We start from the raw sequence: 72089 nt of genomic DNA, 5'->3' as shown, positions 1-72089 counted from the left end.
CCTCGTAATGTGATTGTTTTACTCAGTTGTAGGGGTGAACAAAATTATCCATTTTCATTTACCATTAAGTAATTTGGTAATCCGTCTGTCCAATTCAATATTTCCAAATTAATTCGAATTTGATTTGACCAATTTATAATTGAGATTACCGATTTCGAATTCAAATAATTATTTTTATTTAATATTATACATACATATATTTTATTTTATTTTTTTTAAAAAAAAATTACTTTATATAACACAAATTCACAAAATGTAAAAAATTTATAATTTTATATCATATTTAATTATATTAGTATAATATTTTAAATAAATTAATAAATTTACATCATCATAATTCAAATTTTTTATGTTCATATTGAATTCAAATGAATTTCCAATTGAGAAATTGAAAATGAAAAATATGAATTTGAAATTAAATTTGGTCGTAAATTTATTTAAAAAATTCCAAAAAAATTAAATTCAAATGTCCGAATGACCAGTTTTCAATGCATACCCCTCCTCAGTTATCTGTGATTCCATCCATCTTTGTTGTCAGAGTTTTGTATATGATTTTCAATGTACGTATTGTCGAAACAGGTGCAGTCATCTCAAACGCTTAACGCTCATACATTGCAGTGCTGTTTCGAGTCAATCTCTCAAAGAAGCAGTTCAAAAATTTTTTGGGTTAGAAGAGTTGCATCTTATATACAGCCCCATCTTCCTCGATGATATTGAAAATATCGGAATCTGTAGCCCTCACTTAAAGTCCTTCACACATATTTGTAGTAAAATTGTTAGTTTAATTAATTGATTAATCATATTTAAATTTTAATTATTTTTAATTATCTTATATAATTAAACTTACGTGAAGTCCATTTTCTCTCATTAACTCTATCACATTCGTGATGAACGGTCTTTCTTTTTAATTATAAATACTCTCGTTACTAAACTACTCTAAAAAAATTAGAATACACCATCGCTTTTTGAGAGCCGAGTTTGGCAACGTCATCCTAGGGTTACAGAATTTGGCAATATCTTTTCAGGGTTTCAAAGTTTGGCAACATCGGAGGGTTCCAGGGTTTGACAACACCATCTTCGGTTCTAATCTACTGTTTGCTGAAAAATAAGATCTCAAGAACAAACTTAATTTTTAGCAGGAAGTTTGTTTAAATTTCGCTATCCGCTTCCGCTAACATATTTGATTAGATGTTTATTTTCTAACATTTGGTATCAAAGCAATTTTTGCATCTATCTTGCTTTGAATTTTTTTCCTCAATCAAGCTTTAATTTCTTATTTGAAAATATTTTGATTTTCAACAATTGCTTTGCCGAAATTTTCTTGATCGAAATCTAATCCTGCGTTCTTTTAAAGAAAATTTTATTTTGGGAAAATTGAGTTTTGTAAAAAATTAATTCTGCAAATATTCTAATTTCTGAAATTATTTCTCTGCTCGTGTTGACGTCAACGGCGAGTGTTATGGGTTCATACATTTACAATTATTACGGTTCTTGTGTGCGAACGAGAATTCAATTATTATTATTAATGCGATTACTTTTGTGTATCCAATTAATTGAGAAGGTGGATCACATTCTTGCTGCTGCGTATACTTTAACTTTATTTATTTATCATTATTATTATTAATATTATTATTATTATCATCGTCACGAGGCATGCAGCAGTATTGTTGCTATTATTATTATTATTATTATTATTATTATTATGATGATGAGACATGCAAAATTATTATTATTATTATTTTACGAAGATATCTGCATTTTTTTAATTGGAGCATCACTTATGATCATGCATACATTTATTTATGTGAATTTCATATTATATATTTATGATATTTATGATTTGTTTTAAATTTTATTTGATTGGAGAATAGCCACAACATCCTCGATTAATTAAAAATTTATTTATGATTTATTTGAAATCACATTAATAGACATCGATTGTAATTGTCATGTACGATGTGATGATATCTACCCACATGAGTCTTGTTATATTAATATGAGTAATTAGGATAAAATATCGAATTGTATTTCTTGATCTACCCACAAATTAAGAAAAAGAGCGCAATTTGATAGTTTTATTATAATTTTTTTTTGTTTGTTTGAATCTAATTGAGTAAAACTTTAGCCCATAGGCAAGTCTTTATGTTTTTAGATTCATGTATTAACATGTTTACATGGGTAGAACATGTAATTTATTTGTCTCGTTTATTGATGAGCATGTATGTTTAATTTTGCAGCATTTAATCCTGTGAATTTATCTGACATTAAGTGTGATATTCTCGAAATGACTGGTGATAATTACAAAATCTATAAGGAGAGGATTCTCCTTTATTTAGGTTGGATGGACATTGATTATGCTATACGGAAAGACGAGCTGCTGGTTATTACTGAAACCAGCGAGCCAGATGATATAGATCTTTATGAGCGATGTGAGAGATCTAACAATCTTCCCATGATGCTCATAAAGACTAAGATCTCTGTTGGTATCCGTGCGTCTGTTGATCAACATGACAATGTCAGAGAGCTTTTGAAGGCTATTGACGAGCAATTCGTCAAGTCTGATAAGGCTCTTGCCAGCACATTGATCATTCAGTTATCCACCATGAGATTCACGGGTGTAAGGGGTGTGCGCGAGCACATAATGCATATGCGGGACATTGCGGCGCATCTGAGAAGCTTAGAGGTGACCATGTTTGAGTCCTTTCTTGTCCATTACATTTTGTGCACTTTACCTCATCAGTACAGTCCATTTAAGATATCCTACAACACACATAAAGATAAATGGTCCATTAATGAATTGATGACCATGTGTACAAGATGATGAGAGACTATTGATAGAGGAATGTGAGAAAGTGAACCTAACGGTCTATGGCAAGAAGAGAAAGCATGATACAAAGGGGAAGGGACCTGTGCCAGCTGAGCGGGTTATAAAGAAGGAGTCTACGTGTTTTTTTTTTGTAAAAAGAAAGGACAAATGAAGAAAGAATGCATTAAGTTCAAAACCTGGCTCGAAAAGAAAGGTATCCCTTCTGCATTTGTCTGTTATGAATCCAATATGGTTAATATTAATTATAACACATGGTGGATTGATTCTGGTTCTACAATCCATGTTTCCAATACCTTGCAGGGTATGGAAAGCCTAAGGAAACCAATGGGAAGTTAACAGTTCATATATTCCGGTAGTCGGATGCGTTCGCCTGTGGAAGCCATTGGGACGTGCAGTTTAGTGCTTAGTAGTGGATTTTTTTTTTTTAAAGTTCGAAAAGACTTTTTATGTTATTAGTTTTTCCAAAAATTTAATTTCTGTATCGAGACTATCATGTTTGGTTTTTTCGTTTCACTTTATGGATTCTAGTTTTGTTTTGGATTTTGAATCTAGAACCGTTGGTTGTTGTGAAATTAATGATGGTCTTTATTCGATTAAATTGAAAAACGACACTACTTTTGATTCACTGCATGTCACAGCTGGTTTAAAGCGATGTGTTATGAATGAGAACTCATATATGTTATGGCATCGTCGATTGGGACATATCTCAATTGACAGAATTAAGAGATTAGTGAAGGAAGGGATACTTGGTACTCTGGATTACACTGATTTTGAGACTTGTGTGAATTGCATTAAAGACAAGCAAACTAAAAAGTCCATAAAGGGTGCACAAAGGAGTTCGAATCTTTTGGAAATTATTCATAAGGACATTTTTTGTCCAGACATGGATACAAGTGGTCCGAGATACTTCATCACTTTTATTGACGATTATTCACGGTACATTTATCTTTAGTTACTTCATTCTAAGGATGAAGCTTTAGAAGCCTTTAAAGTTTTGAAGGCTGAAGTAGAGAAACAATGTGGAAAACAAATCAAAATCGTCAAATTTGATAGAGGTGGTGAGTACTATGACAGATACACAAAAAATGGACAAGCTACCGGTCCATTTGCTAGGTTTCTTCAAGAGAATGGGATTGTTGCCCAATACACTATGTCTGGTTCTCCGAACCAGAATGGTGTTTCAGAACGAAGAAATCAAACATTAATGGACCCGGTGAGGAGTATGAGGAGTAATGTGAAACTTCCTCAGTTCTTGTGGACTGAAGCACTAAAGACGACTGCGTATGTATTGAACCGGGTACCAACCAAGCATGTCTCAAGGACACCTTTTGAATTATTCAAGGGTTGGAAGCCGAGTTTGCGACATATACGTGTTTGGAGATGCCCGTCTGAGGTGAGAATTTATAATCCATAAGAAAAGAAGCTAGATCTGAGGACTATTAGTGGGTATTTCATTGGATATGCCGAAAAGCCCAAAGGACATAGATTCTATTGCCAATCTCATAGCACTAGAATTGTGGAATCGAGAAATGCAAAATTTCTCGGGAATGACTTGGTTAGTGGGAGTGATCATTTTCAAGATACTCATTCTGAAAGATATCACTATAAAGATCAACCTACTGAATCGAGTGATAGATTGATTGTCTTCCACGCTCCTCAACTTCCAACGCATGTTAGACAATTAACTAATGAAGTTCCACAAACTGATGAAAATGATCAGGTAGATCAAGTTGTTAATGAGGAACATCAAGAAAATGTTGAGCAACATGATGTTGAATCAGTTGGTCAGAAAGTTCTTCATGATAATGATGAGACAATATTGAGAAGATCTACACGAGTCATAAAATCAGCTATTTCTAGTGACTTTATGGTGTATCTTCAAGAATCGGATTACGATATAGAAACCGCAAATGATCCTGAAACATTTTCACAAGCCATGAATTCTAAAGAATCCGATTTATGGCATGGTGCTATGAAAGAGAAGATGAACTCTATGGCATCAAATAAGGTATGGGATCTTGTCGAGTTGCCTGATGGTGTAAAAGCCATCGGATGCAGATGGGTCTTCAAAACCAAAATAGACTCTGATGGCAACATGGAAAGACATAAAACAAGACTTGTTGCTAAAGGATTCACTCAAAGGGAAAGAATCGATTTCACCGAGACATTTTCTCCGGTATCTAAGAAAGATTCCCTCAATGTGATCATGGCATTAATAGCTCAGTTTAATTTTGAGTTACATCAAATGGATGTGAAAACAACATTCCTAAATGGTGATCTAGAGGAAAAGGTCTATATGAAACAACCTGAAGGATTTACCTTTAGTAGTGGAGAAAGTTTAGTTTGTAAGCTTAATAAATCCATATATGGATTGAAGCAAGCCTCCCGTCAATGGTATTTGAAATTTCATGATGTTATCTCTTCATTCGGCTTTGAAGAAAACATCATGGATCACTGTATATACCAGAAGGTTAGTGGGAGTCGTATTTGCTTCTTTGTGTTGTACGTGGATGACATTATGCTTGCAACTAATGATAAATGGATGTTATATGAGGTGAAACAATTTCTCTCAATGAACTTTGATATGAAAGATATAGGAGAGGCATCTTATGTCATTGGCATTAAGATTCATAGAGATAAAAATCGAGGCATTTTGAGTTTGTCTCAAGAAGCCTATATCAAGAAAGTTCTAGAAATATTTAATATGAAAGATTGTTCACCGAGTGTAGCTCCCATTGTGAAGGGTGACAGGCTCGATTTGAGTCAGTGTTCGAAAAATGACTTTGAAGGATGAGAAATATCTCTTATGCTTCAGCAGTAGGAAGTCTTATGTATGCTCAGGTTTGCATCAGGCCTGACATAGCATATGATGTTGGAGTATTATGGAGATATCAGAGTAATCCAGGTGTTGACCACTGGAAAGCTGCAAAGAAAGTGATGAGTTACCTTCATGGTACGAAGGATTTCATGCTCACGTATAGACAAACTGATGTCCTGGAAGTGATTGGCTACTTCAATTCGGACTACGCTGGCTGCATTGACACTCGGAAATCCACATCGGGTTATGTGTTCATGTTGGCTGGTGGAGCTATCTCTTGGAGAAGTGCAAAGCAGTCTATCATTGCTACTTCCACTATGGAGGCTGAGTTTGTTTCATATTTCGAGGCTATCGCATGGTGTATGGTTGAAGAGTTCCATATCCGAGCTTAGAGTCGTTGACTCTATTTCCAGACCGATTAAGTTGTACTGTGACAACTCTGCTACGGTGTTTATGGCTAAAAACAATAAGAGTGGGAGTCGAAGTAAACACATCGACATCAAGTATTTAGCCTTAAGAGAACGTGTCAAGGAAAATAAAGTGGTCATTGAACACGTTAGTACATAGTTGATGCTTGCTGATCCCTTGACTAAAGGCATGCCACTAAAGAATTTCAGGGATCACGTAGCAAGTATGGGACTTGATTCCACAATGTAGTTTATTTGCGCACATTGTTATTTGAGACTCTTATTCAGTTTGATGTTTTCTCGCGTTATTGTGCACGTATTTGTTTATTATTGAGAAAACTCGCTTAAGTTTAACTCGGAATAAATATAAGATTTATTCATTAAGTTGTGAATTTAGTTTGAGATGCTTGACATATCGTGACACATGGAAGGTAACATTCGTTTATAGAAGATCTACCGCCATGATTCAAATGTAAGGTTTCTCGTTATGTTGTGATGGTTTGAGTGGGCCAAGTGGGAGAATGTTAGTTTAATTAATTAATTAATTATATTTAAATTTTGATTATTTTTTAATTATCTTATATAATTAAACTAACCTTAAATTGTGGACCACTTTTCTCCCATTAAGTCTATCACATTCAAAATATACGTAAGAAGTGACAGAAAAATCGTGATGGACGGTTTTTCTTTTTAATTATAAATATTCTCACATACGGGTTACTAAAACTACTCTCAGAAAATTAGAATACACTATTGTTGTTTGAGAACCAGGGTTTGGCAACGTCATCCTGGGGTTACAGGATCTGACAATATCTTCCCAGGGTTCCAAAGTTTGGCAACATCTTCCGGAGGGTTCCAGGGTTTGGCAATACCATCTTTCTACGGTTCCAATGCAATCTACTGTTTGCTTGAAGAAGAAGATCTCAAAAACAAATTAAATTTTTAGCAATGGCTAGAGGTTTGTTTAAATTTCGCTATCCGCTTCTGCTAATATATTTGATTAGATGTTTATTTTCTAACAAAAATTTGTTCAGAAGAGTTTACATGTGCACTGGAAGTTGCCAAAAGCATGCCTAATTTGCACCACCTATGTCTTATTGGGGACATGATGACTGACCAAGGATTAGAAGCAATTCTCGATAATTGTCTGCATCTTTATTTTCAGGGCAATCTAGGCAAGCGATGTTCTGAGCTGTTAAAATATATTTAAAAGTAATATATTATATTTATACTAGTTATCTTATTTAAGAGATTCGTAGGATTATTGTCTTATTTAGACGATTTGTATATCACTATAAATATGTACACGCATTCTTATGATTGAAATTTCAGTTTCATATTTATGGTAGTTATTTTATTTAAAAGATTTGTAAGATTCTAGCATTATTTAGACGATTTGTATATCACTATAAATATGTACATATTCTTATGATTGAAATAGAGAATTTCAATTTCATATTCTAACGTAAGCAGATAAAATATTTTAGATTCCCTACTGATCCCATTGATGATCACAAGTGGGCTTTTGTGCTCACCTATTATGGTAAGTATTCACTATTCGGATCATACTTTCCTTCTAGTCCTGATAGATTCTCTTCTGAAAGCTCCGACAACGGCCTTCCTTTATCTTATGACATTTATGACTGACTAGTTGAGATTTGTCTGTACCTTGTTATAAGAACACCCTGTTGTTTTCATCTTCCATTTGTTTTTTATTCATTCTGTCAAATTGGACTGGTTTTGGGGTTTGATTAGATGATTTCAGTGAGGCAACGATGATTTGTGTTTGTGGGCATTCTTTATTATGCAGCTCGCTTGATTTGTTAAACTCGGAACTCCAAGTAATATTCGAATCTTTCACAATCAAGGAAACTTTTATATGATTTCAATTTGCATAATTGCAATGAAATGCCTAGAATGCATGAGAATTGAGTTTAATTGTATCGTCTGTCTTTCTATGCTTGAGTGAGGTTGTTATTTAATGCCCCTAATGTGATCGTGCTTATCTATTCTATTCTAGTTTTCCGAGAATTCGTTTATCATTTCATGATCTTCGTTGCTGTCAAAATATAAACGTAAGTTGTTGGTGGACTCTCGTTTGTACATAGATAATTAAATGATGTATATTCTTACCAGTTTAATCTTTTAGGTAAGACATTATATAACATGGTATTACAGCCTTACTATTCTAGCACCTATGACGACTACTTGAGATTTCTCGGCACTTAGCTTGTTGTAACATGAAACAGTTTGTGTGTATTCTTGTTTAATTCTGTGCTTATGATTAAGCACCCTTTGGGCCACCAAATCTTTTGCTATTGGTCTCAATCAAATCTTTTCTTTTAGTTTAATTAAAAAAAATAATTATCAAAATTAATCTTCCAAAGAAAAATAAATTATCACATTTGACTCCACTGTTAACATTTCAACTGAATATACTGACGTGACTGTAACAGAAGCTGAACATGATCGGTTTCAAACAGTCATATTTATTTCTAAGCTGATCGACCCATAGAATCTTAGCCTTCTACTCGGCATTGCGAGAGTATCAGAACAATGACTGTGCAGACATCCTAAACAAACTATGTGAGGTTTTCAAGAAAGAAAATAACAGTGACTCAAGCCTAAGAACTTTGCAGAAATTCTCGATCACCATGCCAAACAGCTTCGATCTGGATGTTTTTTGTGGGGCATTTTAAGTACTGTTTATTTCATGGTTTTCTTTGGAATTTGTTATCATGCAGTGGAAATGTGAGGTCGAACAATCAAATTGCGCAGGTATATATATCTATATACATATATTCTATTGTGTCATGCTATTTATATAACAACATCTTGGACTAATATGAGAGTCTATCATGTTTCGAAGGTGCAAGAAAGAGTGTGAGTAGAGATGGAAATAGGCCGAGCTGACCTATATAAGGCTTAGCGTGGCCTGATCTATTTACTAGAAAGGCCAGGTCAAAAAAAATTTTAAAAACTTTTTATTTAAGTAGAACAGATTTAGCTTAAATCAAAGTTTTTTTTAATTAACAGGCGGACCTATTTATTATTATTATTATTTTATAAAAATATTTTTTATTATTATATATTAAAAATAACTTTCTATCTAATATAATATTTATTAAATAATTTTAATTATTAATTTATTATAAAAATAGAACTTTTTAACTTTTATATATATCTTAAATAATTGTATGTACTTTATTTTTTTTATTTCTAATACTAAATTTACAAATAAATAAATAAAAATAAAAATATTATGTAGTTTTTAAATAGACTTGTAGGTCATGTCAGACTTTTAAAAAAGTCAAGCTCAGGCTTTTTTAAAAAATTTTCAAGTTTGGCTTAGGCCAAATATTTTTAAAACAAGCCAGACCTATTTAGCTAAAGTCTAAGCTTGGCCTGACCTATTTCCATCCCTAAATGTGAGGTACGGTTGTATAAATTTTTTCGTTTTTCCTGTCCTTGATTTGTTAGAGTAACTAATATGCATAATGATCGAAAAATTAGTTCAGATTCTGTGTTAAATCTTGATGAAACGGTGCACCTGCTGCTGCATTTATGGACTGTCCGGCTTTTCGGATATTTTAATGATTGATACATGCGGAATGATCATTAATAGATAATTCAGTAAGCATGCATTGATTTTTATTGTCTTTCTTTGTCCTTTAGTTGTCGAAAGCTCAGTAAGGAAATATTGAGCATTATCATTCTTTGTCTTTTAGTTGTCGAAAGCTCAGTAAAGGAATATTGTTATTTCCATTCTTTGTCGTGTAGTTGACCAAACCTCAGTAAGGGAATACAATCATTTAAACATTATGTGTTCTATCTGTTGAGATTCGATACACGTGTTCTTACTCATCTCTTTTTGTTGAGATTGAAGTCATGTTTGCGCATCTTTCGGCAATCTGTCTGATACCTTTCTTCAGAGTTATGTTTCTGATTGCAACAAGAGTCGAGAGTCCCGTTATTTCCGACATTGTGGAGAGTACTGCCGTCGTTTTTTGCTAAGAGTCATGTCATTTTCGACTCTAGTAGAAAGTCATGTCATTTTCGACTCTAATTCAGTTTAGATCATTGTTTCTGACTTTGACACCATAGATCGAGGGCGGCAACGACAGACAAACAACTGTTATTTTTTATTTGGATTTGTATTCAACTTTCTTATCGAACTCAAGTTGGTTTCTATTATATCAGTTTTAAATTTAGTAAATTTTATATTTAAATTTGGTTTTAGAAAGTCTGTTTTGTATTGGTTATATATAAACGTCTTATTTTGATGATATATAAGGCAATATCATTATTTTCTACCAAAATTTCTAACACTATTTATGAAGATTTGCCTGTTTGTTATGTGAATCTCTTACATGTAAATTGATTGGCAGAGGGTTGATTTAATAAACCGTTTTGCATTGAATTTTTCAGCTGCAGGAGAACACAACAAATACACTACCCAGAAAGTAAGTAGCGACAAATTCTTTCGCTGAAATTTAATTCTGCACTGACCTTGTTATCTCAGGCCTCCGATCCTGTGTTGCAGTGCATATTTGCGGCATTATAAGGACAAATAATTGGTCTTGGCCTCATCCGTTAACACAGTTTCTTCTTTGGCTCACCTAGGGGAGCTACCCAATCCAAGTTATTTCTTTAGAAGATTGCTCAGACTGTATGTTGTTGGATGGAGCAGAAAAACAGCAAACAAACCATAAGCCATAGGGACTTGATTTCCCTGATCCGATCAAAGAAGTTGAATTCGATGATGACTCAAGTCCATTAACTCTTGGAATTGAGTCGGCCAAAGGTACGGAGATACTTGAAGGAACTGATATATATCTCCTTATAATACAGCTGAAAAGGATCAGGGCAGCAACGAGCCTTCTTCTACGCAGAGTGGAATTACAGAAAAACCTGTGGAGAAACTAAAGGCTCAATTGAGCATGCAAGAGGTGCTTACCATTATGAACTGCCAGAATATGGATGTGTTTCCGATGTCCATTGGCACTCTAATTCAAACTAGCATAGTGAAATTTGCTTGTCAAATTTCTTGATTTTTGTACTTTTGTGTAATGGTGATCTGTTTCATTTGTTTGTAAGTTTGGAAAATACACTCCTTATCTTCGTCTGGTTTTATTTTTCATATACAAGTATCCCTGAGCTTGCGGATATCCTGACTCCTGCTGCCCAAGAATGTGCTAAAATTCAGGGCAAGCCGGAAAATTTATTCGACACTCCTACTGCACAAGAATGTGGTAAAACTCCGAACTTTTATATGGACACTATTATTCCTAATAGGTATGTGAATGTATCTTTTAGATTCTTCAAACTTTTATATCCTTTTTAGTGATGTATTGTAGACATTTGACAAACATGTCTGTATTTCTTGCTTTATCAAGCTCTTACAAGTATGATGAACATGCTACAGAATAATCTTGCTTTAAAGAATGGATAGCAAACGTTCCAAGTGCTTTGAAACGTGAGAGAAAGGCTGTTCCAAAAACTATTTTGCAGGCATGGAGGGCTTCTAAACTTGGCCAAAGCACTCCTATCTTTGACGGAGCCATTGATATCCAGTGAATACCTTCTTTGATTTGAATTTGTTTGCAAATTTCCAAATTTGCTTGCTCATTTTTGTAATAACCATGTCACGTGCAGGCATGGAAGCTGATCTAGCATCACTTCATTGTGACAAGAGTTGTGCAGCAGCGACTTCTGCTGCCAAATTGCCTGCCAATCCCGACAACTTCCAATTTCCAGCATGCACAGCTAATGAACAAAATGTGGATGCTGGTTTCCGGGCTATCGAGGGTCCTCTGAGAACACCCACATCTAATTTGGGCTTATTGAGGCCACAGAAGATTGGAGAAGCTCTGGATTCAGACATCCTGGAAGCCTCCACCTCACATGAAAGCATGGACAAGATGCAATCTTCAAATGAAGGAGAACTGAATGAAGTCTTTTGTGAGGTACTAATTTTAAATTATTATTATTATTATTATTATTCTTATTATTTGATAAAATTGCTCGTAACTCTCGCTTGGTTTCAAAACTTTAAAATCTCCTTATACTGTAAAAATTGCACGACATCTTCTTACACTTTAAAAAATGTTGCATGAACCCCACCGCCATAAAACTTCATTATGTGATGAGCTGATGATTTCCTATTTATATTTTTTTGCACGGTGGTAATTTCATCTAACATTTTTTAAAGTATAAAGGATGTTATGCAATTTTTAAAATAATATTTCATGCAATATTTTTTAAAGTATAAATAAACGCCATACTATTTTTAAAGTAAAAAGGAATTTATATGATTTTCAAAACTATAAAGGAGTTACGGACTATTTTGCATTATTATTTTTGATTAATATCACAATGTATATTTATCCCTACTCGGGATTCTGTTTCGTTTCTCCAATCTGTGTTTGACGTAAATGATGCTTACGGTGTAACGTCTTTCTTTGTCAGGTAACAACTTCAAGTGACATAGACAGCCAAGCAAAATGTAAGCCGACATTATGTATTTGTTGTTATTTAAGAGGACTTTGTCTGTTCGACCTTTGTCAACTTTTTGTCTCTTTTTATTCCAGATAACTATTCTGCAAATACAAGCTATGATTATAAACTCTCATCTTGTGCCCTGTTTCTAATGAAACATATCCCAGTTTGCTTTGATAATTTTTCTTTGCCTCTCATAACATTGGGACGCTATCTTCATAGCAAATTCATGGCTAAAAGAAGAAAAGATGAAGGAAGAAAGCGCTAGGACATTTTTTGAGATATTGGTACAATTAATTATCTCTTATCGAAGAAAAATATTTTGGTTGGATCTGATCTAGCGTTCATATACAAACAATGACAATGCTTTGGATGGATTTTCAGGTACTGAAAAACACATACTGCACCTGTTTTGACATAGCAACAACACATATGAAACTCTGAGAACAATGGAAACCCTACCAAAGCAACACAATGGCACAAAAAACAAGAAACGAGCAAACTGCAGTGAATAGGAAGAAGATTGAACTTACAAGTGTCACAGACCGCCTGGTTGTTCCTCAAACACCTTCAGTGCGGCCTAGCAACTTTCGAATACTTAGAGGTTGTTAGTACAGTCTTGCTGAACACCTTCAAGAACACGATCAAGAACGTTCAAGAATCGTATAAAGAGAAAGTAATGAGGGAAAGTATATATTATTGTTCTCAACTTGATGATTTACAAATGAGCACTACCACCTATTTATACAAGGTCATTATGGCATGCACGGGCAAGATCGAATCCATCCAATGGTTAAGATCATCTCCCAACCATCATCTACTACCACCCCACCTGCCATCTTCCACCAACCATCTACCAATCCCCACCTATCATCTTCCACCTACCACCTACCAACCCCCAACTACTCCATACAAGTTCTAGTTTTATTCAGAAGGTTCTGAACTAGCCTCCGGGTTTTGGCTCCTTCTCTCGGTCATCTCCCATTACGGATTCAGTCTGTGACACTAGGATGGACAAAAACATTCCCTGAGTACTCTCCACTCTCTTTAATTTAAGGAAGTTCATATCAGTTATGTTATTGCAAGGTAGAAAATTGAGACTAGAATATGTTCTAACAGTACCTTTCTGAAATGTATAAAATCAACTTATTGGTACCAAAATCCTCAATGGTTATGTCGATGAGCTGCCCCTGGCTACGATCAACAGCTTCGCGGCACATCATGTGCACACTATCTGCACACTCTCCACCAGGTTGTGCACACTCTCTCTGCACTTTCCAGGATCTCTACAGCATCCAGCCTCTGCAGGATATTGGTCGTCACATCGGCTGGCAGTTCAATCCATGGCGATCGAGATGGTGGAGGAGAAGGGATCAACAAAGGCGAGGTGCCATCACTGTACATTTCCTTCTATATCACTGCTGCTGCTTCTGGACTTTTTGTTTCCATTTTCTTTGCTGATTCTCAAATGATCAAAATGGTTTTGTTTTGGGTGAAAAAATGTTTAGTGCTTCCAGACAGAACAACAGTGATGAAGTAAATATTCTTTGACATGTAGATATATACTCCCTCCGTCCCAGATAATATGAGCATATTATTATAGATACGAGAATTTAGGTAAAGTATAATTAGTAAATAATTAAGAAGTGCATTGGTAAAAATAATTATTATATAGTAAAAATAATTATAGATTAGGATTAAAATAACTAAATAGTTTAATTAAAATTAAAAAAATTAAATTTTAAAATTTAAAAGATGATTAAAGTGTATAATTAATTTTTCAAAAAAAAAATGACAAATTAAGTTGGACTGACGAAAATAGAAAATATGCAGAAATTATGTGGGAGGAAGTATATAGCAGATTAAGGCAATTAGTGTAGCCGGTTGAATTAGAGTAATAAAACAAACAAATAATTTGCGAACTTAGCTTGGTTTGCTTTGTTTGAGTTTGTTAGCTAAACGAGTCGATACAAACATAAATTTTGGCTCGTTATGTTCAGGAATCAATGTATTTATTAAAAATTTAAATTAATATTTTTATATTTAATAAATATATATCTGTATAAATATTATATTTAATTCTATTTCAGTTAAATTTATCAATATAATTATTATTAATTGAGTTTCAATTTTTTTTTAAAAAAAAATCCCTGAACGAGCCGAACCGTACTGAACACAAACAAAAGATTTCCTAAATGAGTTCAAACAAAAATTTCAGCTCGTATCTTTTAACGAATTAATGAACACGAGTTGAGCTCGAGTCCTTAACGAGCCGAGCTCAAATATAACAAGCTCACCTCAGTTCGGCTCATTCACAACTCTAGTTCGAATAGTTTTGGGACACAGAAAGATGCAGTAGTGAATGAAACCAATGCTCTATGGTTGAGTAATTGAAGAATTAATTAGCCATATAGTGGAAATGAATCAGTTGGGTTTCCAAATTCCAACCCATAGGCATAGCCATATTATAGCCTCAGACTCTCCATAAATTACTGTTGCTCGTGTTATAGTATTATGAATAGTGTGCATTTGCCTTTGCATACGTCAGGACTTACTCCATAGTCCGTACCATATATCCTGATTGGGACGGCCAAAGGGTTTATAGAAATGCTATGCACCAAACCAAATGAACTGAAACAAATCTAGAGGTATAAAAAATAAAAATAAAAATAAAAAGGTTTTGTTCCGATACTTTACAAAAATATTTATAAAATATAAAATTATGCTTAAGTTATGTTATTAGAAAAAGGTTTTGTTATCTCAAAAATTCCAAGACGTATATTATAAATAATGTTATTTTATTAAAAAATATGAAGATTCTGAATTTTTCGAATCCATGTAACGAAGACTATTTTTATATATCTTATTTTATTTTAATAAAAAGATTAAAGAGTTTTGTAGTCTATTTTAAATGGTATTAGCTTTTTCAAATATTTATTATATATATTATTTTATTTATTAAGAAAGACTGAAGTTTTGGAGTCTACTTAAATAGTTTTAGAATTTTTGAAATTTTATTATATATATTATTTATATTTAATTAATAAAGTTCAAAAATTTTCAAATTCATCTTCAAAATTTTATTATATATATTATTTTATTTTGTAAAGAAAGTTCAAAAGTTTTTGTTACGGAAATTCGAGAAAATCAAGGAAAGATAAATAAAGATGTCAGGTGTATGCGCATATTTGCTGGTTTATCTAACTAATTCCAGGCTGAAGCAGTTAACATTTCTGCTCTTCGTTCTCAGCCATAGTCCGTCTCATTTGTGCGAGACTAATGACCCATATTTTGGTGCATGTACGTATTTTGCATAATTCTCTCATACTGTATAGTATATCCCGGACGTGTTGCGCATAGGCAACTGCTGGTCTGAACCTCAGCGCGAGCGTGGCCTAGACGCCGGGCACTAAAAAAATAATAATAAATTTCAATGAAATTCTGCAAAGGTTTGCATTTCATTGCAATATTTTGACGGAAATTGCAAAGGTAAACAAAATTCGTTGTAATTAATCATTTTTACAATGTAATATTGGGATGGATTTAAAAAGTTGCAATTTAATAATAAAATTTACAAGAAAATATGGTCTGTTGCAAAATAATGACCGAATATCCAAGAGAATATATTAGTTGCAATACAAATTGACATAATTCAGCAACCGATCTTGCAAAAAAAAAAAATGTATACGGTTGTAAAATTTATTTTTACACCAAATTACTTAGATTTTATACGACAAATAAAGTAATGCGTTGCAATTTTGCAATTGGTTGTGCAACGATGTGTATTCCGTCACAAAAAACAAATATTTCCCTCAATTTAATCCCTAAACCCACCCAACTCCAACTCTGCTGCTTCTTTGTCACCGACTTCACTTCTCCTTCCTCCTCCCGTTTAGCTGCCCGCGACCTGAAGCCTCTGCCCCTTAGTCCACACCACCGCGGCCTCACTTCTGTCGTCCATCAATCAATTGCCGCTCTTCTCCCGTATCTCCGACCAACGTCCACCGCCAAGCTTCAGCTGTGAGGCGCCACTCTTCAAAATGTCCTCTTCATCGGTGTAAGTTTCGTTTCTAAATTTGTATTGTTGCATATCTGTGTTGTTTTCATTAATTTTTTTTTTTCCATCTTGTTTGTGTGTTGGAATTGATTTGGGGAAAGATCGATCATTGATCTGATTTAGGATTTGGTTGAAACACTGAAGATTTTTTTTTGTTTCAGTGGTTGAGATTTAGGTAGGATGATGTATGAGGTTGGAGAATATAGATCAAATTAGGTTTTATCCAAACGTAGACACTTGATTGAATTTGGAAATCTTCATCTCATTTTTTATGATGATTAGGATTGAATTCTTGGTTTCATTTCTTGGATCTACTAAACGCTTATTGTATGAGTTTTTTTGCACATTTGATCTTGTTTTGATCTTTGACAGTTTCTCACCAAGGTATATATATATATATATATGTATCCTTCCAGATTTGATCTTGTTTTGAGTCTTTTATTTATTGAGTGGGAAATGGAGGTTTATGCCATTTTAAAATGGTGCAATGTTTACATAATTAATTGAATTTGGGGATTGTCGATGAAGGTTTGATTGATTATGATAGTTTGTTTATTTTTTACATCAAGAATTATCTATCTGTGGCCACAATAGTCAATAAATTTGTATATTATTTAGCTGAATATTGTTCTAATAAATTTGTTTGTTTGCTCTACAATGGGTATAATGTTGATTGGTTATAACATTTTGATTTGTTTTGTTTTGCTTGTTTTCATTATTTCTATAGCTGGTTAGGTTGAAATTACATTCAAATACACTTATAATTTGATTGAGTAATTAGTATAATTATGTTTATATTTGAGGTATTGAAAAATGATATCTAGATCTGAAGTAAAGATTCACGGCAAGGTTAAGAATCAACCTGAGTCTTCTCTCTCAGGTGGGGGGCTTCATCAAATATTTTTGAAAGTTTGTGAAAAAATACTTTGATAATAAGAATAGCAAACGAAATTGGAGTTTAGATACTGCATCATGTTCCAGTGTTGTGTTGAATTTTGATTGTCACTCCATCACAAAATTAAATAAAAATAATATTGGATCAAGTTTGTAGGTGGAAAAGGACTAGTAAAGAAATAAAAAAGAAGAAGAAGATGTAGATAGAATGAAGAGGGTGGGTGCTGTTCAACAGCTTTGTTTTCTTGTTCGACCGGAGATGCGTTTCTATATATAGTCAATATTCTAACCATACAAAGTACAATTTTAATAATATCTACACTCTAATCAAGCCATTATACCTTTTTGAGCTAAAGGTATCGAAAGCACATTCTTTTTAATTCGTAACTTAATAAGTAGAAGTGATACACACACATACATAAAAATTTAAAAAACCTATCTATATATGTGTTACGTACGAAATTTAGAATTAGGTTAAAAGCCCAAGGTAAAAAGAAGAATGGGCCTGGCAATAGAGTTGGTTGAACTGGCTGAAGGACACCGTGTGGAAATCAAGGAAAATACAGGACGGAAAGACTTCAGGTCGGAAGGTCTTCAGGTCGGTAGGTCCTCAAGACGGAAAGTCCTCAGGACGGGAAGACCTCAGGTCGGAAGGTCTTCAGGTCGGTAGGTCCTCAAGACGGAAAGTCCTCAGGACGGAAAGACCTCAGGTCGGAAGGTCTTCAAGTCGGGAGGTCCTCAAGACGGAAAGTCCTCAGGACGGGAAGACCTCAGGTCGGAAGGTCTTCAGGTCGGTAGGTCCTCAAGACGGAAAGTCCTCAGGACGGAAAGACCTCAGGTCGGAAGGTCTTCAAGTCGGGAGGTCCTCAAGACGGAAAGTCCTCAGGACGGAAAGACCTCAGGTCGGAAGGTCTTCAGGTCGGGAGGTCCTCAAGACGGAAAGTCATCAGGATGGGAAGTCCGCAGGTCGGGTAAACCGTAGATCGGATAGAAGGCGAAGTCGGGCAGACGCGGAGGTCTGTCAAGAGGAAGGTCGGGCAAGGAAGAGGTACGGACAGACGCGGAGGTCTTCGGTCAAAGACGGAGGGCGGCTGATGCGGAGGTCGGCCCAAGTGAGGTCGGGCGAAGAAGCAGGTCGGGCGAAGGACGAAGTCGGGCCAAAAGGGCGGAAGGTCTGTGGTCGGCTCAAAAAGTGAAATATAGGGATAATTTTGGTCTGCTGAGGACACGTGTCAGCAGGAGAAGGGTTGGAAGACGGTTGGGAAGGAGACGTTGTAACCGTTCGGGCGACGGTTTTCAGTACAGTTTCTTCAAAGAATATTTAAGGATTTGGATCATCATTTGGCAAGGCATCTTCAATCAACTTCAACAAAGCAAAGTCAGATTTGGGGATCACCACTTTAAATTTCAGTCTTTTATTTTCCAGTTTATTTTCTGTACCGTACAGTGTTTAGAGATTCCTAATCTCAGGCACTAATTAATCAAGTTTAAGGATATTTTCTATATCTTTGAATTTTACTTTATTTTTGTTGAAAAAATACATCAACAAATTGGCGACCACAGTGGGAGCAAGACAAAATTGCTCATTCCAATTCCGGCGATAATTTCATACGTCTTAGATCCGGCCGTATCATCGGAAGGGTCCATATGGCAGGTTCACAACCTCAATCATCTTCGGCACCGGTGGGAGAATCCGTTCCACCACCTATTGTGCCAAATGCCGGGGAAATCCGACAACCACCAACTGATTGGTGGTCTTATGTTCAACAAATGAACAACCAGCAAACTTTGGTTATGCAGAATATGTTGCGTGAGCAACAAACGAACATGTTGCGTGAGCAACAGAGTCTGATGCAGAACATGATAGATCAAGCACTGTCAAGGGTTAGTCTTCAACCTACTCAAACTCCACCAGGAGTATCACCATCCAGACTACAGGCAAATTTCGCAGGGCCATCATTCGTGGATAGTACATTCCCAAGTGCCACAAATCCCAACCGAATGGATAGGGGAAAATCTCCTCTGACTTTTCCAAACACTGTTCCACTGGGACCAAGGGTTACCAATCCGCAGCCGAACAATACAAGGGAGGACAGGCCTGAAGGATATATACATGATCCTATTCATATTCCTGTGCAGGATCCGTTCCATGTTCCTGATCATCAACGCTTTCATGTAGATCCTGATGAGATTGCACATATATTAAGGGATCAGTATGGATTAACTCCTCAGATGGCTAACCGCCCTGCATATCAGAGACCTTTCCCAGAAAGGATCATTAATGAACACCCTCTCCCAAGGAATTATCGACCACCCGATTTTCATGCATTCTCAGGGGAGGACGGATCTTCCACCATAGAACATGTTGGTCGGTTCACAGCACAATTAGGAGAAGTTGGCAATAACCCTTTTTATAAGTTGCAGCTGTTTGGTTTATCTCTTACTAGAACAGCGTTTTCGTGGTTTGCAAGTCTGCCTCCTGGACAAATTCAGACGTGGGAAGGACTGGAGATGGCATTTCATGCCAGATTCTTCAATCCTTTACCAACTGTTTCTTTAACTGATTTACTAGAATTGAGACAGTATCCAGAAGAATCTGCTTCACAGTTTATAGAAAGGGTGCGATTGATGAAGGGACGATGTCCTACGGTAATCAGTGAGAAAGAGATGACCAATTTAGTGGTCCGGAATATGCATACTCGTTTAAGAAAGGCACTCACTGCCCTGGATGTTGAGGATTTGGCAAGTCTTGCATCCAAGGCAGGACGTTTAGAGTCTTTGTTCAGAGAGGAAGATCAGCATAACAGGCGTAATAGAGGCCAACATATGGCGAGTATGGGAACAGAAACATGTGACTTTGATTTTAATCAGTCAGAAGAGATGGCAGCCGAAATCCTTTCTGGAAAACCTTATGTGTGCCCCAAATTGAAGCCAGTACCAGGATCTGAAGGGAAGGAGCAACCAACGTTTGATAGTTCAAAAGCTGATGAAATCTTTGATATCTTACTGACTGATGGGCAGATCCGTATTCCAAAGGGGCAAAGACTGGCCACTAAAGAAGAAATCAAAGGGAGACCATATTGCAAGTGGCATAATTCTTTCACACACAATACAAGTCAGTGTACTCATTTCAGGAAGGAAATTCAAAAAGCCATCAAGACAGGTCGGCTCAAATACATCACTCTAGGTGTAGACCAGCAACCGTTTCCGAAAGTAACAACGGCAATGGTTGACATCCAACCAAGTTCGGAAACAGGGAAAAGTTCGGCCAATGATGGACAAACAGGGGAACGAACTCAGGCAAGCCCCGGAACAAAAAAAGGAAGTCAGCCAAACAGTGGCCGACCGGAAGAACGACTCAAAGTTGTTGAAAGGCCAGTCGCTGAAAAATGGGACCGTCCAGACGGTTCTTTTAATGTGGAGGTGAAAGAAAAGGTTTTAGTGCGTGACCACCCGACCAGAAAAACAGGTTCAGTCGGGAACAATTGGGCTCGAAATAAAAAGCCTTTACCCGTTGATATAGATCCTCGTTTCCCAGGTATGAATCGTACACAGATTCGCAATGCCAAACGCAGGTATGCTGCAAAGTATGGGAAACGAGTTCCTTCAGTAAAACAACGAACCGACGAACAAAAAGCAGCCGACCACTTGGCAGGAGATCAGTCCATTAGAGTCTTTACAGAACAAACGACCAACGAGCAGGGAGCAGCCATTCAGTTTCCAAAAAGTCGGTCCAGTCGGGTCTGTTCAGGAAAGCAACCGAACGACGGATTAGGCGCTTCCGACTATACCAAGAGAAGTTCGTCGGGACAGGGGAAAGGTAAAGGAATGGCAGATGAAATAATTAGAGGTTTTCGATGCCAACATTGTGAACGGATCAACATCAATCCATCTCCTGAGGAATTCCGCATAGAATCTTTGACGGTTCAATCTCGGGATAAGACAAAGGAAGAAGTTGTAACTACAGAGGAAAGTTCAAGATCTGTTAAATCTCGTCTGGGACCACGAATCCCTTGTCGAATGACAGAGATTAATCAGATGAGAGATGAACCGATGTGGGCGAGTCTGGTAGATTATCACTATGGACGAACCTTTATGGGCATTCTTGGCAGATGATGAATTAGAGGAAACAGAGTGGGCAAAGACTTCAGATTCCGAGCCTCAGCCAGAGGCACCTTCGATAGTGTTTCCTCCTATTCCAGAGGGTGCGATCTCTCATTTGAAACCTCTGTATGTTAATGCTCACATTTGCGGGAAACCAATCACAAAGGTTTTTGTGGATAATGGAGCAGTCTTTAATGTTATGCCATTGAAGACCCTCAAGAAGCTAGGGAAAGGAATTCATGATCTGTCTCCTGTGGAATTCGAAATGACAAGTTTTACAGGGCAGCTGACCAAGCCTGAAGGCATGATGGTTGCCACAATTGAAGTCGGACCAAAGAAGATCTCCACTGTTTTCTTTATTGTGGACGCAGATACTACATATTCTCTCTTACTGGGAAGAGACTGGATTCATGCTTCTCAATGTGTACCATCAACACTGCACCAGCAGTTAATGTTCTGGGAAGGAAATCAGGTCTTCAAAATGGAAGCAAATGACAACCCATTCGATGTATCAGAACAAGTTGAAGAGTCAGTGTTTTATTCCAGTCATTTGGTTCCGATGTCTCAATTGTATATGGCCAGGGAATACCCAAACAAGGATTATAAAGTCACTGGCCAGAACTCGATGTTCTATTAAAAGAACACCTTTATTGTATGGCTCATGATAAAGCCACACCCATTCCCATATAATTTGTTTGTTATGGATGATACAAGTTTAGAAGTATGTAGTTCTCTTATTAATAAGTTCTATTTAAAGCAGTTATTACATAAAGCAGAAAATAGTAAAGAGATTCTTGATGTTCACCTCCAAGAAGATGAACAATTTCGTTGGCCCGATTTATTAGAAAAAACAGAACCAACAGCTTCATCACAAGACCCATTATTGGAGTTTAATTTAGGAACCGAATTGGTTCCAAAAGTGATCAGGTTAAGTGGTTATTTGTCTAAAGAGCAACAAACAATGATGCTCGAAGTTATTAGAAACAACATTGATTGTTTAGCATGGGATTATTCAGAGATGCCTGGTTTGACAAGAAGTCTAATAGAGCATCGATTGCCTATCAAGGAAGGTTGTAAACCTTACAAACAACCTCCAAGGCGAATGAGCCCGGATCTGATGCCTCAAATCAAGGAAGAAATCCAAAAACTTCTCAAAGTGGGTTTCATTCAGCCTTGCCGTTATGCGGAGTGGCTGGCTAACATTGTGCCAGTGGTCAAGAAAAATGGTAAGATAAGGATATGCATTGATTTCAGGGATTTGAATCTAGCTACCCCTAAGGACGAATATGTGATGCCTATGGCCGACATGTTGATAGATGCAGCAGCAGGGCATAAAGTCCTTAGTCTGATGGATGGTTATGCAGGTTATAACCAAATATTTCTGGCAGAAGAAGACATTCCTAAGACAGCATTCAGGTGCCCAGGGGCTTTAGGTATTTATGAATGGACAGTCATGCCATTCGGTTTAAAGAATGCAGGGGCAACTTACCAAAGAGCCATGAATTCAATCTTTCATGATTTAATTGGCAAATCTATGGAAGTTTATATTGATGATGTTATTGTTAAATCCTCCAGTTTTAACGAGCATTTGAAAAATCTTGAAGAGGCATTCGAAAGAATGAAGAAGTACAAGTTGAAGATGAATCCAACCAAGTGTGCTTTTGGAATATCAGCCGGGAGCTTTTTAGGATTTTTAGTTCATGAGAGAGGAATTGAAATTGATGCCAATAAGGCTAAAGCCATTCTTGACAGTCGGCCACCCAAGACGGTTAAAGAAATCCAAAGTCTTTTGGGTAAGGTGAACTATTTTAGGCGTTTCATTTCTAATGCTGCTGGCAAGGTCAGACCCATTACTAAATTGTTGAAAGCTGGAAAAAATGCTTTTGAATGGGGTCCCGATCAACAGACGGCTTTAGATGCTATCAAGCAGGCATTGGTTCACCCTCCAGTCTTGATGCCTCCTAAACAAGGTCGGCCGCTCAAACTTTATTTGGCAAATACATATGAAGTGGTTAGCTGTTTGTTGGCACAGGATGGTGATGAGGGGAAGGAAAGGGCAATCTACTATCTCAGTAAAACCCTTACAGGACCCGAATTGAATTACACTATGCCAGAAAAAATGTGTTATTCATTGGTCTTCGCTTGTACTAAACTCGAGCATTATTTGCTGCCCAGAAAAATTGAGGTCATATCAAAGGTGGATCTCATCAAATTGATTTTGCAGAGACCTACTATGAAGGGCAGACTCATGAAGTGGGCCATCAAATTGGCTCCTTTTGATCTTCAACATTCCCCGCTGAGGGCAATCAAGGGACAAGCAGTAGCCGACTTCTTAGCAGAATTCTCACAAGTCGGGTATTCTCTTTGTGATAGTGTCCGACCATTTAGTTGTTCATCATATCTGGATAATCTACAGGTCGGATGTGTGCCTTATATAAGTACCAGAACATGGTTGATGTTCTTTGATGGTTCTACCTCTGGAAACAAATCAGGGGCAGGGGTCTTTTTGCAAGGACCTGATGGTCAAAAGATCAACTTACAACTACGATTGGAAGCCATGACCCATAATTCGGCAGAATATGAAGCTTTAATTTTGGGTTTGGAGGCTTTGATAGCCAGGAAGGTCCAGTCTGTAATCATAAGGGGGGATTCTCAATTAGTAATCAACCAGGTAAACAATCAATATGTTTGCAATTACCGTCATCTTCGTAGATACAGGGATATTGTGGGTCGGTTACTGACAAAAATCTCAGAAGTAATAATTGAGTTCATTCCGAGGAAAGAAAACCAACGTGCTGACGGGTTGGCTCAAAGGGCCTGTAAAGGAATTCTGGAGGATATGTGGTCGGAGGTCAAGTCGGGCATAGAAGAAAAGACAGACCTAATATGTGATCGAATGGTCGGGCAGGAGACTGTCGGACAGGAGCCCGACTGCGAAGTTACGGTCGGGCAGGAGAATGTCGGACAGGAGCCCGACTGTGAAGTTACGGTCGGGCAGGAGACTGTCGGTCAGGAGCCCGACTGCGTAGTTACTGTCGGGCAGGAGCCCGACGGCGTGGTTATAGTCGGACACAAAGATACCAGCGAAACAGTGCCCGATTGGAGAACATAGCTTATCATGTATTTACAGAATCCAGGTGCGAGTGTTTCGATTGCGACACGATTGAAGGCTTTACGTTTTCAATTGATAAATGGAATTTTGTATAAGAGATCATTTGAAGGTTTACTTTTGAAATGTTTGGGGTCTAAAGAAGCTCTAGAGGTAATGACAGAAGTACATGGTGGGATATGTGGAGCTCATCGGGCAGGTCTGAATATGAGGTGGGCCATTCATCGTTTGGGTTTTTTCTGGCCAAAGATTTTTGAAGATTGCATACAATTTGCCAAAGGCTGCCAGGAATGTCAGAGACATGGAAATTTAAATCATTTGCCAGTAACCGAATTACAATTTTTGGCAAAACCATGGCCTTTTAAATCATGGGCTATGGATATTATTGGTAAGATACATCCTGCTTCATCGAAACATCATTGTTTCATATTGGTCGCGACTGACTACTTTACCAAATGGGTAGAAGCGGTTGCTTTGAAAAATGTAGATCAGAAGGAGGTGATAGACTTCGTTTTGAATCAAATTATTTACAGATATGGCATTCCTCAGTCTATAACAACCGACCAAGGCCTGGTTTTCACAGGGGAAAAGTTCTCTAGTTTCTTAGCAGAATTCGGTGTTCGATTACATCATTCGTCACCTTATTATCCCCAAGCCAATGGACAAGCGGAAGCAGCAAATAAGATTATTATTGGGATTATAAAGAAGATGGTTGAAGGGAATCCAAGAAAGTGGCATTTGTTATTGTCTCAGGCTTTATGGGCACATAGGAATACCAGAAATACGGCCACAGGGTTCTCACCTTACCAACTCACTTTTGGCCAAGATGCTGTTTTACCAGCCGAAATCCGAGTATCATCTGGCCGAACAGAATTTACTGATGGCGATCTTACAAAAGAATACCAACAACTTATGTTGCAACAGTTGGAGGATTTGGATGTTAGCCGACTTCAGGCAATAAGTCGAAGTGTGAAACAGAGTGAAAACAGAGCAATGAATTACGGAAAGAAAGTTCTTCACAGGACATTCCAAAAAGGAGACCTAGTCTGGAAGACCATTCTTCCTACATATAAGAAAACTGACCAATTGGGAAAGTGGTCACCGAATTGGAAGGGACCATACATTATTCAAAAGATATTGGAAATGGCGCTTTCATTATTGTAAATCATGAAGGTAAGAGAGTACATGATTGTATTAATGCTAAATATCTGAAGAGGTATTATCCTGCCTTTTCAGATAACAAAACTGCATGAAACAAAATATTGTTCAGAACCCATCTATGGGGTTCGAACCTATTTAAAGGTTCATTTCTGTTAGTCATCATGTATTTGTGAGAAATTTTCTGACTCTGAATCAGAATTGTCATTCCAGTGAGTGGATATTAATTCTGGTTCTTCTTCAATAAGATCTTCCAAATCTGGTCGGTACCTTTCCCATTGGCTTTGCATTTCGTCTAGATCTTGATTGGTACGTGCTTGCATGTCTGTTATGGCTTGATATTCACGGTCAACAATGGTACGCAATCTTGAAAAGACTTTTCGTTGATTGGAAAAGATATTATCCCAACCAAGATCTGGAAGTATGGTTGCTGCGTGATTTTCAATCATTTCCATGTGATGATGGAGGTCAGGAATGCGACCAAGGATGTCACGAAGAGGTTCATACCCCTCAATGATTTTTTCCATTAGGCGGATGACGCGATGAATGGTTCTTCTACCTCGTTGGGAGAATCGGAATTTGAAGTCTAGTTGCTTGAGTATATGTAACAAGTCTTCTGCATGGCCTCCAATGGGGTGATTACCTACAAAGAAGGGTTGAAGAACACCCTCCCAGTTGCTTGATGGAACATGAGGTCGGTCATTCGCCATGTTTGTTAACACTTCAAGTGTTTGAGTTTCAAAATATGCCTTGGAATGTGTTTCTTAAAATGTGAAAAAACAGTGTTCTTTTAAAGAAGGAGTTTGTTTCGGTTCCTACAAAGTTGGAAATGAAAGGTGATCCTTGTTTTGAGAGAAGAAGGAAAAATATATTACTAAGTCAAATATTGTTACAAGGGGGGAAGTATTACAAAAGTGCCCCTAGGGCAGTTTTTATATGTGTCCATTTGACTTCATCCCTGGATAGCCTTCTGGTATTAGCAGCCGTCTGATATCTTCTGATGAATTGGGATCGAGCTTGGGTTTTCAGCTCTTGATCCAATTCGGCCTCGTTTTTTGTATACTTCTCAAGCAGACGCTGCTCATTGGTAATTTGCTTATCCAGGGTAGACTGTTCTTTCCTTAGCTCCCGCAATTCTGCCTCCTTTTTCTGAATAGATTCATCAACTTGAGCCTTCGTGCTAAGGAGACCGCCCAGCCTTCCAGTAGTCTGCTGAAGGGATTCTCGGGTCTTAGCCAAAGAATTCTCCAGCGTTGTTTGATCGAAGACAGGCTGGGGGGTTTCGGCTGACAGGAGTCCAATAACTAACACTTCAGTCTTGAGCTCCGTAAGTCTTTCCATCAGGCGATGCAGAATGGGGACGGCTGGCGATTCCGTCGGAGTGTAAAAAAGAAGGCCACCAACCGTCTGAATGAGTTTGTCCAATAAGTCGGATCTTAATTCTGACAGGGGATGGTTAATGGCCTCAGTGAATATAGTTTGGGCCTCCGCTGGAACCGGAACAGTCGATAGGATAGCTAAGTCCGAAGGCCCCTGCAAGTCTTACAGTGTCAATAAGTATTCCAAGGGAGGTGCAAATTTATTCAGATAAGATATGTGTCACCTCTGGGCGAACTGCTGTCAGTGAGGGGGGCAGCAATGAGGTCGGTCGAGTAGGGCGGACAGCTGGTATAACAGCAGCCGACTCGTCGGCTGCTGCGAATGGTCGCTGAGGTGCCGACCTGGGTCCCTATGGAAAGTAGTATACAAAACAGTTAGTGTTTTCCGAAAGAAACATTGTGGTATGAATTGGTTTAATCTTACCAAATTCACAGAAGTCTCCGAATCGGATGAAGGAACTTCTATTTCTGGAGGTTGGGCTGCCACAGGTGGTTCTTCTGCCTGCCACTCGATTGCTGGAGGTAGCGCCGCTGCTGGCTGGGCGGCTGCAGGTTGGGCGGCTGCATCTAGAGCCACTGCAGCCGGGATCTCTGGAGCAACTGGGATAGCCGCAGCTGGGGCACTTTCGGTTCCCAGTGCGGCTGCATCCGATTGGACTATTTCGGAATCAGCAGCAGCAGGGATGTTGGTGTGAGGGTCCGCTTCGGCAGGGGCAGTTGGTTCTTCCTTCGAAATGGAGGAGTCTGATGCTATGTATGGCGGTCGACCCATCTGGGAAGTAGTCCCCTCACTGTCTGAAGAGACCCCTGCTGCTGATGCGATGGGTGAAGGTGTCTGTGAAAAATCATGGAAATGTTGTTGTTGAATATATCAAGGTTGATCATTAGAATCCTAAGTATTGCTGATGAGAGAACTTACTGGTTCTATAGCCACTGCTGGTAAAGATTGCCTCCTGGTCGGGTGCCTGGCCCGACCACTCCTCGGTACGGGAGGAAGAGTTTGCCTCCTCGTCGGGTCCTCCGCCCGACTGCTCATTGGCAAATTGGTCTGGACCAAAGGTCCGATTGAATGGTCGGCTGGGGCTGGCGTCGTTTGTGTGGTCGGTGTCACCAAGGTCGGTTCTGGTGAATGAAATAAGTGAAATCAAAGTTAAGATATAGTGAATTGGTTCACGGTTTTAAGAAAAATTACCTATTCGGGGTCGGGTCCTTGTTGACGTCCTAGTAGTTCCAAGGTCCGCTGGAGCTTGCTGGTCGGCCCCAGAGGTCGGGGGTGTTTGCCGCTGGGAAGCTTTCCTTTTTCGCATTGGAACACTAGATCCGATTCCCGGGGCGGCTGTTTGTTGCTGAGTGCTAGTATGTCTAGCCGCCCCTAGAACTAATCCTTGGGGGGGAAGGAGTATGTTCAGCAACCGATCCTCATTAGGGGAAATCAGGGGCCATACAACCGACCACCATTCATTGAATGTATCTACAGTCTCAGGGTTGGAGCGGAAAGGAATATAAGAATTGGAAATTATATACGTGGTGAGCTGGGAGATATAAGAAGGGAATGAATTAGGTAGGACTCGTCGGTCAGGACTTTGAAAAATTATATGCGGACAAGCGACGGGTCCAGGGATACCTTGGCAACAGCCGAACTGGCGCGCCATGAATTGAGGTTCATAATTAAAAGTGTAAAAGGTTTTCTGCCCTTTTTTATCAAGTTTTTTGCTGCTAAAAAGAGACCTGGGTTTGAGGGCAACGTCCCAGGCAAAAGGATAGGTGGGATGAGGACAAGGCTCAGGAGTCGGAAGAGGATTTGGTGCCGGAAAGGGCCAAAAATGGTCGGGAGCATAACCCGCATACTTTTTATACATAGAAAATCGAGAGTTACTGCGGGTATCTGTTAAAATTGTGGTTATTATTGGATCGGAAGATTGGAGTTTATTGCGTCCTGAGCAGAGTCGGTTGAGGGCTAATCCCAAATGTTTTTCGGATATTGGCATAGTGGGCGGAGATCCTAAGTTGAACGCGTTGGGGAAGTAAAGACGGAACCAAAGTTCTAAAAACCAAAAAGGACCCGATGCGGCAGTGTCTAATTTTCTATTATCATTATCTGTTAAACGAAGGCTAACCCTGGTGAGTCCTTCAAACAGATTGGCTAAAAACAGGGTGCCAAGGGAAAAGAACCGACCTGATGCGATATGAATGGCCAGGTCGAGATGAGAAGGAAGAACACATTTGGAAGGGGAAACAATGACGTACCTACAAAGCCAAAAAAGAATAAAGGCAGTATGCTCCCGGTCGGTCACGGGGGTCCCTGGAGCCCCTTGCTGGTCGGTTGCGAACTTTGTCCAACCCCATTCCTTCACACCTTGTAAAGACCACCCTGGATGGTCTTCTGATGGCTCCTGCCCATCTAGGGCTCCCATCACAGGGTCTTCACCCACGACTGGGAGATGCGCGATCATTGCCACATCCATAAGAGTTGGACCAAAGGGGCCCGATGGTAAGAGAAAAGTCTCATTTTCCGCATTCCAGAAGGCAGACATGGCTAGGAGCACCTTCTCGTGCAGATTGATCGGCATGGTGGACAATAGTATTGCTTGGTCGATTTTTTGAGATCGCCATTGGGTCTGGAAGTGTTCCGCTACCCGTCGATACCAAGAGCGGTAAGGATCTTTTGGGTCTGTGAGATGGGTTTTGATGCTGTCTCGAATGCGAACTGCTTGGTAGTTAGGGTTGTTGATAGCCAAGGAATTTCGAGATTCCAAAACTTCCCTCATCCGATTTGAGTCTTCAGGAGTAGTGCAATATGGACGGATCGTCGGAGTTAGTACTTTCGAGGCTGAAAATGGGCCCTCTGGGAGGGTTCCGTCGAAAGGAAGGGCAGGAATGTATTGATTCGCCATGGTTAGAGTGTTTTGGGGTTGTGATTCACAAAAGCTCGTTTTGCAGAGAAGGAAGTTAATCAGGAGTGTTGCAGTAACTGGTGCAGTTGCTAAGGGAATTTTTCAAGAGGGTGGTGATTTATGAACTTCCAAACATTGATTGTTAAATGGCGTTTGAAAGTCCCTTGGCGGCGGGCAAGTTGTTACGTACGAAATTTAGAATTAGGTTAAAAGCCCAAGGTAAAAAGAAGAATGGGCCTGGCAATAGAGTTGGTTGAACTGGCTGAAGGACACCGTGTGGAAATCAAGGAAAATACAGGACGGAAAGACTTCAGGTCGGAAGGTCTTCAGGTCGGTAGGTCCTCAAGACGGAAAGTCCTCAGGACGGGAAGACCTCAGGTCGGAAGGTCTTCAGGTCGGTAGGTCCTCAAGACGGAAAGTCCTCAGGACGGAAAGACCTCAGGTCGGAAGGTCTTCAAGTCGGGAGGTCCTCAAGACGGAAAGTCCTCAGGACGGGAAGACCTCAGGTCGGAAGGTCTTCAGGTCGGTAGGTCCTCAAGACGGAAAGTCCTCAGGACGGAAAGACCTCAGGTCGGAAGGTCTTCAAGTCGGGAGGTCCTCAAGACGGAAAGTCCTCAGGACGGAAAGACCTCAGGTCGGAAGGTCTTCAGGTCGGGAGGTCCTCAAGACGAAAAGTCATCAGGATGGGAAGTCCGCAGGTCGGGTAAACCGTAGATCGGATAGAAGGCGAAGTCGGGCAGACGCGGAGGTCTGTCAAGAGGAAGGTCGGGCAAGGAAGAGGTACGGACAGACGCGGAGGTCTTCGGTCAAAGACGGAGGGCGGCTGATGCGGAGGTCAGCCCAAGTGAGGTCGGGCGAAGAAGCAGGTCGGGCGAAGGACGAAGTCGGGCCAAAAGGGCGGAAGGTCTGTGGTCGGCTCAAAAAGTGAAATATAGGGATAATTTTGGTCTGCTGAGGACACGTGTCAGCAGGAGAAGGGTTGGAAGACGGTTGGGAAGGAGACGTTGTAACCGTTCGGGCGACGGTTTTCAGTACAGTTTCTTCAAAGAATATTTAAGGATTTGGATCATCATTTGGCAAGGCATCTTCAATCAACTTCAACAAAGCAAAGTCAGATTTGGGGATCACCACTTTAAATTTCAGTCTTTTATTTTCCAGTTTATTTTCTGTACCGTACAGTGTTTAGAGATTCCTAATCTCAGGCACTAATTAATCAAGTTTAAGGATATTTTCTATATCTTTGAATTTTACTTTATTTTTGTTGAAAAAATACATCAACAATATGTATGAGTTTCTTTGAGGAACTGTATTAATCACAGGTTAGTGATGATATATTGAATTTAATTTATGTTTCCTTCGAATTCTGCATCCATGGTAATTGTTTAACTTAGTGATTCATTTTTACTAATATATTTTATGAAGTTGTTGGCCGCATATCACACTTGGGCAAGGTAGTTTTTTGTTCTCTTACACATCAGTCGAACGTTCTTTCTGACATTGTAATAACATCACAAATATCCAATTGCTAGGATTCAGAGTCTGGTAAAATTGTTCTCTTTGCTTTATATTTTCCTTTTACTTTCTATACTTGATTGAACCTGCAGGTGTGGAAACCCCAACATCTAATTGTAAAAGTTGTTTGGAATAATCTTGTTACCTAAATTTACCACTTTCCACATCCTCGTTATTATGTTTGTCTAAGATTGATAATATATGCTTCTTAGGTAATAGCTGACGATGAGTCCAGAATTCATATATAGACCTTAGAAAGCTTAAGTTCCTGGCAACATATCTTCCTGACATTTGCATTGGTATGTTATCAGAACAAGTCCTGAATCTTGGTTTATCCTTTGCTTTCCTAAATTTATTTTGTTTTGTTATTTATGTTTTTAAATTTTGATTTTTTTTTCATGCAGTCTATCATGTTCTTTTTATGCATTTGCATCTATGTCAACATTTGATATTTGTGTTTGTGTTGACCGAGCATGGAATGTGAAATGCATTCCTGAGTATGAATGCTTGATACTGGTACTTTCTCCATACATAATTTAATAATATCTCTACGTTTTTTTTTTTTTTTTTTTTTTTGGCAATGATATTTGCTAAGTTGCTAACTCCAATGTATGTTTGATATTTGGTAATGGGTTTTGATATTAACTATATTTTGTTCATATTATAATATATTTTATTAAACTAATTTATTTTTGAATTCATATTAGCTTTACAGATATTTGAAAAAACGGACAAAAAAAATAAAATAATTGAATTGGATCATGAATTTTGCAACGGAATTAGCAACAAAATTATTCTTTTGTAATATTCTTAATGTTGTGACGGAATTAGTAAAAGATTAACTCCATTGTAATGTTGCGACGGAATGTTCATTGTTGCTTTCATTGCAATGTTGCGACGAAATTACCATTGTTACTTTCATTGCAATTTTCTGCGATGGAACCCAATTTGTCGTTTGGGAATTACAACCAATATTCTGCGGCAGTTTCCATTTGGATGTAAAATCCATCGCAGCATAAAATTGCGATGGAAAAATATTCATTTGCGACGGAATAATTCTATTGCAACTTATGATTTTTTTTGTAGTGGGGCGTGTTAGCTTCCGGACATGTTACACATGGTATCAGAGCAACCTTGACGCTGGTGGCGAACAAAGCGACAAAGGGGACATTCCTCGAGGAGCATGTCTGTGGGTACGTCAAGAATAAGAATGTCCTAAGGTAGCTAGACAATCCGACGTGGCCGAGAACGTCAAGGAAAAGCATCTCCTAAGGTAACTGGACATCCCAAGGAGGGAGAGTATGCTCGACGTTGCTGAAGGGCTAAGAGGGCCGAGCTTTGTTCGTGAGGGCAAAACCACGTTAAGGATGATCATCGGGCGAATATCGCACAAGCCGCAACAAAGGATGTCCCGGATGGTGTGTGGAGATGCGCAGCAGAAATTGGGTCGCATGTGGGTTGATTATGGCAAAAGACCTCGCTGGCTGTTGGTGAGCACCAGAAGATGGTATGCAGGAAAAGGGTCGACGGAGTGATGTTGGAGGCGTACCGACAGTGCAAGAAACAACGTCAGCGCACTCAAATAGCGTCTCACAAGGGCGTTTGCGACTTGAAGTGGGGAAGTTTGTCACGGGCTAACATTCCTGCCCCTGGTTCTCGGCCATAGTCCATCCCATGTGTGCGAGCTCCTGTCATGTACGGCCGACTAATGACCCATATCTTGGTGCAGGTACGTGTTCCGCATGATTCTCTCATACTGTATGGTATATCCCAGGCGTGTTGTGCACAGGGGATGGCTGGTTTGGGCCTCAGCGCGGGCGTGGCCTAGGCGCCGGACGTGTCAGCTTCCGGACACGTTATAGTCCGATAAACCCTCTGATTACTCTAATATAAGAATATTTGGATGTCTTGCATATGTTCATGTGAATAATGGTAAGTTGGAGCCGAGAGCGGTAAAATACATATTTCTAGGGTATGCAACTTGAGTCAAAGGTTATTGACTGTGGTGTATAGATTGTAAAAATCCTGGTAAATTTCTCATTAGCAGAGATGTAAAATTTGATGAATCTGCTATGTTTGATCAGAGTGGAGGTTGTGAAAGTATTGCAGGTATAAAAGATTATGGTACTGACCAGAAAGTGGAGTTTGAGACTCCTGACAGAGTTGTGATAAAGGAGAGTAGCAGGATAATACTATTGATCAATTCGATCAACCAGATCAGTAAAAACCTCAAGGGAAATCTGTTAGGGAGGAAGTTGATGACACTGGTACTGTGGTTAAAGATTCCATAGCAGCTAGAATGGAAAAAAGAAATATTCAAAAACCAGCTAGGTTTGTACGATGTGTCAATATATGTGACATGGATTTTGTGGATTATACATTGGCTGTTGGTGATGATCTTGGCTCTGAGGATCAAAAAACTTGTGGCAAGTAAAGATGTAGAAAACTGAATTATAGCAATGAATGAAGTGATGCAGTCTCTTGAAAAGAACAAGACATGGGATCTCGTTGCACTACCAAAAGGGGTTAAGCCAGTGGGATGCAAGTGGGTCTTTAAAAGAAATGAGGGAGTTCCTAGCATTGAACCTGCTAGGTTCAAGGCGAGACTAGTGAAGGGTTCTCACATAAGGAAGAAGTCGATTACCATGAAGTTTTTTCTCCTGTGGTGAAACACAAAACCATCCGGGTTCTTTTGGCAATGGTGGGTACTTTTGATTTGGAATTTGAGCAGCTTGATGTAAAAACATCATTCTTTCAATGTAATCTAGAAGAATGGATTTACATGTCTCAATCGAAGGGCTTCGACAGTTCTAAAATGGACCAAGTTTGCTTGTTAAAGAAATCTGTATATGGCTTGAAACTGTCTTTGAGGTAGTGGTACAAGAGATTTGATTCTTTCATGGTGTCTAATGGTTATATTCGTAATTAGTTTGATAATTGTGTTTACTCGAAGAAAGTTTCTAGTGATTTCTTTGTGTATCTGCTATTGTATATGGATGATATATTAATTGCAGCTGAAAGCATTGTTGTAATTAATGACCCAGATCTTAGTCACGAAGCCGACTTCTTCACTTGGCATGGCGTATCACATGGTGGCCAAGGATGAGAGGTAAAGAGCCATATCAAATGAAAATATGAATTCCCATGAATCCCTTGTGTAAGGCCTTTCAAAGGCGGAATGGTCCTCCAAGTTCAAACAAAGAAAGAGGTGGATCCAAAGCTGAACGTTGCACCGAATGCAACAGAGATGGTCATAGGCAAGAAGGCTGCTTCAAGTTGATCGGGTATCCGGAGTGGTGGCCCGAAAAGAAAAGCGAAAAGACCAAGGCCAAGGCTTCTTGTGTCGAAACAGAGACATGTACCATTCCTGGATTAACATACAAGGACTATCAACTCTTCTTGAAACAATTCTCTGGATCGGCTAATGGTAAAAGTGCCAAACCCGTTGCTAACATGGCTCATAAGGAAGACATCGAGGGTGAGTGGATCATTGATTCGGGTTGCACCGAATATATAACTCACCTACCCCACGTCCTTGACAACAAGAAAGCCACCTCTCTTGAGGAACTTGTTGTTATTCCCACTGGGATCTGATTCCAGTTAAAAGGAAAGGGGATCACACCCTTCCAGGAGGAGCCAAAGTGAAGAGGGTTTTATGTATTCCTGATTTCAAATGCAACCTTGTTTCAATTAGTTGCCTTTGTCGGGACCTGCAATGTTCCATATCTTTCTTTCCTGATTTTTGTGTCATGCAGGGACTACAGAGGAAGAATTTAATTGGTGCGGGTAAGTGTAAAAGGGGACTCCACCGGATGAAGATGGTTCAAGAAAGAAAAGCGATAACAGCCACGGTTGAGACATGGCATAAAAGACTTGGACATGCATCAAAAGAGAAGCTTGCTAAGTTTGATTTTCTTAGAACAAGTACTATTGACTTCAATAATTTCTGTGATTCTTGTGCTAGAGCAAAACATACAAAAACGCCATTTTTTTTTCAGTTATATAAAAACCCATGCCCATTTTGAATTAATTTATTGTGACATATGGGGATGTTATCGGGTACCTTCGGATACAATAGCCAACTATTTTATTACAAATACGGATGATTTTAGTAGGGTTGTTTGGGTGTTTCCCATTAAACATAAAAGTGAGGCCAGAAAATGCCTCATGGATTTTCATAAAATGGTTGAAGTCCAATTCGAAAAGCAGATTATGAGGATAAGATACGATAATGGTGGGAAATTCACATCTAATTACATGATAAGTTTTTATAATAAGGAGGGGATCTTATTAGAAGCCACCTGCCCACACACCCATCAACAAAATGGCATTGTCGAAAGAAAATACAGGCACTTGCTTGAAACTGCTCGGGCTTTAAGGTTCGATGCAAGTCTTCCTAAACAATTTTGGGGATAATGCATCCTAACCGCTGCTTATGTGATCAACCGTCTTCCATCCAAAGTTATTAAAAATAAGACTCCTTTTGAGCTGATTTGGAAAAAATAAAATAAAAAAATAAAAACCAGATTATGAATTTCTAAGAGTTTTTGGGTGTCTTGCGTATTTCACAAACAACAATACAATGAGAGATAAGTTTGAAGAAAGGGGGAAGCCAGGAGTCTTTCTTGGATATCCACAATAGATTAAGGGCTATAAAATCCTTGATCATGAAACCAGAAAAATAGTAGTGAGTAGAAATTTTGATTTCTATGAACGAAAATTCCCTTTAAAAAATATCCGAGAAATTAATGAAGATTCCACCGAGGAACCAATGAAATGTCATGATCACATCAGTCATCATGAGGCCACAATGGTTCAGACTGAGGAACAAATTCCAATGGTTCAAGAACCAAGAACTATCGATTTTGTTCATGTAGAAGGAAATGAGCCGAACGATGTCTCAAGTGAACCACGCGTTGGAGATGAATTGGATCATAAGAACAGTGTTGGGGATGCTGATTAAACAGGCTTTAATAATAAGGGTGAGATAAATGAGCTGGTTGATGAAGTTGAAAACCAAGCTGAGACAAGACCCACTTAAACAAAATATCAGCCATTAAAGCTCAAAGACTATGTTGTCCAAGTTCCCCCTTCAATCAAACACCCTGCATCCAATCAAGTTACCTCTATGGTACGCTACCTAATCTCTAACTTTGTTTCTTATGATAAGTTCTTCACTAATCATAAGACCTTCTTAGCGGCCATCACCAATAATGATGAGCCTAAGTCTTTCAGCCAAGCTGCACAGGATGCTCGATGGCGTGAGACCATGAAAAAAGAGATCGAGGCACTCAAGAAAAATGATACTTGGACTTTAGAAAAATTACCAGAAGGAAAACGGGCTATTGATTCAAAGTGGATCTACAAGATCAAATTCAAGCCGAATGGCGAAGTTGAAATGTACAAAGCTCTTCTAGTTGCGAGGGATTCACTCAAATGGAAGGAGTGGATTATCATGAAACCTTTGCACCGGTGGCCAAGTTGGTAACCGTTCGCACTCTTTTAGTAGTGGAAGTAAAAAATGAGTGGATCATCCATCAACTTGACGTGAACAATGCTTTCCTACATGGAGACCTTAATGAGGAATTTTATATGAAAATCCCTTAAGGTTTCTCGAAGGATAATGACACCCGTGTTTGTTGGCTAAGAAAATCTTTATACGGGTTAAAGCAAGCTTCGCGCAATTGGTATCACATGTTCACTGCCTTTCTCTTAACTCTAAATTTTAGACAATCCAAGGCCGACCACTCGCTCTTCCTTTATGAAGAAGGGAGCACAATAGTGGTCGTTCTAATTTACGCAGATGACGTAATCATTACTGGGAGCAATCTCACAAAATTTCAAGAAACCAAGAAGCAGCTTGATGAGGAAGTTTATATGAAAATCCCTCAAAGTTTCTCGAAGGATAATGACACCCGTGTTTGTCAGCTAAGAAAATCTTTATACGGGTTAAAGCAAGCTTTGTGAAATTGGTATCACAAGTTCACTGTCTTCCTCTTAACTCTAAATTTTAGACAGTCCAAGGCCGACTACTCACTCTTTCTTTATGAAGAAGGGAGCACAATAGTGGTCGTTCTAATTTACGTAGATGACGTAATCATTACTGGGAACAATCTCACCAAAATTCAAGAAACCAAAAAGCAGCTTGATGATGAATTCAGCATTAAAGACCTTGTTCATTAAAGTATTTCCTTGGAATTGAGGGAACAAGAACAAATGATGGTCTTGTCATAAGCCAACGAAAATACACTTTGGATATTCCGGAGAGTAGTGGGAAGATGGGGTGCAAACCAAGTTCCTTTCCCATTGAACAAGGCTTGAACTTAGACAAAGGAGAAAATGAACCCCGGGTGGATGCAAGACAGTATCGTTGACTCATTGGCCGACTCCTCTACCTTCAAACCATTCGGCCAAATATCGCCTATTCCGTGAATGTATTAAGCTAGTTTGTTTCTGATCCGCATAACAATCATTTGGAGACAACAAATCGTGTTCTTGGTTACTTAAATGCGACACCTGGCCAAGGTATTCTTCTCTCTCAAGCATGATATCATGTCTTAACTGCTTATTGCGACTCTGATTGTTTAGGATGTCCCTATACAAGACGGTCACGTACTGATTATTGCCTCTTGCTTACTTGGACTCCTATCTCTTGGCGAACCAAGAAACAATCAGTAGTCTCTCACTCTTCCGTTGAAGCAGAGTACAGGGCAATGGCTTCCACATTTAGTGAGATTATTTGGGTTCCATGGTTACTTGGTGAGCTGCAAGTTCATAATACATTTCCGACTTTCTTGTTTTGTGATAACCAAGCAGCTCGACACATAGCTAATAATCCCATTTTCCACAAAAGAACAAAATATGTCGAAATGAACTGTCATTTCGTACGTGAAAGGGTCGAATCGAAAGATATAGTACCAATGAATATCACCAGTAAGATGTAAGTAGCAGACTTGCTAACCAAGGGACTCACAGCTCAACAACTCAATTTTTTTCTTGGCAAGATTGGCATTGCAAATTTGCATTCCATCTTGACTTTATTTTTTATTTTCTATCCTTATTGTTCCTATCCTCTCGATATTTAGAGTAGTTATTTACAAAGAGTTTTGAATTGCATTGTTATTTAATCATTACTCCCTTTATTTTTTTCAATACGAGAAAAAATAAAACCTGCTCTTCCTTCTCTGTTTTATCGATTTCTAGAAATTATGGTATTACTGCTACACAAATATGTTATTTCAACAACTTGGGAAAAATTGAAATATCTACCGTTAGTCGTACTTCCAGCATCGAATTTTACATTATCAGCAAAGAAAACACATTGAAAATGGACAAAAGCTCAGTAAGGATTTGGTGACTCTCACCACTTCCCGTACCATCTTTATTTATGAATGCCTCAAAACTCAAAAGCCTTCATTGGGTTGTTGGTCGTCGTTTGTTTTTTAGACACATGTAATTCTTTAGCATATTATATTTATTATCAACATGAAAAATAAAATTTGATTTATTTTTATTTTTAAGGGTAATTATAAAACATTCTTTGTGTTTAAGTAAAAAAGTATAAGACAATTAGTGTTTTATTTATTGTATGAAATCTCATTGTGTTAATATAAAATTGGAATGAAACACTCTCATTGTCCAAAGCTGATATTTGGTTCTAAATAAACACCTAAATTAAGCAAGTTTTATACAAATAAAAAATGTAAAATATTTTAAATATTTTTTGAATAAAATAAATAAATAATTGATTAATCCTTCGTTTTATAATTTTTTTAAGACAAATAACTTTAAAAATATAAAAATAAATGATTTAATCAATTATTTATTTTTTATATTCAAAAACTTATTTAAAATATTTTACATTTTTTATTTGTATAAAACTTGCATAATTTAGGTCTATATTTAAAACTAAATATCAATTTTAGACAAAAAGGGTGTTTAATGTAAACTTTATATTAACATAAGGGGTTTCACACAATAAATAAAACACGTGGTGTTTTATGCATTTTTACTAAAACACAAGAGCGTATGGTATAATTTACCATATTTTTAATATTAACTTTGTTAATCATATAAGGTTGTGTTTGGTTGATTTTTGGCCAAAGTTGACGTTATGTTTTCAACTTTTTTTCAAAATATTATATCATATGAGTAGGGATGGAAATAGGCAAGGCCGCCTATCAGGGGCCTACAGTTTGGCTGCATAAGGCCTCAGTTGGCCTGGCCTGTTTACTAACAAAGTTAAATTCAGATATATTTCTAAGTCTTTTTAAATAAATAGAACAAGCGTAGGCTTTACGAAAAGCCTTTTTGGCCTATGAGGCCGGCCTGTTTATCTATTTATATTGCATATTTGTTTATCTGATATATATAAATATTATGTTTTTAATTGTTTATAATTTATAAAAAATTATATTTGGCGACAATAAAAACTAAAAAATTAATTTATTTTAACTGACTTATTATATATAATAAATAATTGTATATATTTTTCTATAAATATTAAATCGAAAAATAAAAAAATAAAAAATATTATATAGTCTTTTAAATAGGCTCGTAGGTCAAGTTTTAAAGTAGGCCAAACCTAGGTCTTACATATATATTTTAATAAGCCGATAGGTCAGGCTCCGGCTTTAATTTTATAAAATAGGCCTGGTCTGTTTAGCGAAAGTCTTGTCTGTCCTGACCTATTTCCACCCCTACATATGAGACAACTCAAATTCCATTCAAAATTTTATTTTTACCTCTCATAGGTAAAAATTTTTATTTATATACATTCAAAACTTCCTATTTATTTGAAAACTAATTTATACTTCCTACGTCCACGGATAAAATATACATTTAGTTTTGGCGCGGTATTTAAGAAATAATAGTATTTTAATTATAGTGGTAATTAAATGTAGTGTAATAACATTTTTGCCCTTGTTTTTTAGCATAAAAGTAATGATGTGATATAAAGTAAAGGTGTTTTTGGAAAAAGTGAAGTATTTAATGAAATGTTTGCTTTGTAATTGGACGCCCCAAAATAGAAATATGTATACTTTCTAGCTGGACGGAGAGAATATTAATTATAAATAAATATTTATATTTCTCTATTTATTTGTTATATCACATTTTATTCTCTATTATTATATATATTTTTTAAATATAATTATTAAAATAATTAAACACGTATTTTTCAATTTTTTTTTAATTTTATACTCTATCGGGCTAATAAGTATATATTTATTTTTTGACGTGGAGTTTAAAAAGTAATGGTATTTTAATTGTAGTGAAAAATTAAAAGTAATGTGTAGATAATTTCATGTAAAAGTAATTATATAATGATAAAATAAAAATATTTATAAAAAAAAATAAAGTATTTACTAAAATACTTACTTTATAATCGAGTTGAACAGGGAAAGTATATATTATATACTAAACCAAATATTAATTAAATTAATCAATTATAACTCAACTTTCAACTAAATAATCCAACAAGTAACAAATGCACCAATTTTTCAAAAGCTAAACAACGATCTAAATTAGGAAAAGATAAGGGTCTTACTTTTTGCATATTGAACTATTGATATTTGAATATTAATTATTATATGAAAATTTAAGTACAAATCAAAGTAAAATGAAAAAAAAAGAAAATCAAATAGGTCTTATACCGGACATTTTGGCAAAAAATCATATAAATAAATATTTTTAATATTAAATACAATAACACAATACTAAAGCCAAACTAAATAAATATATTGGAAAATATAACTTACTTTTACAAATTAACTTTTATTTTATTTTTAATTTGATAATGATTTTTTTTTATTAATTTGTTTTACAGGTAAATTTTACTAGTATATATAATAAACATATAGGTCCTATTACATCAACTTTCTATAAATAAACATCAAAATTTCCAATAATGTTTTTTGGATGTAAATCATCGACAACAAATTTCAAAATGCCAACAAATAGAAAATTCAAACAAGCATCGTTGTTTCATCAATAGAGATCAGCTAATCCATCTAAAAAACTTCTCTTAGACAAAATAGATCAAAAACGAATGGAAGATCATGGAGACCAGAACAGATAATGTTCTTACATCAAGCTGTAGCAAGGCAGCAGATAATGAGACTAGACCAGAAGATATCAATAAAAGTCGATATTAGGGTCAGTAGAATCGTAGCACTGGATAATCGGGACGAAAATAGTATAACTTGAGTGCATAGACAGGGTCATATAGTAACTCATAAACAAAGTTGATTATAAAAGGCCAGGGAGGATCATAGATGGGATCATTGGGACGCATCAAATGTTTTATCTGCTTGGAACATCGATTGCGCAGATTGTCCGGTAAATCAATATTGAAGCATCTACGGATATCAAGTGATTCGAGACGTGGGCAGCTGTCAAGAATTGCTTCCAATCCCTTGTTCGTCATCCTGTGCCCGAAAAGGCAGAGGTGGTGCAAATTAGGCATGCTTCTTGCAACTGCCATTGCATATTCATCAACTATATCAATATTAGTAGAGAAGTAAGTGAAGGACTTCAACTGAGGACAAGAGGTGCCAATATTTTCAATATCCTCAGGGGGAATCTCATCTATTACAAGATGCAATTCTTCTAACTTCTTGAGATTCTGAGCGACAACTTTAAGACATTTGCTGGAAACCAAAACGCAATGCCCAAGCTTTAGGCATTTGAGATGACTGCACCTGTTTTGACATGACAACAACACATATGAATAATGGAAAACCATCCCAAAGGACACAAACAATAAGAACAGTCGCATATGGAATTTAAGCCATTTCATCTCAGTTATGCAAGATAGAAAATCGAAATTTTCTAGTTTCTTGAAACTAGAATTTGTTCAAACAGTACCTTTGTGAAACATAGGAAATCAAGTCATTGGTTCCAAAACACACAATTGTAATGTCGATTAACTGTCCCTGGCTACGATCAACAACTTCACGGCACATCATTTCAAGCTTCCTTAATGTTGTACGGGAAAGAGACCCGCTTGGTTCCATGTGGATGACCCTCCACATAGAAGGATCTTTGCAAACTCTCCACCAGGCTGTGCATACTCTCTGTGCACTTTCCAGGATCTCTTCAACGTTGAGCCTTCGCAGGATATTGGACGTGATATCAGCTGGCAACTCAATCCAAGGTGGAGATGGTGATGGTGATGGTGATGAAGGAGGGATCAACAAAGACAAGATGCCACTGCAAATTTCTTTCTGTGACTCTTCTTCTTCTTCTTCTTCCACCAGACTTTTTGTTTCCATTTTCTTTTCCTTCGATACTCAAATGAGCAAGGGTTTTTCTGGGTGATAGAAAAGATCCAGACAGTACAACACTAACGAAAGAAATGATGTTCTTGAGACGTGTAAATATAGCAGATTATTAAGGTAATTAATGAAATGAAACCATTAAGGCAATTAGGGAAAGTGGTTGGATTGCTTGTGTGGGATTCCCAACACAGAAAGAATTAATTAGCCATACAATACAATAGAAATGAATCGGTTGGGTTTCCAACCCATAGCCATATTATAGCCTCAGCCTCTACGTCTACTAAAATTATTACTCAGTGCGGCAATTTCGAATAGCGATAGCGGCTTTCCACTTAATAAAAAAAAAAAAAAATTGTCCATATTCATATATATATTTTTTATGTTAGCTAAATTTTTTTTCGTTTTATTCATAGTTAACTATTTTATTGATGCACAATATTATTATTCATACTTTATCAAAATAATAATAATTTTATCGCTATGTTATGTTTTATTCGCTTCATCATTTTTTTTTCTAGTTCTTGATAAATTTCATACTCCATCATTACGTCCACAACTATATTCTATTTTTCTATTTTGAACATCCAACGATTATAGTTTTTTTTTTTTAAACACAAATTTTATTTATTTATTTATTACTTTTTATTCATTTACCATTTTTAATTTCTACTTTACACTAAAGGTAAATTTACTTTTGAAAAAATTGTTTAAATATACTTTAGAAAAAAAAAAATTTGATCGGAAAGAGTATGATATAGTTACTTTAACATACTTTATTTTAATATTATAATACCATAATTTATTAACTTTCGTGTTCAATCAAAATTATTTAAATTTTGAAGACGCAGGAGTATTTGTTTTGATTTTCACCCACTTTCCTATTTGTTATATTTAAATTGTTATGGCAATATATGCCACTTTAATCTTTTCGATGGAAAGCCGATGAATTGGTAATTAATCCTTCAATTAAGTATATAGATTTCGGAGATAATTTAATTCATTCCTTAGGCTGTGTTTGTTTGGAGGAATTCATCCAATTTTTTTCCCCTAAAAACATCAAATCAAATCCTTATTTTTCAATTTTTTTTTATAGAATACGAAATATCAATTTTACATTCAAAATATCATATCAATATCTATTTATATCACATCATACAACTATTCAAATTCAAAATTTTTTACTATTCAAATCTCAATCCAAACCCCAAAACAAACATAGAACCCAATCGTTTCCCCAAGTGCCTTATTGATCTGCCAATAATATTTACAGGTAGAATCCCTTAGATATGATGCAAAATGGATCTTTTGCGGAAATAGGCCACCCAGGCTAAGGCGTTGGTTAAATAGGTTATGTCTGTCTAATAAAATTAAAACTTTAGTTTGGTCTATCCCCATGTTAAAATATATATATATTCAAGATTAGATCTATTTTATAAAATTAAAATATGAGTATGACATTGTTAGGCTTGGCCTACTTTAATACTCGACATAACTTACTAGTTTATTTAAAAATTTGTACAATATTTTTTATTTTTCAACTTAATAATTATAAAATATATAAATACAATTATTTATTATATATAATAAGTCAGTTAAAATAAATTAATTTTTTTAGTTTTATTATCATCGAATATAATTTTTTATGAATTATAAACAATTAAAAATATAATATTTGTATATATTAGATAAAAAAAATATATACATACTCCCTTTCGTCTCACTTACTCACTATCAGAAATTCTTTAAATAGCCTCCGAAAATTTGCCTCAAAATTTAAAAGAATTTCGAGACAAATTAATTTTGACTTCGGATTTTATCTCGAAATTACACCCAAAGAGAAAATCTCACTGCCATTTTTATTGCTTCGAAATTTCCCAAGCTATTTTGAAAAGCTTCAGAATTTCGGAAGCACCGGTTGATTATTTAATAGTCTCCGAGAGACTATTAAACCCACGCGCTAGGAGTATTAAATTTTAAATATATTTATATTTCAAATTGCTTCGGTTTCCGAGGCAAATATTCTTTTATTTTTTTAAAAGATAAATATATAATTATATTATGTACGTTCCTCCGCCGCTGCCCGCCGCCGGAGAATGAAATGAAGGAGGAGGCGGAAGCTCCGTCGCCCGCTGCCCCCCGGAGAAGAGGAGGGCTGCCGCAGAAGGAGTTCCATCATCCTTCCGCGACCATTGCCGGAAAAGTACACGAAGGAGCTCCGCTTTCCCCGCCACCGGAGAAGACGAAGAAGAAAGAAGAGAAGGAAGCTCGGCCCTCCTTCGCCGCCGCCGCCGCCGCCGTCGGAGAAGAAAGGAGGCTCCGGCGTCTCCCGTCGCCGTCGCCGCAGGAGAAGAAAACGAAGGACGAGGAGGCTCCGCCGCCGTCCCCCGCCGCTGCTGATGACGCCGTAGAAGGAGACTACACCGGTCCGCCGCCGTCCTCACGAAGAAGGACGCCCGCCGGTCCGCCGCTGCCGGCAAAGAAGAAGAAGAAAGAAGAGGCGATGTCGTCACCGTTCTCGCCGGCAAAAGTACCCGACGTGCTGCCGGTGCCCTCGCCGCCGCCTCCGCAGCGTCTCTGCCGCCGTCGTTGATGAAGAAGGGGGAGAATGGAAAGATTATGGTAAAAGAAGAAGGTGGAGGAATTAAGGGAGGGAAGAAAGAGAGGAAAAATAATTAAGGAAATAGTACGAGGAGGAGTTGAAGAAGAAGAAAAGGAAGAAGGAATTTTTGGGGGGAAAGAAATATTTTGATTTTGGGAGGAAAGGATTTAGGGTTTAGGGGGAAGGAGGAAATAGTAATGATGTTTATAGGGTTGGTTTTGTTTAATTTTTTTAAAAAAAAAATATTTCCTCCGTTTCAGATACAGTGTCTGCTACACTGTAGATACGATATTTTTAGGAGTGGTGTAATTAGTAGATAATTAAGATAACTAATTAGTTTAATTAAAATTTAAAAAAATAAAATTTAAAATGAGATTAAAGTGTGTAATAATTTTCCAAAATAGAAAGTGACATAGTACGTGAGACGGACAGAAACGACAACATGAACATGATATCTGGGACGGAGGGAGTATTTAATAGATTCGGAAATTCTGAGGCCATCTTATATAATTAAATATATGTTTAATATAGCTTCGAAATTTCTGAGACTTTTTAATATAATAAAATACATATTTAATTTGGCTTTGGAGATTCCGAGACAATTTTATATAATACAATATATATTTAATTTCGCCTTGAAATTTCCGAGACAATTTCATATAATAAAAAATATATATTTTTAATGCCGTTTAACATAATCAAATATATATTAAATTTGGCTTCGGAATTTCCGAGACAATTTCATATAATAAAATATATATTTAATATCATTTAATATAATCAAATATATATTTAATCTCGCCTTGGAATTTTCGAGACAATTTTAAACTCCCTCCGTCTCATAACAAGGTATCTATTTTTTTATTTTAGTCAATCCCATAACAAAGTATTCATTTCTTTTTTTATTAATTGTACTATCTACATAATATTACAAATACCCTTATAACTTACAATATATTACACAAATGTAAACCTTTATATCACACATACTAATAAGGTTATTTTAGTCATTTTTATTTTATTCATACTATATTCCAATATAATACTAATGTTCTAAAATTACGTGCAAAAAGCAAATGAATATTTCTTTACGGGACGAATGGAGTATATTAAAATATATATTTAATTTGGCCTCAAAAATTCCGAGACTATGTAATATAATAAAATATATATTTAATATGGTTTCGGAATTTCCGAGGAATTTTCGAGACCATGTTATATATTAAAATATATATTTAATTTGGCATCGGAAATCCAAGACCATTTAATATAATAAAAATATATATTTAAAATAAATTCCAAAATTCTGATATCATATGATATAATATAATATACATTTAATTTGATCTTGGATGGCCTTGGAATTTCCGAGACTATTTAATATAATAAAATATATTTTTACTTTGGCCTCGGAAATTCCGAAACTATTAAATATAATGAAATATATTTTTAATTTGGCATCGGAATTTCCGAGATCATTTTAACAAATCTGAGGCCAATTAATTTTTGTTGATTTAATATATATTACGTATATGTTTTTATAGTCTCGGAATTGATTCCGAGACAATTTTCCCAAGCCGATTCTAATTTTTCTGGTAGTAACTATGTCCACATTTTCATTTTCGTCTGTCCCACTTTTATTCTGTCACTTTCATTTTTGGAAAAAAATTATACACTTGAATCTCATTTTAATATTTTTCATTTTTGTTAATTTTAATTAGACTAATTAGTTATCTTAATCTTAAATTATTTTTACAATACGATAATTTATTTTAACTAAGACATTCTTAATTATTTACTAATTATACTACTACTAAATTCTCATGTCTATAGTAAAGATGACACGGTAGCCAGGACCGAGGAAGTATATTTTTGTCTGAGATTTTTGCGAGAATATTTTAGAAAAACTCAAAAATTGCATTATATTATCACCAAAACAAGGGAAATAAGTGTCGTAGACTTCCATAGATTCAAATCTAAACAATACGAAACAATCTAATAAATAGATAAAATCAAATCTAACTCTAGACTGAATATTTAAAGTATCTCACATTTGAATGTCTGTGTTGTCGAAACAGGTGCAGTCATCTCAAACGCCTAACACGGTATTTCAAGCAAATCTCTCATAGAAGCAGTTCAAAATGTCTACGAGTTAGAAGAGCTGCATCTTATACTCATTCGCAACTTCCCCGAGGATATTTTGAAAATATCAGCTACTCTTGCCCACAGTTGAAGTCCTCCACATGTGCCGGGTATCATTTTGAAATTGTTGATTCATGTGCACTGGAAGTTGCCAAAACCATGCCTAATTTACGCCACCTCGGCCTTAATGGAAACAATATGACCAACAAAGGATTGGAAGCAATATTTCTCGACAGTTGTCTGCATCTTGAATCACTTGATATTTGCAGAAGCTTCAACGTTGATTTGCAGGGCAATCTCGGCAAGAGATGTTGTGAGCAGATAAAAGATTTGAGGCTCCTGATGAAGATAGCAAAGATGATGAGTGGCCTTCTAAGATGGCCTACTACTATTTCATTCAAATTGAGCAATACTTACCATCGCATACTGATTAGATCTGTTGTGTTTTTATATATATAATTTGTCAAGCAACAAAAAAACATCAACTAGAATGTGTCCAACAAAATTGATAGTAAAAGAGGCAATATGACTTTCTGTAAATCAAATTTACAGAACACAAACAAACAAAATCCCAAGATTAGGCAAAAGATATGAAGGCAGAACTCGAACTTCCCTCTTTCGACCATCTTCCGGCGAACACACCCAGTCAAGCGCCGCAGCTCCGGCGACTTCCTCTTCCGGCGATTTCCAAGCGACTCGACAAACGATAGGGGAAACTATTCTTACGGACTCGATCAACCCTAAACTCTAATCGACCGATTTCCCCCAAAACCTCACAAAGAACACCCAGATGAACAACTTACCGAATGAATCGAACTAGAGCGACTGCAATTTCGGTGAAGAAGAAAACCCCCAAACTTAAGGAGAAGAACGCGAAGAAGATGAACCAGAGGGAGAGGAAAACCCAGACTAGCCAAATCACGCAATACACTGTCTCAAATGAGAAGGGGTGGAAGGGGGAGTTATAAGGTGCGGGCCGGGTCGAGTCGGGTCGGGTTAAAGGGTTTTGGGTTGCGAGTTGGGCTTTGTATTGGGTTGAGCCAAAATATATCTAACAAGATCTCTTGTGAAGAGCACATCACTGACAACTTTCCTGTATATGGCATCCTTCTATAGGGACACTTATGACGTGGGTTCAAATTAAAGCATTCCAAAAATCACGTGTAAAAATATAAATAAATAAAAAATAACAATAATCATCAATGGAAATATGAACCTAGAGCTGACAAAAATAAGTACGGCTTGAATAAATATTTTTATAAATAAATTAACAAATAAATGTACGTCAAAAAGAATTTTAAAAAATAACTTAGAAAATATAAATTACAATCCGGGCTGGCCCGACCCGGCAAGGTTTGAAGTAGGCAGTGCTCGGGCCTGAATTCCTAGATAGACCATAAACTAGGCCGGGCTTGTCCCGGTACAAATTGGAAACGGACCGGGCCAGCCCGAAGTTTCCACCCATACATGAGCCTCGTAGACCGGTAGAGAAGAGACAACATGTATGGGCATTGCAATTCCAACGGTATGTAGAGCTGTTAAACGAACCGAGCCGTTCGTGAACTCGGCTCGGTTAAAGCTCATTCTCGAACGTTAACGAGCCGAGCCGAACAACATAAACAGACTCGTTTGGTTAACGAACGAGCCCGAGCTTTGTTCGCGAACGTTCGTTTAAATAATATATTTATTATAAATATTATATATACATATAAAATTATAATTTATAAATAAATAAAATATTAATTTAAAATATATAAATAAAATAATTTAAACTTTCTTTATAATTTATATATAAATTTTAAAAAATAAGACAAACGAGCTCGAACGAGCTTAATCGAGCCTAAACGAGCCGAACACGAACACGAGCTCAAACAGCAAAAATTCTTAACGAGCCAAGCTCGAATACTACGAACGAGTTCAAAAGCTTAACGAACGAACACGAGTCTTATTCGCGAACGTTAACGAACACTTAAAATTTGACTCAGCTCGGCTCGGCTCGAATCGTTAACAGCTCTAGCTGTTAGTGCGTTGAGCGTATGTTTTCTCTTCATGTTTTGCGTTAAAGTTCACTGAAGGTAAGACGAATGCTCTTTGAATGTTTGGTATACTGATTGGCAAAGTTCCTGATTTAAATCCTTGAATTTAAAAAAATGACAAGTGTGAAATTTCTTTCAACAATATACTCAACATATTTTATTGAGTTTCTGTATAACATCTTTATATAGCAATAGCATTTGAAAGAAAAAATATATATAAAAAAGAAATAATAATTAAAATTTTAATCATATTTCTCACTAAATATATATCATTTTCTTCTTATGAAATAATAAAAATAACTCTCGTTGTCCTGGTCCAAAGGGGAAGTTTTGTAGTAGATTAAGAAATAATAGTATTTTATTAGTCAGTGAAATTGTGTAAAAGATTTTGACATTTTTGTCATTTGACTTTTTGTGTAAAAAATAATACACACTTACGTGCATCATTATTTATAATAAATGCATCATGCAGCATGTGCATATTCATTCTATGTAATGCATTCATTTGCTTGAAATAATGCAAATATAAAATTGTCATGCATTATGTCATGCACGTAGGTGAGTATTACTTACAATCATGCATGTATACAAATGTATTTTCGGGCTTTTTATTATTTTTATTATTTTCTTGGGCTTCGATTTCAACAATATATTTTGTTGTTTCGATTGGTCTCCGGAGCATAATAGACTTTGTCAAGTCTAATACCCAAGTCTTAACCCACGACTACATTATTTGATCCAGGTAAGCAGCGCGCCAGTGGCTTTCTAGCATTTATATGCCTAAACCATATCTTATAACCATTATAAAGCCCACATGCATTTCAACTCACCAAATAATCGGTTTCGAAAATTATAAATTTAATTTATAAATTAAATTCCATCGATTAAATAAATAATCGATTAACCGATTATCCGACATTTTTTTCAGAGGCATCAACTATAGAGCACATGAGCAAAACTAGTAATAATGCTACACATGAAATAATCCCCAACATCGAATTGAAGTGGAAACACATAGCCATAAAAGAATGAAAACAAATAAGAAACAAGGAAAATGCAAATAAAAATAGAAGCATACCGATGAGAGGCATTGTCGAAAAGGTACGATACAAGAATGGTAGAGGATCCCGGCTTGAGCTCAGTGGAAGGACAAAAGGATCGGAACTGTTCAGCCTCTTAACACGCAATTGTAATATAGTCGAAAATATTATGCCATTTGTTTATATATATATGATGAAGTAAGACCCGAAGGGATTGAAAGTTTGAATCCATAAGACCAAGACTTCACAGTCATAAGTTCATTCTACATCACCAGATCATCCCTGTGTATCTTCATTATTTATTAAAAATGATGATGTTAGAATATGAAATTGAAATTTTCTATTTCAATCATAAGAATACGTACATATAAATCGTCTAAATATGACAAGAATCCTATAAATATTTTAAATAAGATAACTACCATAAATATAATATATTGTCTCTAAATATATTTTAACACCCCTCCTTAAACTCAAGATATGATCGAACAAATTTGAGTTTATCAGAAGTGACCAAAAAAGATATAGCCGAAATCTTCCACCCGCCAATTAACCGAGATCGAACAAAGTATATATGAATAATGAGACAAAAGTAGTCATACTTCACTTTCATTTATTTATTTATTTTAAATATTATAAGAGGTAGACATAGTTGGGTCTTATGTCATCTTCTTAAATACATAGATAGTGATGTTCTAATATTTTGATCTCTTGAATTTTATAACAGCATGGTGTTGGACATAAGGTCACCGATCAAATAAGAGGTCCAACATCTCCAAGTCTCACGCAACAAAACTATGAAATGTATTAATGTAAACACAGTTTTACAATATGATTGTCTCGCGGTTGAAACAACAGTGTATATGAACACAAATTAATTGCTGAATAAGCACAAAAAAAAAAAAACAACACACCTAATTTGTTTACCCATTTCGGTATTCAAACTTGCGTATGGGGATACCAATTCAGAAGTTGTTCACTAAATCAAACACTTAGTTTACATCATTCAAGACACCACATAAATTTACTCAATCTATCATCTAGCTAAACTCTTCTTTATTTTACAAACACAGACGAACTGACTGTTACAACGTGACAACAACTCCAACAGATATACCATCATACTAAAAGTAAGATTGATTCCATATTGGTTGTATCCTCTGGTTCTAACTTTTTTTTCTCCTTCTTCACAACTTCAAAACACCACCAAAGTAGCTCTCAACTCTTTGAAACAAGGACAAAATATTTCATTCAAGAAGTGTGTGAAACAAACTTGTTTCACTCACTATAACACAATTTAGAAACACAATGCACACCCAAGACCAAGGCCGATTTGTGTGCATGTTTGGACTGTGTGTACGAGGCATTTTATATCATGCAGGTTGAGTGCAACACACCATCTCCTCTATTTGTCTCGTTCCAACGTACATAAGACACTTTTTGACACAAGAAAAGATGGCTTTCCCAAGTGTCCTGTTTGTGGCAGATTTTTTTAAATGAGTTAAACAGCAGCTGCCACAACAAATAGTAAAGTTGTTAATATTTCAAAAATAGATACAAAAAAGGCTTTGTTTTTTTGCATAATACAACACATGGCGTAAATGTTCATAACATTTTTTTTTTAATTTTATTTATTAAAATTATATATTATGATGAGCCAAAAATCGTACATCAATTTTTATAAGTAAAAAAATAGGTGTCAATTTCTTTTTTTGAAAGATTCAAAAAATATACGTGTAGAGGTAAACACCATATAATATAGATAAATAAATAGTAAGATATAGAAAACAACATCTTAATTATAATATTTTGATAATAAATAATTATTGAAACACATATTTCAAAACTATAACCAAATTTTGTTAATATCGACACAATTTTTTATATCCCGCATACCTATATGACATTCCACACCAATTTTTTCCAAGCTTACATTCATTTTGTCATTCCTATAGATCCAAACTTACGTTGTTTTTGCTATTTGTTTACTATACGAGATTATGTAATCAAGCAATAGCCAGTAGGTAAGAGAATAGAGGGGCAAAAATAAGTATATAGTAGAAAAATTAAGAAATACTCTTAACAAATTCAAATAAAATTAGAAATTGAGGAGGAATTCAAACTGTTTCCTGTGCAAGATCTAACCATTTTTCTCTTTCCTTTTTTTTACTTCTTTTTTCAATATTATTATATAAAATTATGAAAAGTGTTATATTGTTCTAATACATTTATTGAGTTTTTAACTAATTTAATACTACTTCTGTCCATTGCTAATCCATCAATTTACTTTTTGTATGTTAATCTTTAAATATTAATTATTATATCAAAAAAACAGTGCAAATTAAGGAGAAACGACAAAAAATACTTATATTGGTGTCTTATAATTTGTACAAAAAATTATACAAATATAAAGATATTTTTAATATTAAAAACATCAAATGCAAATGGATAGATTGGCGGCAGACGGATGTAGTGTATAGTTTTTGGATGTCACTGTGTGTTCTTCAGTGATATATTTATTTTTGCTTATGGCAGTTTATGATACTTGAATATTTATAATGGAGAGGAGATGATGGGTTGGGAGCACAATCGACTCTATTCCACCATAGGAAATTAATGCTTCATTAATTAACCATAGATTACTGTATTTTCCTACCTGTTGGGAACCCAATCGATCGGTTTCCCTAATGGCCTTATTATGATCTGCTACTATATATTTACACGTCTCAGGACAGGCCCAGAACTCATTAACCATTTGAGGATATAATTAAGCTGCAAAAGAAAATGGAAACCAAATGTCGGGTAGAAGAAGAAGAAGAAGAAGAAAAGATACAGAAAGAAATCTGCAGTGGCATCTCGTCTTTGTTGAGCCCTCCATTATCATTACCACCATGGACTGAGTTGCCAGATGATGTCACGATCAATATCCTCCAAAGGCTCGACGTGCAAGAGATCCTGGAAAAGGCACAGAGAGTGTGCAAGACCTGGTGGAGAGCCTGCAAAGATCCTTCTATGTGGAGGGTCATCCACATTGAATCAATCGTGCTTGCTTTCTTTGATCCCCATAAACTTGAAATGATGTGCCACGAAGCTGTTGATCGTAGCCAGGGACAGTTAATCGACATTACAATTGTGGATTTTGCAACCAATGACTTGATCTCCTACATTTCAAAAAGGTACATATAGTTTTATTTACTATTCAAGTTTTAAATGATTTTAGTATTGATATTTCATAACTTAGTGAAGTTTGTTAGATATTTTAAATATTCAATTTTAGATTTAGTAGATTTATATTTAAATTTGATCTTATCTCTAGATTAGATTACTTAAATTTGATTCTATTGAATTTGTTTTGTATTGTTTATATATAGATTTTTTTATTTTGATAATCAATAAGACAATTTCATCAAAAAAAGTGCCTAAAATTCAAGAGAATTTGAGTTTAATTATTATGCATGGTTGAAGGAGTTTCCCCTTTAATACCTAATGTATTTGATCTTGAGAGTAATTGTCGAAACAGGTGCAGTCATCTCAAATGCTTATCGCTTGTGCGTGGAGATTTTTTGAGCCAAACTTTCATATATGCATTTGAAAATTTCAAGGAGTTGGAAAAATTGCAACTTCTACTCAGTCCAATCTTCCCTGAGGATATTGAATATATCGGCAATTCTTGTCGCCAGTTGAAGTCCTTCACATACTGTTGTTCAGACAAAATGGAGAAATCATGTGCACTGGAAGTTGCCAAAAGCATGCCTAATTTGCACCACCTCTGTCTTATTGGGGACATGATGACTGACCAAGGATTAGAAGGAATTCTCGACAGGTGCCTGCATCTTGAATCACTCGATATCCGAAGATGCTTCAATGTTGATTTACAGGGCAATCTAGGCAGGTGATGTTCTCAGCAGATAAAAGATTTTAAAGGCCCCGAAGAGCCCATCAAAGCTAAAGAATGGCCTTATATGAGTGTCAATATGTATTATTCACTACATGAGCTAAACTTTCCTTCGAATAATGATTCAGGGTCTGATATTGAGTATATTACCGAGGCCGAAAAAACGTGCTTGGTTTTTTTGATGACAGTAGTGATGACTAGTTGAGATTTCACAGTAGCTAGCCTTGTTATAAACTGGTTGTATGCATTCCTATATGAATTTAATGTTTGGGGTATCAAATCATCCATTGTAGGTTATCTTTGATCTCTATGTTACAACCAATTAGGCACTACCATTTTTACCAATCAAAGGGATGTCTATTTCGTAACTTTGCCTGGCATTATTCCTTATTATAGATATCACACACAGGAAGATTGATAGCTTTGGGTGTCTTGGTCACATTATGAATTTTTCTACTCTTGCTAGCCTCTTTCGAAGAGGATAGTACATTCCCAACTCCAACTTATCAATTAACCCATTATTTTATATTTGTTTTTTTTTTATTATTATTATAAAATGATAGAAAGTTATAAAAAGTATCGATCAAAATTCTATATAATATAACTCACTGAAAAAATTTGAGCACAAATTAAATTTGAGTGACGGGGAGAATATATGTATTAATTTTACTCAAAATTATAGTATATAATTATTTATTAATATATAATTATTTTTTTTCCTTTAAAAGTTTGATTATTTAGTTAATCAAAAGTGAAATTAAAAACTATAATATAACGGAATCAAGCAACTAAATTGATTAATCAAAATCAAACAATACAAAAAAAAAAGTTATACTAACATGAGACTAAAAGCAAACAAACATAGCAGACATAGACAATCAAATAACAACAGCACAAATCAAAAGCAAACACATACAAAATTGAGATGAAAACTCACTATTAAAGGTATTGGTATCGGCTTCATTGTTATGGTTAAATTTTGTAACAAAAATTAATTTTTAACAACTTTGAAGTATTTATCACGTTTGTTTTGTACGATTAAATTTTGTAACAAAAATTAATTTTAACAACTTTGAAGTATTTATCATGTTTGTTTTGTTACGAAAAAATTTGTAAGAAAAGGTATTTTTCACGATCATGAAGAATTTATACTCGTTTTTTTATGGATTTATTCGTTAAAAAAAAAAAAAAAAAGAAAAAAAAAAAAAAGATCCAATCCATTACAAATAAATTTCCGACATGCAATTTAGAGGAGTTGACCATCAATTTTTTGTTACGGAAAATGACCCAATAGGGACTTTTTTCTTACTCAATTTTTTTAACAGTCAAATTTTGTTAATTAGTTAAAATAATTAATTTATAATATAAATAATTAATTAATCTAATTAATATTTTAAAATGTTAAATTAGAAATTTAAAAATAAAATTAAGGCATGTAATCATTTTCTAAAAAATATAAATAAATTAAAATAAAATATAAGACGAACAGAAACGACAATAAGATACGACAAATGGGACAAAGAGAATATTAAGTATTGTCGATGACTCTCTTTATTTATAGGGAGAGATGATTTTTTTAGTTTTTAAATTTTGGAATTTTTTAGAAATAATAATAATTTTAACATTTATGTGTTCTCCTTATAAAAAAATAAAATTTATATAACATAAAAAAGCATAATAATCAAAGGCCACAAGCCTTACATAAAATACACAACTAAAAAATTAAAAATCAAAGCAATTAAGAATCTCAAATCATGTAAAAGCAACTTGGCCAAATGCTTTGTTTGGGGGTTTGGATTTTGAGTTGAGCTTTGAATAGTAAAAATTTTGAATTTGAATAGTTGTACGATGTGATCTAAATAGATGTTGACGTGATGTTTTGAATATAAAATTCATTTTTAGTATGATATAAAAAATAAAAGTTAAATGTTTGATTTAATATTTTTTTGAAAAATTTTTTGGATGAATAATAGAATTTTGGTAAAATTCTTCAAACGAATAAACAACTTCTGCCACCTACATCTACAAAACAAAGACAACTATCAAAAGATCAACAAGACAATACAAGCTCAAAAACTATACAAGATCACAAACAAATACTCACACCACTGACTAACCTTCGAGAATTATGTTGTTATTTGGTTACACTTCGACTGCGAGGCCAAAAAGGAAGATCGTTGGATTAAAAATCCTGGGTTAAATGTAATTATTTGGGTTATCCTAAATTAAGTTATTTATAAATTTATTGGGCTTAAATGTATTTAGTAAATTTTAGCCTCCTATGTGTAGAAACCCGGTAACTTATTAATTGGGTGATGAGGCTAATTAATAATAAGGGATATTAATTAGGCTTGTGATCCAAGGTTAGCGTCATTACTTTTCATATCTGATCGTGAAAGTAACGGCAGAAACCTAGCAGTTTTCTCAGAAGAGGTTGCGAATAAGGTTAGATATAATTAACTTTATTTTATTATTTCAACTATTTCAACACGACAGATCTGGATTTAGAGTTTAATTCTTGATAAGTTCCAACAGAGATCTCTCAGCAGGTGTCGAGGAAGGCAGCTATAATGAAGCACAGCGGAAATCTCCAAATCTCCGAAATGATCCAAGTTTGAGTCCGAGTCCTCCTTTGCCGAAGCTTCAGCCTCAAGAGACAATTCCGATTCAAAAAATCCAAAGCCTCCTCTGCAAAATCATAGAAGATAAGATGTTTTTTTCCGACGCAATCGAATTGGCGAAAATGGCCGAGAATTTGTAAAAGATGGGAAACTTTTTTGGCACAGCAGGTTGATCATATTGTTTTTTCCCAATCAATACATTTCTCAAATCATAAGCTTGTATAGCAATTCCTTTGCCTTTGTTGTTTTGAGTGACTTCCATCTAAGCATTCTTCTTTTCATTTAGGGTGTGTTTGTTTGGGAGTTTTGGAATTTAAATAGTAAAAAATTTGAATTAGTGGTATGATGGGATACAAGTAGGCAGTGGTGTGCTATTTTGAATGTAACATTAATTTTTAATATAATACTACCTCCGTCCGGCTCTAAGGGTCTCATTTATTTTTTGTGTATTGATCTTTGAATATTAATTATTATACGAAAACGTAATATAAATTAAGGGAAAAAAAATACTTCTATTAGTACATTATAATACTATTACGATGACATTTGTGCAAAAAATTATACAAATATAAAGATATTTTTAAGGTTAAGTACAATGACGCGAAATGCAAATAAGACCCTCAGAGCCAGACGGATAGAGTGTAAAAAATTAAAAACAGTTATTTGATTTGATGTTTTTTAGAAAATAAATGGTAAATAGTAGAAATCTGATGAAATCCTTCAAACTAACACACCCTTAGGAAATCACGAAGGTTCACCATGTTGTTCCAAAGGCCATTGACCCTCATTGTCCACCGTAGAAGTAGAATTGGAAGCTTAAACTTGAGCCTTACCAGTATCCAGAGCAAAAGGTTGATCCAAACAACCTGAAGATACACAAATAGGATTCACTTTATGGGCATTAGCTCGATACTCCACAAAATTGCGGCCAATGTGAAGGCACTTAGAGCATAACTTTTAGATGTTTTCGAACACCTTTGGGGTGTGTTTGGTTCAAATGAAGGTAGGGAAGGGAAGGGAGTTTAATGGAAAAGAGGGGAGGCGAGGGGGGGGAAAGAATATTAAGATTGTAATAGTGTGTTTGGCTCATATGGAAACGAAGGGAGGGAGGCGAGGGAAAATAGTATTTTTGTATTTGGTTAGGCAAGGGAGAGAAGAAAAAATATAATAATTTTACTATTTTATCTCTATATTGTATAAATAAATAAAAATAAAAGTATTTAATAAAATTTTATTGATTTATTAATAAAACATAAATTTTGATATAAGAATGACGCAGTTTGTTTTAAAATAAATATATACATACTTATATCATATAAATAAAACATAAATAAAAATAAAATTATATATAAGAAAATTGAATCATTTAATAACAAAATAATCATTCTAACATAATTTTAATTTATCTACAATAAATTAGTGTTAAATTAATATAATAGAATTAAAATAAAATTAATTTAATTTAATTTATATAAAATTTTATTTTATAATTTAATTACATTATAAATTTTAAAAATATTATAACTAATTATTAATTATAAAATACGTTATAATATAATTTATGCATAATTAAATACTGATAAAGTAATATATAATATTAAAGATATAGTAATTTTATAAAATAAAAACATAGACATCTTTCTCTTCCCTACAAATTCCCCCAATTTTGACGGAAAAACGACATAACTTCATTTTATATTTCCTCCCCTCCCTTCCCTTCCCTTCCCTTCCCTTCCCATCCCATTTAAAAATTTTAAAAAATAAAAATAAAAATTTGAAGTAAACGATATAATTGTATTTTTTTTCATTTCCTCCGCTCACCTCCCTCCCCCTCCAAATTCCTCAAACCAAACAGACCCCAAAGGTTATCTAAACAAGACCTCTTCGCCGGAATCTTCAACTTCAATTTCAATTGATATTAGGAATTGGCTTGCATACATCAATCTCAACACCAATTCTCGCGTCGGAGATTGTAGAACAAGATGCACCGGCTTCATCCAGCCTCAATAGAGGATTCTTCATTCAGCTTAAACACCGGACACCATTTGAGCACACCATCGAGAAGCCTTTAAAAATGATACTCGTCTCGATCTCAATCTAGAATAGTCTTCCTTGTTAGAGAGGTGGATGAGAATATGATAGAATTGTTCAACAAATTTAAGATTATCAAACGAAAAATGTATTGTGTGTGAGATAAAATAAAATATATATATATATATATATTGCTAAATTAATAATATCGAAATATGTAACCAAAAAAATCCTAAAAAAATTTAATTCAAAATATAAAAGTGATGTACATGAAATGGTCGTAAAGATATGTACGTCCAGATGGTATATATCTTGATTGGAATGGAACTATTGAAGTAACCATATCATATTTGTAGAAACAGATATTTATTTGAGATTAAGGGGTGTATTCAATTGGGATTTTAATAGATCTTTTTATATTTTAAAAATTTTATGGATTTATGTGGATTTAGAAAATCCACAGAGTCTACGTTGAGTTTGATAGATTTTAATAATTAATTTAGATGGATTTCTACGGATTTGATTGAATTTTTTATGGATTTATATGGATTTTGTAGGATTGTAAAATAATTTTTTTGTGAATATATATTAATTATATAAATTTATATCAAACAACAAATTTTATAAATATAATAAATAATTATTAATAAGATAATATTTAATATTAATATATAATATATACGTATATATTTTTTATGTAAAAAGGTTATATTAAAATAAATAAATAAATAATTTACAATTTTTTTAAAAAAATATTAAAATAAATAAATAAATATAAATTAACGGTTCAACAAAAAAATATATATTTAAATATCTATTTCATCGTAATCGTTATGATAATATAGTGTATTCGATAATTGAAAAGAAAAGACGACAGTAATACATATTTATTGTCATAATAATATTTTTTAAAATTATATTTATAATATAAAATATATATTTAAAAAAATTCATAATAATTTGCTAATATATTTTAGTTTTAAATTATTATTTTTATTAAAAATTATAATAATAGTAATAAATATTATTGTATTATTGATCACATATACAATAACAACAATAACAATAATAATAATAATAATTTTAAAAATCCATCAAAATCTGTGATGGTAATAGATTCTTTTTTATACAAAATTTTCACAAAAATCTATTAAAATTCATAGACTTTGAAAGTCCATGGATTGTTGACTTTTAAAAGTCTATGTTGAATACTCAAGATTTTAAATAACTTTTAAAAGTTTTGATTGAATACCTCTAAATTTTAAAAGACTTTTAAAAGTCTTTGATTGAATACACTTAAATTTTGAAAGTCCAACAAAATTCTACAAAATCTATATTGAATACACCCTAGGGCTGAGTTTATTTTATGTTTTTGGATGAAGGAATTTATTTTTATGTTAAGTTTGAAAAGTCTTACCAGTAATGTAAAAAAGTAACATTGTATTAAATTATTAATTTTTTAGATGAATAAATATATTATGTATATTGTCTTAAAATATATATTGTATATTTTTATAATATTTATAGAGAATTATGTTACTTAAAATTAAGTTGATGAACAAACCCTTAATGAATAAGTTTGGATGAGTACTGACACTTTCTTCTTCACAATTAGGTTCTTGAGAGTGTGTATTCAATTGATTAGTATCTTATTACTTAGGCCCGTCTCGATTATTTTTTAAAGCAATTTTTAGTTTCTATTTCTAAATATATACTCCCTTCGTCCCATGTAATATGGGTGTATTAGTGTAGACACGAGAATTTAGGTAAAATATAATTAGTAAGTAATTAAGAAGTGTATTAGTAAAAATAATTATAGATTAAGATTAAGATAAGTAAATAGTTTAATTAAAATTAAGAAAATTATAAAATTTAAAATTTAAAATGCAATTAAAGTGCATAATTATATTTTCAAAAATGGAAAAGACAAATTATGTGGGATGGACGAAAATAAAAAATAAGAATAAATTACGTGGGATGGGAGGAGTATATATATATATATATTATATATGTATTGAAATTTGAAAGTGGCATTTGAAATTAAGAAATGCTATAGTAATTTTTATTTTTTTCAGAAGCATTTTAAGAATGTCTTTTAAAATGAGTAGAAACACTTTAAGTTAATTAAAATTAATATTTACTCTATAATTATAATTTTAATAATAATAATAATAAATTTATATATTATATTTAAACAAAAATTTAAAAATATAATTGTATTTCTGTTTTAAATTTTGTATGTTATACTTAATTAAAATTTAAAATGATAATTAAGATACCAAATTTAAAAATATAGGTTTTTAATTATACTAGAAACAAAATAATTAAATGAAATTTATAAAATTTTAACATAAATTGTAAAGTACAATCGATTTAACATTAAATTATAATTTTATTTTTAATTTATAGACTATATGTCATTCAAATCTATGATCACTTTTCTTTTAAGTGTGCATAAAAAATATTATTATTTCTTTTTTAAGTAAAGTATCATTATACTTTTGTATTTTTTTACTATAAAAAGAAGTAACAATTATTATTTACTTTTATTAGAACTGTATCCAGTTAGATCAGCACATATTTGCATGACGAATGAAGTATTATTTATAAATTAAATTTGAAAATATAGTTACCAAAAATAAAAGTATACTCCCTCCATCGCTGACAAATATACTCCTTAATTTTATAGCAAATTAAGAAATAATAGTAATATTTAATCGGTTATGGAAAGTATGTATAGATAGTTTTGACTATTTTGCCATTTGTGTTTTATGATATATCTAATCATATGTTTGTAATTTAGGTAATAGTTAGTACTCCCTCCGTCCCATAACAAAGTATCCATTTTTCTATTTTAGTTCGTCCCATAATAAAGTATTCATTTTTTTTTTTTAGTAACTTTACTATTTACCTAACATTACAAATACCCTTAGAACTTACAATATATTACACAAATGTCATTACCTTTATATTACACGTACTAATAAGGTTATTTTAGTCGTTTCTATTTTATTCCTACTATATCTCAATATAATACTAATATTTATAAAACTACGTACAAAAAGCAAATTGATATCTAATTATGAGATGGAGGGAGTATTATTTTTACTATAATAATAAGTGAATATTTTTTACTATGATATACAAAAATGATAAAAAAAAAAAAAAAGTATTTTCAGTTGAAAAACATATTCTTTTGTGTAGATAGATAATGGTGTATTTGTTTTGTGGGATTTTAGTTTCAAATTTTAGTTTTAAATACTAAAATTTGTAATTGAAATATTATTTGATGTGACATAAAAATATATTAATTTGATATTTTTAACATAAAATTAAATTTACATATAATATAATATAATAAACAAAAAAAAGTGATATTTCTGAAAAATATAATTAAATATTAAAATCCTACTCTCTCTTTATCTTAAATTATTCTATTTAATATCCTGACACAGTTTAAAATCAGAACAAATATTGGATTAAGTTGAATTTTCAAAAAATAGAAATTTATAAAAGAAAAAAAATACCAACTATTACTTACTTATATTAAAATATATATCCAAAAAATATGAACATATTTTTCTATAACAGTTCATATATATATATATATATATATATATAGATAAAACAATTTTGTAACATGGAAAACATTAAAATGTAACAAGTTCATATATTATCATTTATTATGAACACTACAATGCCTTTGAAATTACTCACTCAAGACCATATTGTACAAACCCCAAGTACCAAAATGTATTGCTACAGCAAATATTTTAGAACAATTTGCCACTCGAGCTTGGGTGAAAATATTCAGGGAAGAAAAACTTGAGTTCATCGTCATCGCTATCGATATAATGATCCAGATCCATCTCACTCGACCTATTAACAACATTCGCCGTAATTTCATCACTGTCCTGAATATTGTTGGAGTCACTACTTGCAGCTCGGGACGAAGATTCGACCATTCCCATCAACTTTCTCTTTTTGTAATTCGCTTTGAAACATGCCTGTCTTAACCTCTTCGTTTTGTCTTCAAGCTGTAAGTCGGGAACCACTTCCATTAATCTCTTTTCGTGCTCAAGACTGCCGATATACTCCTTGAGCTTCCCTTCTTCCTCGTCTCTCCCTAGTTCCTATCAAATAATTGTTACATAGAAAGAGTAATAAGATTAAAAAATTAACCATATGAAATTGCAATGAGAAATCAAATGAATATACATCTTCAACTTGTCAAACTTATTTTAGGGTTTCATACTAAATTAAATGTAACTTATTTATATATTCATGTAATTAATCTTTTTTTTTTTTCTTACAAAAAATGTACTATAATATTTATTTCAATTTTGGTAACAATATCCAAATTAGGGTCTAATTTTTTACCTGGACATTCTTGATTAGGGTTTGGATGCTCATGAGTTTTCTATGAGGCCATCTCTTTATGCCCAACTCGCGGCATCTTTTCTTTAGCAAGGTCAAGCCAACATTAAGTTCGCATGCTGCTTTGGTTATCGGCATATAGAAGTACTGAGAAATGACTTCCTTCGACAGCCTGTTCGAGCTTTTCTCACTAACTTTGGACGGTTCTTTCGATTTTTGAAGGTTTTTCTTGTCTTCTTGTTTAATTGTCTCCTCAATTGGTGCCATCATTCGATTGGCTTCGACTGGGGCCGTCGGCATATAGTTGATACTGCTGTTTTCAAGTATCAATTGTTGCAATGTTGGCTGAGGTTGAGGAAACCCTAAAATCATATCATCAAGAAACCCTAATTCTCCACTCCCAATGTTGGGACTCATGAAAGCTTCTGTGGAAAATAAAATGAAACGATGGTTGGTAAAAAATAAAAAATAAAAAATAATGATTAGATATTTTGTAAAGCTTAAACTACAAATTAGAGATTATGAATTGAATTATAATATACATTCTTAACCACCAAAAGAACAAAAAATGGATAAATTAATTGATTAATACGACATTTAAAGTGTGCCAATCATTTACAAAGAATGCTACCTGCAGTAGAATGTGAGATAAGGTTTTTAAAGCCTAGGAAATATATGATCAATTATAATACAAATCACACATTATCAATCAAACCCTATAAATTACCAAAATGTCTCAGGAGACAAATATTGTGAAAAGAATATTAGGGTTTTATTATAGTTCAGTTTTATGTTTCTAATAATCTCTGTAAATTTAAAATTAGGGTTTTAAAATCCGAAATTTAAATTTGATAAATCATTACATTACATAGACTCTTTATATGAACAACCCATATAAAATTTCCAGAAAACCACTGGGAAAATCAATACTAAACACTAAAAAAATGTTATGTCTTTTCAAAATTTCTAAATTTTTTATATGACATAACAAATGAAACTTTAATTAATGTTAGAATTTTATTTTATTTTATTTTTTGCAGAACATACAATAGTTTACAGAAAATAATGTAATGAGATGATCAAAAATCCATTTCTAATACCAGGATTGAATGAACTTTTCTGCAGAGGAGTATCGAATGGAGCATAAAAGGGATCAGCTTGATTCTGATACACATCGGCCGCCATTGGAGCAGCATCAAGAAGTGCATTCTGAAGGCCATCCCAGTCAATATTCAAATCTTCAAATCCATTGCTGTAAATCCACAAAAAAAACATCGATCTCCAGTCAGTAAAAATAAAAAAATTTAAAAAATAAAGAAAAAACCCATTATAAAAACAGTAAATCAAGAAAATTAAATTGTGAATTACCTGTAATCGAAGGGTTCCATTGGCAATGGTGGAAGTGGATTGCAGAACATGTCTTGAAACTCTTGTTTGGCTGTTACTACAGTTTCATTACCAATGCAACAATTCCACTTTTGAGCATCCATTACGTTCCAAATTAAATTATCCGTTCGATAATTGAAAGTGTAATTACAGGGACAAAAGTGATCAACTATACGAGAAAAAAGACTGCTGTGTTTGTATATATATATAGAGAGTGAGAGAGAGATATAGAGAGAGAGAGAGAGAGAGATTCTTGGAAGTGCAGAAGACGTTGCAAAGGGTGAATAATGATTGTGAGTGGACGTGTGTAATTATGGAGATTTATTGCGTAGCCGCAATAACACACTCTTTACCCATACATGCATCTATGTGTATATGTATATATATATACATACAATCACATAAATAAATAAATAAATTTAAATGTTTATAATTGAAGGAGTAATTGATTGTATCGGATGAAGTAATTAGATTAAAATTATACACAAATTAAATGTTTTAACGCTTCTGATTATATTGTAAAAAAATTTATTGTATAGATATGTTTAATGACATATTATATAAGTTTACACATTTACTTCTACTCGATCTGTCCTAAAATATTACTAGTATTATTTTTATTTTGTTATTAAAAAGTGTTTTTATTTTTTTCAAGTAAAAACTTGTAATATCTATTTTTTATATTTTTTTTCATATAAAATATAATATATACTATTTTCCCAAATCCATTTTATTTATTAACTATTTTTTATTTACGTTCGTTCCATCTTTTTTTTTACAAAAAATAATATACTTTAATAATATTTTAAATTTTATAATCAATAATTTTAAAATTTTAATTAAATTAATTAGTTATATTAATATTAATATTAATATATAATTATTTTTATTAATTATACAATCAATTAAATTCTGGTATCTACCGTAAATTGGACGTAAAGTATGAGTAAAATTGAACATAAAATGTTGGACAGAAAAAGTATTAGTTATTATTCATTTACATTACTATATATATATATATATATATACAAAAGCATTACTCTTAACAGTCTAATTTTTTGTCCTAAATCAAACTATACAGTTTTTTAGGTAATTATTTTTTTTTTTTTTTTTTTTTTTGGTTATAAATTGATAAATTTGTTCTTTATGGTAAGATAGAGATAATACATACTCAAATAAAAATGGTAAATGAATAAAGAAATTATAAACAAAAAGTAAAATTTGTATATATAAAAAAAAAAAATAGAACAATAATTGTTAAATGTTTCAAATAGAAAAGTAGAATATTATTTGACGGAGAGAAGTAATATTGTTTTGTAGGACAAAACTTGTATTTAAAATAAATATATATTTCTTGTTATATTCTAAAATGATTGGTCTTTTGTATTTTCTTTTTTATTTTATTTATTTATTTTTTCTCAAATAAAATTATTATATTTTCTCTCGTAAAAGATTTTATTACATTATATTATTAAAAGAAAAAAATGAACACATAACACAAAAATGAAAAAGAAAAAAATACTATATTTTACTTTAGAAACAACAAAAATTAACAAATATATATATATAGAGAGAGATAAACCCATTATTTTTATTTTTATTTTTATTTTTATTTTTTAATTAAAGTTATGATTTATAATTTCATGTGTGTGTATTAATGCGTGTAGAATATGCGTTTAGGTGATTGGTGGTGAGCGTAAATTTATACATAGATAACACAAAAATTGATTAAAATTCGTTGGAATTTGGGATCTGAAGACCATCAATGGCGGCTACAGATTCCCTTTGTCTAAAATAAATATATTAACGTCAAAATCGAATAATTAAAATATATATATATATATAAAAAATAATAATAAAAAAAAAAGACTGCTGTAAAAAAGTTTTTATCTGAGTGGATCGATTTTGTTCTGACACAAGTAGTATTTAGTAGTAGTCTTTCTAAGACATGGATTCATTTAATGATAATGATCGAAATATGACATAAATTAATTAATTAACTTTATCTTCATTTTCCAAAATTAAACATATAGTGTAAATATTATACTCCTCCCGTCCCGAAACTAAATATCCATTTAATTTTTGTACGTAATTTTAGAAATATTAATATTATATTAAAATATAGTATGAATAAAGTAGAAATGACTAAACTAACCTTATTAGTATATGTGATATAAATGTAATGATAAATTGTAAGGGTATTTGTAATGTTAGGTAGATGGTACAGTTACTAAAAAATGAAATGGATACTTTGTTATAGGACGGACTAAAATGAAAAAATAGATACTTTGTTATGGGACGGAGGGAGTACTTACTTTCGTTCGGCTCTGAGGTCTTATTTATTTTTTGTCTATTAATTTTTTAATATTAATTATTATACTCCCTCCATCTCATATATAAATTTCCATTTATTTTTTACATATAGTTTTAGAAATATTAGTATTATATTACGATATAGTATAAATAAAATATAAATGACTAAAATAACCTTATTAGTATGTGTGACATAAAGGTAATGACATTTGTGTAATATATTATAAGTTGTAAGGTTATTTGTAATATTAGATAAATAGTACAGTTACTAAAAAAAATAGATATTTTGTTATGGGACGGACTAAAATAAAAAAATGAATATTTTGTTATAGGACGGGAGGAGTATTAGAACATAGTATAAATTAAGAAAAATTTACAAAAATACTTTTATTTTATTAGTATCTTATGAAATAGAATGATATTTATATTAAAAAAATATATATATTAAAATACAAAAATATTTTTAATATTAAATAATTATACTCCCTCCGTCTCAGATATCGTATCTGCTACACTGTAGATACGGTATTTTAGGAGGGGTGTAATTAGTAGATAATTAAGAATGTATTAGTGAAAATAATTATTCTATAATATAAATAACTATAAATTAAGATTAAGATAACTAATTAGTTTAATTAAAATTAAAAAATTTAAAATAAAATTAAAGTGTATAATCATTTTTAAAAAAAGAGAGTGACATGATATTGGGACGGGAGGGTAATAAAAAAACAAAAATAGTGGCGCTGGCAATCAATATCGAGTAAAGTAAGATTAAATAAATTATTATAGAAAAATGGAGAAGAGTATATTTTGGCATGTATTTTCACGAAGGTTGAGAGAGATATTGCTTGCAGCAGAAATAATTACCAATTTATTTTTTTTTTAAAAAAAAAAAAAAACACAATGATTTCGAAGTTTTTTTGGGACTGCAGACACAATCAATTTAAAAGATGTAAACTTACATTAATAGTAATTATTAAAAACTATGTAAGATTATATCCAAATCGATATTTTCAAGGCTACAAAAATAGGCAATCAAAACCTAACTTAAAAGTGCCATGTCTGGCCTGCAATGTTTGTTTATTTATGAGGTTTTAGGTCCACAAATTAACGTTGTCGTTCGACAGCTATTGTTTTATTTTTTTTTTAAACACAAATTTTACATTTTTATCTTTCATTGATTTATTATTTTTAATCTCTACCATACAATTAAGGGCAAATTTATCAATTCATAACAAAAAGACAATCACCTAAAAAACCGTGCAAATATACTTTAGAACAATAGAAATTGGACGGAGGAAGTATTATTTATTTTTTTAAGAAAAAAAAATCCTTAAAAACATTTAAATTTTTATTCTTTACTTTTATGTTATAGTGAAATTTAATCTTATTTAAAATATTAAATTATTCTTTTGGTTTCGGGAATTATGAGAAGCATAATTAGTAAATAAATGTATTAGTAAAAATAATTATTGTATAATAAAAATAATTTTAAAATAAGATTATGATAATTCATTAGTCTAATTAAAATTTTAAAAAAATTATAAATTAATAAATTTAAAATAAGATTAAAATGTATAATTTTTTCCAAAAAAAAAAGAAAGTGAAAGAATAAGTGGGACCGAGAGGGTAATAAATATTTATATCAGATCAAACGGTTATTTTAATTCAAAATTTTATTATTCAAAATTAAGTCCAAAATACTCCTACATTTTAATACTCCCTATGTTTCATCTTAATTGTTAGTTATAGTGCATATATAAGAATCTATGCAATAGTATAATGAGTAAATAATTAACAATTATATTAGTAAAAATAATTATTGTATGATATAAATAATTAAAATTAAAATTAATATAAATAATTAATTTAATTATAAAAAACTATAAATTATAAAAATAATTATTGTATGATATAAATAATTAAAATTAAAATTAATATAAATAATTAATTTAATTATAAAAAAACTATAAATTATAAAATTTAAAATACGATTAAAATATATAATTATTTTTTAAAAAAATAGATAAAATATGTGAAACAAAATAAAGAATATATATAAACATATTATTTTACTAAACCATTTATTAATAGCTATTTTATTTTATTTAATTTTTATCTGATAATATAGATTATTGTGATAATTTTCATTAATTGTGATTATGGTTTGCTGCACATTGACTTATTATATATTACTCCTATCTTCCACCAAGATATACAATTTATTTATAATAAACATTTTATTTACTCATAACTTTATTACTTTTATTTAAAAATATAATAATAAGTTTGTCACTATTTTTTATTTAATTTTTAGCAATTTTTTAAATATTTTCACTTTTTTTATTTATCTTACTCTAACCTTAAAATATATTATTTAATAATCTCAATACTCAATCAAATTAATATACATAATTTATAGGACGAGAAAGTATTATATTTTATTTAATATTTGTATATAGTTAATAGATGTATATTAAAAAATAACTAATGCTCTACAATTTTTAAATACTAAGTTATATTATTATTATCATTATCAAAATACAATAAGAATTTAAAATTTCCATATGAAATTTATCTAAATAAATAAGTACAATTTTCACACAATTTAACGTTTAGGGTTTGCTTAGATTTTATTTGAATTTTTATTTAAACAATATTTTGATATGACTTTTTTTATAGAAAATAATATTTCCTTCGTCCCGGTGCAAGATTGTCGTTTACTTTTTGCACGTAGATTTTTTAATATTAGTATTATAATGAATTGTAATGAAAAAGACGAAAATACCCTTATTAGTATTGTATAATATAAAATAATGACATTTGTGTAATATAGTGTAAGTTAGAAGTGTATTTATTATGTTAGGTAGATAGTAAAATTACTAAATTAATAAATGGTAACTTTGTTTTGGGATGGACGAAAATAAAAAATGATAACCTTTCAATGAGACAGAGGGAGTAATATATTTTATCAAAAGAATGTGGGTTGAATTGTATTGATCTCAGTTTAAAATTCAAATGGTAAATTATATAACACCCCTTTGTGTTTTAATAAAAATGCACAAAACACCATGTGTTTTATTTATTGCGTGAAACACCTTCCTTGTCCAAAATTGATATTCTGTTATAAATAAAGACCTAAATTACGCAAATTTTATATAAATAAAAAATGTAAAATATGTTAAATAATTTTTTTGAATAAAATAAATAATTAATTAATCAATTAATTCTTCATTTTATATTTTTTTGAAGACAAATTGTTATCCGATTTTTACAAAAATTGTAAAAGTAAATTATTGATCAATTATTTATTTATTTATTTTATTTAAAAAAATTATTTAAGATATTTTACATATTTTATTTTTATAAAACTTGCATAATTTAGGTCTTTATTTAAAATCGAACATCACCTTTGAACAATGGGGGTGTTTCCTGCAAATTTTACATTAACACACGAGAGTTTCACACAATAAATAAAATTCATAGTATTTTATGCATTTTTACTAAAACACAATATAGTGTTATATAATTTACCCAAATTCAAATTATAGGTATTGCGATTATAAATGTATTAATTTAATATGAATTTCCCTAAAATGGTGAATGTACATTTTTAATTGAGGCATGTATCAATTAATCTTTAACTATTGTTTTGTTATTCTTTTACAAAATAAAATTGGGTGAACATCTATTTTATTTTATTTTATTTTTCTGTTTATTTGTAATTTAATTAGAAATTATATACCATTTTGGGTCTTCTATTACAAATACAATAAAAAATGTGAATATTTGAGTTATTACAATACAACTAGGTGGAGAAACACAATTATATTGTATCAAGCAAAAATATCACTTTATTTTAAGTAAGATTCAACATATCATAAACAAATAAATTTAGTTTTAAATTTTTTACCTTATTATTATTTTACCTTATTATTTTTTGGGAAAAAAATAATTTTGATCCCAATATAATCAAAATTAATCAATTTTGGTCCAAATATAAAAAATTCATCAATTTTGGTCCCAATATAATCAAAATTTATCAGTTTTGGTCCCAATATAAAAAACTCATCAATTTTGGTCCCAATATAAACAATTTCAATCAATTTTGGTTCCATTATAAACAATTTTTTTTATCAATTTTGGTCCACTGTTAAAAAAATAACGGAAATTGCTGACGTGGATATGACGGAGGTGACGTGGCAGTTGACCTGGAACGTACACGGCCATGTACAATTATACACGGCCATGTTGTTACATGGCCATGTATATTTCAGTGTATAATTATACATGGCCATGTTGTTACACGGCCATGTACAATTATACACGGCCATGTTGTTACAGGGCCATGTATATTTCAGTGTATAATTATACATGGCCATATTGTTACACGGCCATGTTGTTACATGACCATGTATATTTCAGTGTATAATTATACATGACCATGTTGTTACACAACCATGTATAATTCTACACGGCCGTGTATCTTTCTGTTTCGGTCTAAAATTTTAATTTTTTGTTATATTTTTTTTAAAAAAAATTGAACTTAAAATAGTTGATATAGTTGAAATGGAAAAAATAATAATAATAATCATAATATAATTAAAATATATCAATTTTAGTTCAAATATAAGTATTTATCGAGTATGTTCTTTTGGAAGATTTTGTCTAAAATTATACTATTTAGCAAAAATTTCAATACATTAATTGGAT

General features: G+C 33.6%; 5 protein-coding genes across 6 annotated transcripts; 3 read left to right on the top strand and 2 right to left on the bottom strand.

The window, feature by feature from the left end:
* Positions 1-16367: 16367 nt before the first annotated feature.
* LOC127255216 (uncharacterized) lies at positions 16368-35405 on the top strand. The gene is made up of 2 exons (XM_051280663.1): positions 16368-16607; positions 34702-35405. The coding sequence occupies exon 2, from the start codon at positions 34802-34804 to the stop codon at positions 35249-35251; it is 450 nt and encodes a 149-aa protein (XP_051136620.1). The 5' UTR covers positions 16368-16607; positions 34702-34801; the 3' UTR covers positions 35252-35405.
* On the top strand, positions 17349-21631 carry LOC127255215 (uncharacterized). Of its 2 annotated transcripts, none has more exons than XM_051280661.1 (2): positions 17349-18091; positions 18220-21631. In XM_051280661.1, exon 2 carries the CDS (start codon positions 19149-19151, stop codon positions 21615-21617), a length of 2469 nt encoding a protein of 822 aa, XP_051136618.1. In that variant the 5' UTR covers positions 17349-18091; positions 18220-19148; the 3' UTR covers positions 21618-21631. The 2 variants fall into 2 exon arrangements, with proteins under 2 accessions (XP_051136618.1, XP_051136619.1); XM_051280662.1 differs by lacking the exon at positions 17349-18091 and adding an exon at positions 18156-18171 and having other exon boundaries at positions 18236-21631.
* A 6408-nt stretch (positions 35406-41813) lies between the features above and the next one.
* Positions 41814-42672, bottom strand: LOC127255158 (putative F-box/LRR-repeat protein 23). The gene is made up of 2 exons (XM_051280553.1): positions 42524-42672; positions 41814-42357 (listed from the first exon to the last, which is right to left on the bottom strand). The coding sequence occupies exons 1-2, from the start codon at positions 42670-42672 to the stop codon at positions 41814-41816; spliced, it is 693 nt and encodes a 230-aa protein (XP_051136510.1).
* A 10865-nt stretch (positions 42673-53537) lies between these two features.
* On the top strand, positions 53538-57409 carry LOC127255157 (putative F-box/LRR-repeat protein 23). The gene is made up of 3 exons (XM_051280552.1): positions 53538-53929; positions 54274-54645; positions 57184-57409. Exons 1-3 carry the CDS (start codon positions 53538-53540, stop codon positions 57407-57409), a joined length of 990 nt encoding a protein of 329 aa, XP_051136509.1.
* Positions 57410-63073: 5664 nt separating this feature from the next.
* Positions 63074-65167, bottom strand: LOC127255156 (protein RKD2-like). Its single transcript, XM_051280550.1, has 4 exons — positions 65046-65167; positions 64778-64929; positions 63681-64102; positions 63074-63433 (listed from the first exon to the last, which is right to left on the bottom strand). The coding sequence occupies exons 1-4, from the start codon at positions 65165-65167 to the stop codon at positions 63074-63076; spliced, it is 1056 nt and encodes a 351-aa protein (XP_051136507.1).
* Positions 65168-72089: the final 6922 nt, after the last annotated feature.

Source organism: Andrographis paniculata, unplaced genomic scaffold (assembly GCF_009805555.1).
Source record: "Andrographis paniculata isolate CXL003 unplaced genomic scaffold, ASM980555v1 Contig53END, whole genome shotgun sequence".
NCBI classification, from domain to species: Eukaryota; Viridiplantae; Streptophyta; class Magnoliopsida; order Lamiales; family Acanthaceae; genus Andrographis; species Andrographis paniculata.
Note: the sequence above shows the minus strand (reverse complement) of the source record. Positions and strands in the feature narration are given on the sequence as shown.

Coding starts and splice junctions, on each gene's coding strand:
- LOC127255157 (XM_051280552.1), top strand. CDS start 53,538: ATGGAAACCAAATGTCGGGTAGAAGAAGAAGAAGAAGAAGAAAAGATA. Junction 53,930..54,273: donor ATCTCCTACATTTCAAAAAG/GTACATATAGTT, acceptor TTGTCGAAACAG/GTGCAGTCATCTCAAATGCT. Junction 54,646..57,183: donor TTACAGGGCAATCTAGGCAG/GTGATGTTCTCA, acceptor AAGTTCCAACAG/AGATCTCTCAGCAGGTGTCG.
- LOC127255156 (XM_051280550.1), bottom strand. CDS start 65,167: ATGGATGCTCAAAAGTGGAATTGTTGCATTGGTAATGAAACTGTAGTA. Junction 64,930..65,045: donor ATGGAACCCTTCGATTACAG/GTAATTCACAAT, acceptor GTGGATTTACAG/CAATGGATTTGAAGATTTGA. Junction 64,103..64,777: donor GAAAAGTTCATTCAATCCTG/GTATTAGAAATG, acceptor TATTTTCCACAG/AAGCTTTCATGAGTCCCAAC.
- LOC127255216 (XM_051280663.1), top strand. CDS start 34,802: ATGAATCCCTTGTGTAAGGCCTTTCAAAGGCGGAATGGTCCTCCAAGT.
- LOC127255158 (XM_051280553.1), bottom strand. CDS start 42,672: ATGGAACCAAGCGGGTCTCTTTCCCGTACAACATTAAGGAAGCTTGAA. Junction 42,358..42,523: donor ATTTCCTATGTTTCACAAAG/GTACTGTTTGAA, acceptor ATGTCAAAACAG/GTGCAGTCATCTCAAATGCC.
- LOC127255215 (XM_051280661.1), top strand. CDS start 19,149: ATGGCAGGTTCACAACCTCAATCATCTTCGGCACCGGTGGGAGAATCC.